This window comes from Lepidochelys kempii, chromosome 9, assembly GCF_965140265.1.
Source record: "Lepidochelys kempii isolate rLepKem1 chromosome 9, rLepKem1.hap2, whole genome shotgun sequence".
Taxonomy (NCBI): Eukaryota; Metazoa; Chordata; order Testudines; family Cheloniidae; genus Lepidochelys; species Lepidochelys kempii.
In genome coordinates this window covers 1,472,701-1,542,518 of record NC_133264.1, presented here as the reverse complement: position 1 = coordinate 1,542,518, position 69,818 = coordinate 1,472,701, and the positions used below count along the sequence as shown (strand labels likewise).

Sequence of the window (69,818 nt, the reverse complement as noted above, 5' to 3'; positions counted from 1 at the left end):
CGGGGGGGTCTGGGATCGGGGAGGGGGCGTTGGGGTGGCGCGGGGGGGTCTGGGGTGGGGGAGGGGGCATTGGGGGGCGGCACGGGGAGTCTGGGGTGGGGGAGGGGGCGTTGGGGGGCGGCACGTGGGGCTGGGGTGGGGGAGGGGCGTTGGGGGGCGACACGGGGGCGTCTGGGATGGGGGAGGGGGCGTTGGGGGGGCGCGGGGGGGTCTGGGGTGGGGGAGGGGGCATTGGGGGCAGCACGGGGGCGTCTGGGATCGGGGAGGGGGGCGTTGGGGGCGGCACGGGGGGGTCTGGGATCGAGGAGGGGGGCGTTGGGGTGGCGCGGGGGGTCTGGGGTGGGGGGAGGGGGCATTGGGGCGGCACGGGGGCATCTGGGATCGGGGAGGGGGCGTTGGGGGCGGCACGGGGGGTCTGGGATGGGGGAGGGGGCGTTGGGGCGGCACGGGGGAGTCTGGGGTGGGGGGAGGGGGCGTTGGGGGGCGGCACGGGGGCGTCTGGGATGGGGGAGGGGGCGTTGGGGGGCAGCATGGGGGGGTCTGGGATCGGGGAGGGGGCGTTGGGGTGGCGCGGGGGGGTCTGGGGTGGGGGAGGGGGCATTGGGGGCGGCACGGGGGCGTCTGGGATCGGGGAGGGGGCGTTGGGGGCGGCACGGGGGGTCTGGGATGGGGGAGGGGGCGTTGGGGCGGCATGGGGGAGTCTGGGGGGGGGGCGTTGGGGGGCGGCACGGGGGGGTCTGGGATCGGGGAGGGGGCGTTGGGGTGGCGCGGGGGGGTCTGGGGTGGGGGAGGGGGCATTGGGGGGCGGCACAGGGGAGTCTGGGATGGGGGAGGGGGCGTTGGGGGGCGGGCACGGGGGGGTCTGGGATCGGGGAGGGGGCGTTGGGGTGGCGCGGGGGGGTCTGGGGTGGGGGAGGGGGCATTGGGGGGCGGCACGGGGGAGTCTGGGGTGGGGGAGGGGGCGTTGGGGGGCGGCACGGGGGAGTCTGGGGTGGGGGAGGGGCGTTGGGGGGCAGCACGGGGGGGTCTGGGATCGGGGAGGGGGGCGTTGGGGTGGCGCGGGGGGGTCTGGGGTGGGGGAGGGGGCATTGGGGGCAGCACGGGGGCGTCTGGGATCGGGGAGGGGGCGTTGGGGGCGGCACGGGGGGGTCTGGGATCGAGGAGGGGGTGTTGGGGTGGCACGGGGGGGTCTGGGGTGGGGGAGGGGGCATGGGGGCGGCACGGGGGCATCTGGGATCGGGGAGGGGGCATTGGGGGGCGGCACGGGGGGTCTGGGATGGGGGAGGGGGCGTTGGGGGGCGGCACGGGGGGGTCTGGGATCGGGGAGGGGGCGTTGGGTGGCGCGGGGGGGTCTGGGGTGGGGGAGGGGGCATTGGGGGGCGGCACGGGGGCGTCTGGGATGGGGGCGGGGGCGTTGGGGGGCAGCACGGGGGCGTCTGGGATGGGGGCGGGGGCGTTGGGGGGCGGCACGGGGGAGTCTGGGGTGGGGGAGGGGGCGTTGGGGGGCGGCACGGGGGCGTCTGGATGGGGGCGGGGGGCGTCTGGGATGGGGGCGGGGGCGTTGGGGTCGGCACGGGGGAGTCTGGGGTGGGGGAGGGGGCGTTGGGGGGCGGCACGGGGGCGTCTGGGATGGGGGAGGGGGCGTTGGGGGGCGGCACGGGGGGGTCTGGGATCGGGGAGGGGGCGTTGGGGGGCGGCACGGGGGGGTCTGGGATCGGGGAGGGGGCGTTGGGTGGCGCGGGGGGGTCTGGGATGGGGGAGGGGGCATTGGGGGCGGCACGGGGGGCGTCTGGGATCGGGGAGGGGGCGTTGGGTGGCGGCACGGGGGGGGTCTGGGATCGGGGAGGGGGCGTTGGGGTGGCGCGGGGGGGTCCTCAGGCAGAAGTAGGTACTACTTTAGATTCCTAGAGGTCAAGAAGCACCTTCCGTAGCATAAAGAGCAGGAAGAGTATCGTCCTTGACTGTTCTGCTTTGCCCCCACTTGGGATGATAGAATCTTTTCAGACTGCAAGGAAAAGCCTTCAGAGCTGTCACACTTCTTTGTCCCTGGGAGACACTGGTACAAAACTGGGTTCTTGTGACTTTCTGTTCTTCCTTCAGCTGCCACCTTCATGCTGAGCAAAGTGTAGGCTCCAGCTGGCCATCTCCATGCCACACTGTAGTGTTGTGGAGTTTCTGCTTGGTGAATCTTCCCCTGCACTAACGTTTTTTTTCTCTCACCCCACCCACACCCAACTTTACTGTGATTTTTCTGCCTCTCGTTCCCTTTCCTCGCTTGGAACATACATCGGATGCTCGGTGACCTCTGCTTTTCTTTTCCTTGTAGACTCTGTATGGGGAGCCTGGCCTGTGTCTCTGCGATTGTCCTGGTCTGGTGATGCCATCCTTCATCTCTACAAAGGCAGAGATGATCTGCTGTGGAATTTTGCCTATAGACCAGATGTGGGACCACGTTCCACCTATCTCTCTAATATCCTTTGCTCGGGGTTTGGATATTATGATCGTAGATTCACACACCTTCCCATCTGGATCTGGTCTGTAAATAATCTGAATTGATTCAAGTCTCTCTACTTAAATTTAGTATTATTCCTAAATATGCTTTCCATGCAGGAAGTTCTTTTTGGCTCTTTCCCTACACAGACCAGTCCTAATCTTGTCACTGTCTGTCACCATACCCTTCACAAGTTCCTTTAAATGTAGCATTCTCTTACTTGTGAATTATATTGGCCTGTCCGTCTTACAGAACAATAAAAATTCTTCCTCCCGGATATGTACTTTCTCTCCCCTAAGGTAACTCATAGACTATATATCAACTCCAGCTTTCCCACACACAACGTTGTCTTTTACCTGGTGAACGCACTAGCGTGCCGTAAGACAATGGTCAGGCTGCCAGTGGGCTGTGCACACTGCACACACGGCTTATGCTGACAAATGATGTTTCATTGTTATTGTGGTCCCCCATCTGCCTTTATCCACCTGTTGTCTCTTGTCTCTGACAGAATGTACCCCTGTATTCACACATTATTGTAATAATTTTTGTATAGAGTATGCCTTGTAAGGTATTGTTTGAAAACTCATAATTTTCTGATCATTATTGTCTTGGTAAAATATGTTTGTGGCAACACTGTATGTGAGTTATAAGATTCCACTGTATGGTGTTAACAATGCATGTTCTAAATCCCAGAGCCCTGTCCAACCTGAGGTTGGCAAACAGGTCTGCCCTAAACAAAAAAAAGTGCACTCTGCTTAATTTGCATTTAAGCAGTAAACAGAGTCATCAAGCAGAAAGGGAAACAAAGCGCAAACCGGTGAGGGGGAAAAGCAGCAGGGAACATTCTTCCATATAGATTCTTTGTCTCCTGGTGTCCAGCTGGGAATGTTTTTCAGGAGAGGGACTGAAACTATAAAATGGAGGGACAAACACCCCAAGGCCCCCCTCTCTCTCTCCCTGCCCATCGCATTCACTGCGCCTGAAGTGACCAAGGAAGAAAGCATTGGACTCTGGAGAAGGACCCCTCACCTATGGGGTTGGGTGAATCAGACTGCAGAAAGCATCTGGTGAGAAATTTTGCTTGAATGTGATATAGTTTAAGTTATGTGTTAATAAACGTCTTATCTTTATTTTTCTTCTAACCATTTCTGACTTTTATGCCTCATTACATGCACTCTCGTAAAATCTCTTTGAAGTTAATAAACTTGTTTTAACTAATCCAGTGTGTTTAAATTGAAGTGTCTGGGAAACTCCATTTGGAATGGCAAGTTTTGTGCATATTATTCTATTAAAGGGAATAACAGATTTAATGTAACTTGTATTTTCTAGGAGAGGACTGGGCAGTACAGGACATACATTTCTGGGGGGAAATCTAATACTTGGGGTGTGTTGGGGTCACGCTGCAGTATAACCGAGACTGGTGAGAGTCAGAATGTAACTCAGGAGTGGCTGGCAAGCTGCAGTTACACACAGACACTCAAGGTGTGGCACTCATGCTGAAAGGCTGTTTGTGAGCGGCCCAGGTGGGAGCTAATTCAGCAAGGCATTGTAAGGGCAGGGGCTACCAAACCACCTCCACCCCCACCCCACTGGTCTGGATTGTACCCTGGTATGTCACAGTCTCATACTTAGATTGTAAACTCTGAGGGCAGAGACCACCTCTTTTGTTGGTCAGGGCCTCTAGGTGGTACTGCAATATGAAAAATCATTTGGCCTTAAGAATATTTGTAAGGCCTGGACCCTATTACACCTCAGATCATAACTTATATCGGCACCCAAGGAGATCAGTAACAAGTTGTCAAGTTTTATACCAAGTAAACACTCAAATACTCATAAATTAGAGTAAAGCAAAATACACGTGTTACTTTTTCAAACATTTTTCAGGCTGTAGGTGAGCACATCCTGCCATGCCTCTTCTGATAGAATTATATGAAAAAAATTCAGTCGTTTCAGACACCTGTTAGTGTCTCCTGTCCTGAGCAGGGGTGCTGGAGTCTGACTGAAAGCTGCTGTTCCAGGGTCAGATCCTGTACGGATGAGCTTGAGCATATCCCGGGCCTCTGGGTAGATTCTGGGGTCTGCCCCCTGCAGTCTAGTTGGTGGCATCCAAAAGTGGACCAGGCTTCTGCCTGATCAGTCCATCTTGGGGTGGGGTTTACTCCTTTGCGTAGAATAGGCCATGTGACCCCCCCTCCAAATCAGACAGGCCTGCGGATGCACCAGAGGCCATGGTCTCGTCTCAGTCGGTGGAAACGTGGCTCTGTTGGAACTGCACTACCAGGTTCTCCCCTGGCTGCAGCTGCCTACGGGACCCTCCTTAAAAGGCCCCATACTGCAAGGCAGTATTGCCTTTTCTATACAAGCTCCGGGGGGCAAGGCAACAATGTGTATTCCTGTCCCCTTTTGCTCTACAACCTGCCCAATCCCTGCGTACTTCCTGCACTTCCTGAGACCAGCAGAGAAGTCCTGGCAGGATCCAGTGAAAAGGGGGAGGGGAGAAAAGTGATTCTGTTGAGATGACTGACTCTATTTTTTTCCATAACTAAAAAGGGGGGAGGGTCAGATGTGGGGCCACAATACCCCAATTGTTTTTCCTGAGCTAAGCCCCTTGCACATAACCATAACAATGGAACCTTCTATCAGCTGTGTCTTTCAGGCTCCATGGTTGGCAACCGCAATGTCCTATGATATCAGGCGCTGGGTGAAACATACTGGAAATTCATACATCCTCCTGGGAGTGAGTGCAGATGAAAAATGCCTAGGAAAATGTGGAATTTGATGGTCAAGATGTAATCAGGCCACTTGCATTCATGAAGGAATATGGCATATCCCATGTGAAAATGCAAATGAATAATTTACAATCACAGTTTTATTGTTTAAAAAAAGAGGTCATGTACAACTGAAAAACACAAGTCTTTAAAATCTCATTATAATGCTCCTTAAGCCACATTGGAAAATCTTGAATTGTTAAATGATTTATTACTGCTTTTTTGCCAGAACAGCTTATAATCACAGCAACAAAGTAAATTGTACAGAATACCCAGAGATGCCAGACATTGCCCTTTCATATCACCCTGACTCCCGCGCCCTTATCCTGACACCCAATTCTTCTTAGGTTAAAATAGTCTTGATAGTTATTGCTGTTAGAACACGGGCATATCTAATAGGTCACATGTCTTTATAAGCAGTCATAGTGGGAGGGGGAATTCACTACTCCATTAACTAGAACAAAGTTTTAAATAGCTACGCTTCGTAATAGCTTTAAAAAAAAAAGTGATTTCCCCATTCTCAGGAGCTGCTGAGAACAGACAATAAACAAGATCAAGCCTGTGTCTTCACGCTTTCTTTCTCGGTGTCCTTTGCACATGGAATACCCTCCTCTAAAGCCACCACCTTCTCCCCACTCAAGCCAGTCCACAAGACTTGTTTCTACCATGATGCCTATTGGAAATTGCTAGCAGCTGGGGAGAGGTCCAATGGGGTTTGCTCATATTTACTCATTTTTTTAAAAAAGCTTTTAAACTACTTGGGACTATCAAAGTATGCCCATGCTGTAGCCAGCCTATGGAAGAGTGTGATCTTAGCATTACCCATTTTCCCCTTCCCTGCTGGTATTTGTTACACTGACTTGTAGTGTCAGGTCTTAGGTCACGTTGTACATTCTGTAGAGCAGGGACTGTACTGCAACTTCCTGTCTGCACAATATCTGGCACAAACAACAGGCCACCACCTGAGGTCTTCGGCTATTCGTACCATGGTAATGCCCAAAGTGCATGCTGTTGGCTTGGAGAAGTAGCAGATTCTCTGGGGAAGGATGGGGTTGGGTTTTGGTACTAATAATCCCAACGATGTATGATTGTGTTTTATCTCATGGGGAGGGATACCACAGCTCCTCCAGGAACTAAAATCCATGGGGGTGTGGGGGGGGGTTAATTAAGGTGAGTTGTGGAAAATGGCTGATTTCTGGTATGTTAAGTAACTGTGTAGGGATTTTATATATATGTTTCTGTTATCATGCTTTTGTCCTATGAATAAATGTATTTTGCTTTGGAAGAGCTGTGTGATAACTTGCAGTTGCTGGCACACCCTGGTCATTATCAAAAAGAGGATGGCTCTAGACTGTTCTCAGTGGTAGCAGATGACAGAACAAGGAGTAATGGTCTCAAGTTGCAGTGTGGGAGATTTAGGTTGAATATTAGGAAAAACTTTTTCACTAGGAGGGTAGTGAAGCACTGGAATGGGTTACCTAGGGAGTTGGTGGAATCTCCTTCCTTTGAAGTTTTTAAGGTCAGGCTTGACAAAGCCCTGCCTGGGATGATTTAATTGGGGATCAGTCCTGCTTTGAGCAGGGGGGTTGGACTAGATGACCTCCTGAGGTCCCTTCCAACCCTGATATTCTATGATTATCCTTGGAGAGAGAGAGCACAGGCAGACTAATGGCCTTTAGGGTAAGGCAGGGGGCTGTGCACCCTTTAAGCCCTGGTCTTAAGGGAGTGGGGCAGGGACAGGGTCCCTGCCCAGAGACAAGTGACATCTGGAGACCTGAGTGGACACACCTGGAGTGCACCACAAAGTGTGTGGGGGCCGGGGGGAGAGACATGGGCAGTTACCCTGAAACTGGGACGACAGATCTCTCACTCTTGCCTGTTGAAGCTATTCTGCTTTATAGAAATAACTGAATATTCATGAGGCAAGAGCAAGTGAGAGGGCAGCACAGGCAGACTGCTGAGCATTAGGCCTGTCAGGCATAACATTGCCCCATTCCCTGATGTCTGGGAGTCCCCTTGCTTTTGGGGACTGATGCAGCCACCCACACTCAAGCAGCGAAGCACCTTATTATGGGCTACATTCTCACACCTTACTCACAATGGGCAGTACCAATGGGTACCACATGAGTAATGGGGATGGAACCTGACCCTTACTTTTGCAGCAGTCCTGCAACATTATTGATTAGCTTAAAAGGGCTTGGGACCCATTTATCCTAGACATTTCCAGATGATTAAAAAAAAGTGGGCCTAGAGACAGCTCAGGCATCAAACATCCTAAGTGAGCCTTGCTTATGCCCCAGTTTTGCACATTTTAAAAACGTAATGCAGTGCCAGCTGCCGAGAAGTGGTTTAACTCCTGCAGAGGAAATTTGCTCAATCAAAGAAAATTTGCTTTCAATGGAAAAATGCTGGATCCCCAAAGTTTCACAGAGTTCTTAGATCAAAAGCCATCCCTACCTACACTGGTCATGGAAACGATTCTTGCACCCCCCGTGGTAAATACCTGCTGTGGTTTTAACAGTAGGGAAGGAACAAAGCAAGAAGGATTATAGTTACTACAGCTAAGAGGTTTTGTCAGCTGACTGAGGCTGGTTGTGTAATCCTGACTAGTTTTTATACAAACAGGACAGTCGATTATTAAGCATCTACCTACCCACTCAGCCTGCTACTGTAATGCCATTGTGCCTTTCTTTATTTCCATCCATTCCAATAATCCCACACGCGTGGCTCTTGGACACTGTTTCCTTGTATATATACTCTACATCTTCATTTTTGTACCGTAGTTAAATAAAGTAGCCTTTAGGACTGGTGTCACCCACGCAGCCTTCTAGATCCAGGACCTTTCACTTACTGATTGCATGGACAGTCCCCACGTAGCTGGACTCTTATTCCTAAGCCTCCCCTTCCAGTCTTCCTGCCCCCACCCCGGGCCTTGAAACACACTCTAATGCAGTCTCCGTCAGCCTCAGGCACCACTTCACTAGAAAACCGAATTGTCTTGGTATCGTAGAAAGGGCTGATCGGTGGATTAAGCAGGGGCCTGAGATTCATGACTTCCTGAGTTCCAGCTCCGGCTCTGCTGGTGTCTCCCTTGGGGTTAAGTTACCCAGGGTCACCTCTCTTCTCAGTGCCCCATCTGTAAGAATTTAGGGCATGTCTACGCTGCATGGGAGAGCGCCTCCAGCCCAGGCCCACACACACGAGTAGGGCTTGTGTTAGCACACTGAAATGCTGCCTAGACATTGCTCAGGCTCAAGCTCACCCCCTCTCCTCAGGCCAAGAGCACACGCTCCAGCCCAAGCGACCCCCCTATTTTCAGCACCCTAGCACAAGCCCGACTCACACAAACCTGTGGCCCTGGGCTAGGAGGCTCACTCCCAGCTGCAGTATAGACGTACCCTTAGCTACCTGACCGGGCTGTTGTGTGTCCTAGTTACTATCTGCGAGACCCCATGGCTGTGGCAATCGCCCAGATTAGTAATTATCCAGGAAGCAGGTGGTGGTGTATGAGGGTCACCTCCACCAGAGAGGGAGTACCCAGTCATCTCTTCACTAAGGGGATTCATTTTTCTTTTGGACTTCAAGCTACACAAACCCACTGAGCCAGCTCCCGTGCTGACATACAGCCCACGCAATCCCATTGTAAGCACAGAGTTTGACCTGTTGTACTTTGCACGCACACCATGCTCACCACCAACCTTACGAGACCAGGACATGCAGGACCCACACAATGCAGGGTGGTGGATTCATTTTATTGAATGGCATTAAACTGCCTTTGTTGCTGAAGCAACCTCCTGAAGACACGCACTCACCGTGGCTGAGCCTGAGGAAACTGTTGTCTGCATTTTTCCCCATGCAGTATTCAAGCTGAAAGGGGACAGTAGGGTGGGGAAGTGGGCTTAGCTGTCTCTAACAGAGATCATTCCTCTCCATAGCTAGTGTCAAACCATCCCCATTCCCACCAAGGATGACTTTATAACAGTGCTTTTGGAGAGCATGGTTTTGCCTTTGGAATACACTAGACCAGGGTTCTCAAACTTCATTGCACCATGACCCCCTTCTGACAAAAATTATTACATGACCCGGGGTGGGGGGGGGAGGAGGAGGGGCAAAGCCTGAGACCGCTCGAGCCCTGCCCACGAGGTGTGTGTGGGCGGGGGGGGGCAAAGCCCAAGCCCCACTGCCCCAGGCAGCAGGGACCAATCCAAAGTCCCAGGCAGGGGTCCTGTAATCTGAGCCTGACACCCAGGGATGAAGCCCTCAGGTTTCAGCTTTGGCCCTGGATGGTGGGGCTGGGGCCCAAGCACATCTAGGCCAGCCCTGGTGACCCCATTAAAATGGTGTCGCAACCCACTTTGGGGTCCCGACCCACAGTTTGAGGACCGCTGCACTAGACTATACCAAGTGGCATGCATTTCCTAAATTTTTTCCTGGATGGAATTTTCCTCAGACCACATTCCCCATGCTACAGGGATAAAATTCCCCTTTCTGAAACTTTCCTAGTTCACAAAAAGAAAAGGAGGACTTGTGGCACCTTAGAGACTAACAAATTCATTTGAGCATAAGCTTTCGTGAGCTACAGCTCACTTCATCGGATGCGAATACAGACTAACACGGCTGCTACTCTGAAACCTTTCCTAGTTCAGACACTGCTCCTAGGAAGTGTTTCTTGCAGTAACTTACTCTCACACACACGCACCCCTTATAACAGAAGGAGATAAATATCTTCATGTGCTTGCTGAAAGAAATATGTGCTGAATAACTGCAGTATCTAATGCCGGAGAGATCCTTTGCACTGGCCTCAGAGGTGTAACACAGTGAACTTTACAAACATTGTGCCATTTGCCAGTCTGAAAATAAAGTCATCCAGCTCCATCTCTTGCTACCAGTAAAGGCGATAAATAGTCTGGCAGGGGAATTGTGCAGCCAGGAAGAAAATTGCTACCCTCTACCATCGCCCACTTCCCAGTTTAATGTCTACTGCTGACATGTTTAGCCTGCTGGCCAAGATCCAGAGAGGTATCATTTTAACAGATGATCCTTGACAGAGGAAGTAACTCGATTCTGTCCTGGCAGGAGATTGCAAGCAATGCTCTCAAGCTGGTTTCCATCCATAGCTGCTAATGGAGAAAGTAGAAGAGCAGGGCTCATTTTCCCTTGACATTGCACTATTCATCTTCTAGAATTTTAATTCAAGAGAGCACAACTACACCCATGTATCGAAATCAGGGCCACGGATTTCATTCGTCACAGGATGTTGCTGCTGTGTATCTAGTGAGAATAGTGCACAGCCACCAAGCCACACGTCATGGGTCAGTTCACCACACCCTGCTGCTATCCAAAAGTGACTGAAGGAGGTTTTAAAGCATGAAACAAGAAAGATTTGAGGCCTATTTTCAGCATACACAGCAGTCAATGAGAGGACAATGTGTACCCCAGCACTCCTCATGTTGGGCCCTGAGCGAAGGACCCCAACACATCTCTTGTACGGTATTCTGGAAGAGGCACATAAGAATATAGACCGGGGTGGCCAGCCTGAGCCTGCGAAGCAGCCAGAATTTACCAATGTACATTGCCAAAGAGCCACAGTAATACGTCAGCAGCCCCACATCAGCTCCCCACTTCCCCGCTCCCAGCGCCTCCCGCCCACTGTCAGCACCCCCACTCTGCTCCCAAAGCCTCCCACCCCTCCCAGCCCTGCTGATCAGCGCCTCCCCCCTTCTCCCGATCAGCTGTTTCATGGCATGCAGGAGGCTGGGGGGGGGGAGGAGAGAGGGCACAGCAGGCTCAGGGGAGGGCACGGGAAGGGGTGGAATAGGAGCAGAGCCTGGGTCAGAGCCAGGGGTTCAGCAGCGAGCGCCCCCCGGCACATTGGAAAGTTGGCGCCTGTCGCTCCAGCCCCGGAGTCGGTGCCTAGACAAGGAGCCGCCGATTAACGTCTGAGGAGCCGCATGGGGCTCCGGAGCCACCGGTTGGCCACCCCTGGGCTAGATCATTTGAACGACAGATACGCTACAATCCCAAACTGAAAAATCTCACCATTTAGCTAGAGAAAATGGAGGCTAGCATCTGGTAAAATGATCAGACTCTGTGATGGAAGACAGCACCCTGGTCTGGTTCAACAATCCAAGGAGAAAGGATTGGAGCCCTAAGCTGGAGAAACATTGGGACAGACTCTATCCCAGTGGTTCTCAACCAGGGTACGGGTACCCCTGGGGGTAGGCAGGGCTCTTCCAGGCTTACATCAACTCAGCTAGAGATTTGCCTAGTTTTACAACTTACTTCACACAAAGCACTAGCGAAGTCAGGACAAACTCACGTCTCATACAGACAATGACTTGTTTCTACTGCTCTCTGTACGATACACGGGCACGTAAGTACAGTGTTTACATTCCAATTGATTTATTTTATAATTATATGGGAAAAATGGGAAAGTCAGCCATGTTTCCGTAATAGAGGGGCTGGGACACTTTTGTCTTTTCATGTCTGATTTTGTAAGGAAGTAGTTTTTAAGTGAGGTGAAATTTGAGGGTACGCACGACAAATCAGACTCCAGAAAGGGGTACAGTTGTCTGGAAAAGTTGAGACTGAGCCGCTGGTCTATCCCATCCCAGCCCAAATAAATGAAGTGGGGTACAGGATATAGTTGGGTCCCAGGACTAAATTGAAATTACCCCTAAAGACCACTTGAGGAGGTATCAGGAGGACAGGGTTTCAGCTTGGCTGCCCCCCAAAATTGAGCATAGATACAGAAACTGAGGCTGGAAGGGTTGTGACAGAAATGAGTTCTCTGTTAGACCCATATAGACAGGTTCATCTCTACCAGCAAATTTCACAGAAAGAGATTTTTCCTCTACGGCTCACTGAGAGAAGCCCCTCCTGGGTGCTTGAAAGGGGATTGGGCAGGGCGAGAAAAAACTCCTCAGGGATTTGGACGGGAGTAAAAAGGAAGAAGGCTTTCAAAGCACAGCAGTCTCATGAACTCTGGCGGCATTTTCAGCGTGTTGCCAGTCAGCGACTGTGGTGTTCCTAGAAAGGAGGACAGAATGCGTTGGGCAAAAAGAGACCAGTCTTCCCTGCGCAGTAATAATTAAACTGCTATTGCAGAGCGACATGAAGGCCCATCCTACAGCTAACTGTAGTTACAGCTTCCTCTGGGCTGAAATTCTGTCAGCTTTGAATCAAACCCCAGGTAAAAGAAGGGGAGGGGGGTGGTAAATGCAGGATCATCGTAGTCCTTCACCGGTCTTGCCTACATCTATCCCCTTTCCCCAGGTTCTCTCCAGTGCTTGGTCCAGTCTGGATTTCAGTGACTAAGTCCCCTCCCAATCCTGGGAGACCTCTCCACAGTCCAGTGGACTCACTGCGAGAAAACCACCAGCGCAGCAGGGCTGAGATCCCCCTCTGAATACGATGCAGTCTATGATGCAGTAGCTGCAGCATCTGTAGCTGATTGTGTCCAAGCCCTTCTCTCTCCCCCTGAACCTTAGTGCTCAGTCTGGGCGCGAGGCACTTAAGTCCCAGCTTCAGGCTTTGCTGCGATCCACAGAACTCCCGTCAGACACCGCCGGCCCCTACACTCGCTCAGCCCCAAGTGACCACGGTCCAAGCTCCCCTGGCACCTGTGTCCTGGTCACGCGCTGCTGCTCCCATTAGCACCTGGAGGCCCGGGGCCTGCCTAATTCACCCACTGGGGAAGTGGGTGGTCACTAGCCTGTCTCGCGTGCGGGGCCTGAGCCAGTTGGTGTGCTCAGAGGCTGCTGTTGGACCAGGGCCCCGTGTAAATCAGGCTGCTGCCCAAGCAGGAGGAGGTGCTTGCTGCTGGTGCTCAGCTTAGCCCCAGGGTTAGAGCACTTGCCTGGTTCGGGAGAGCCCCAGGTCTGATTCCCTGCTCTGCTTGAGGGGAAGACGGGATTTGAACAGGGGTCTCCCACATCCCAACCACTGGGCTAAAAGCTGTCCCATGGGCACCAGAACCAGCGCCTCTTCCCTCTCCTCCAGCCATTCTGCGTGGAGCCAGGCAAGCGCCTGCCTCATGCCCACAAGAAACACCCGAGCTGCCTGGCTCCAGGGGCAGGTTTCCATTCATGGCTCAGAGCCAGGCGCCTCCCCAGATGTGGGTGCCAACCTCTGCAAAAGGGGCAGGGCTTAGCACCCCCTAGTCGGTCAGCAACTCCCATTGGCTAGCTTAAGGGGCTTCCACCAGCCAAGCCTGTTGACTTTTGTGGATCCCATTCTAAAGGGCTCTGTCTCTGCCCCGCTGGGGAGCCCCGCTCAGCTGGGTGGATTACAGTCTGCTCCTGTGGTTATCTAGGCCCCTAAAAACTCGGCGCCACGATGCTGGGCTTTGGAACACCTGAGCCCCTTCTTGGATCCAGGCCCAGAGCATCCAAACTCCCCCCCACCACACACACACACGGGTTTGGCTTTACTAGGAGCTCTGACCTTATTCCCCAAGCCTGGCTTCCCTGAGCTCCTCCTCCAGGGCTACCTCTGCCCCACGGCGAGGCTCCCAACCCCCGTATGCCCTGTTTGGAGCTAATGGCCCCCTGTGCCGGCACGATGCAGGAGTATTTATCCCACCCTGTCTCTCGGTGCCTCTGGGCTGTAGGCAACTCCACAGCAGGGCCAGTGAGCTGCTCACCAGGACGTGCTACGGAGCCTGGCGACACAAGCATCCAAAGATGTTCTGGTGGCTGGTTTACAGACGCTCTGCGATCGAGGGGTTACAGCAAGGACATAGAAGTCTGGATGCTTGGGTTCTCTTTCGAGCTTTGACATCCATTCACTCTGTGACCTTGAGCAAGTCACCTGTCCTCCTTGTGCCTCAAGCCCCCAGGCAAGCCGTGAGGGTTAATTAGTTAACACCTCTGAAGCACTTTGGCAGGTGTTTGCTAAGGAGACTTTCAGGAACTGCCTTCCCTCCAGGCCTTGTCCGCCACCTCAGGGAGGTGCTCTTCACCCCACTGGGAACCACCAATGCTTTCTGCATGTTGATGGCACCTTTCATCTCCGGAGCAAGGCAGCCCTTCACCAGCACCGCCTCACCACACTGCTGGGAGCTCGCCTCTCAACCAGCCAGCTAGGAGACAGCTCGCCCGCAGCCAGCGCACGCCTCCTGGAGATGCCTGGTGCAGAGGGCAGCCTGGCCTCCCCCTGCTCAAATATCAGGAGTCAGGCTACCCGCAGTCAAGGCATTGGCTTCAAAACCATGAACTAAATAAGTGAAAATCCTGGCTCTTGTCCTGCGGTCTGAGCCTTTCGGCCACACAGGGGTCACCTTTCCCCACAAATGCTGGAAATGTCATTTTCCTCCAGAAAGGCTAAGACTCTCACCTGCTCGCTTGGTGCCAGGCGCTGGGGCTTTCAGCAAATCACCAGACTTGCTCTAAAATCCCAGGAGCTGGCAGGATCATGGCCAGTCATGGTGAGCTTTGTTTGAGTCTCTTGCTCTCTTCCCAGGCCCCCACCAACAAATGGCCCCTCACCCCCCAGGCACAGCTGTGACAAAGCAGGACCGCTCAGCAGATCAGGCTGCTTTGATATTTTCCCCACACTGGCAAAGTCCCCATTTGTAGGGTGAAACCAGGGCTCTGCATAGGGAGGCCCGGGGGTCCTCTGCAGCCCTCCTGCCCCGCCCTTATGAACACAAGAAATGACTAATTCCTTTTGCAATTACACCTGCCAGAAGCAAACTCTTCTGCCTCCTTAAGTAGTTTCCAGGCCTGCAGCTGCTGGGAGGATTACTCCAGATAAGCCCTGCATAGGCCCAGGTGCGTTCTAACCGAGCGATGGGCCAAGGCAGCTGTTCTGCCCCATCTAGCTGCATGTGTGTGGTGCTGCCTGGCGGGGTGCGCTCCCAAGGGCCTGAGCAGGGGTGGAGGAAAGTCCAGGTGTATTTTTATGGGACACCTTTGTGGGCCCCCAGTAGGAATCCCTTCCTGTGCTTCCATGTGAGGTGCCCTGGGGCCCTGTGTGCTGAAGGGAGGTGGCCAGCACCTTGGCCACGGGCCTTGCCGCTGCAGATGATGCACCAAAGACCTTGGAGCTCTGTAGGCAACTGTGAGTAGACCATCACTTCTGGATGTTGCAGAAACAGCCCAGCTGCTCCAGTAAGCAGTGGGGAGAGACCCTCTGTTCCCCACTCCAGCCCTGCAGCACCCACCCTGGGCCAGGGCAGAGAGGGGAGAAGAGCCCCTGGAATGCAGGAGGAGGATCAGTGATGGGCAGATGTGGGAAGGAGAGTTCCTTAATAAATCTGGGTGAGGGGGCGACGCTAATTGTCTCTCTCGCACGCACACAGAGAGGAAGGGGGGCAGAGGCTCAAAAATCAAGACAGATCAAAAAGGCGACTGAGTGATTATAAAGAAAGGTGCTCAGCTTCCCTGAGAAATCAGGGAAAGAGCCGCTTGTCACACGGCCACTGATCAGTCCAGGAGGGTTCGGACGAAATAGCTTTTCACTTCGCGAGCCAGAAAGAAACAAAGAGAGTCGTTCTCATGTAGATGGAGAGGAAGCATGAATATACATCAGTGAGATCTTGATATAATACAACCTAGCATGGCCCCAGGACCCTTCCCAGGTGACACGCCTTTTTCAGTCCTCTTAGTGGCCCTTGATGCTTAGGGGACCGTGTCCACACTTGAAGCACCGGAGCGGCCCAGTTACAGAGCTGCAGCTTCAGTGTAGATGCTGCCCGCGCCGATGGGAGGGCGTCTCCCATCGCTGCCGTTAATCTACCTCCTGAGAGAATTCTTCCGTCAGCCTCGGGCCGTCTACGCTGGGGTGAGGTCAGCGGAGCTACAGCTCCGGGGCTGTGGATTTTTCACACCTCTGAGAGATATAGCTGTGCCAATGTATGTCTTCAGCATAGACCGGCCCTAAGTGGGTGCCCATCACCACACTATCTGGGTGCATTTGAAACCCTTAAATTGGATCAACGAACGTTTCAAAGACCATGAACAAAACACACTGCTGCCCACAACTTTTAACCAACCAGCCAGCTAGGAAGCCTGGAGTCCATCGTTCACTCAGCGGGAAGAGACTAGAAACACTGTGACTTAGAGCTCGTCCTGCCTGCGACCAGGAAGGGAATCCACGAGGGGCAGACCTGCTGGTGAGAGCTCCTAAGCCCCATTTCCCACCAGCTCCCCCTTGAGATGTGGTGCTCCAGCCACCCAAGGAGTTGGAGATGGGGGCAGTCCTTAGGAGAACCTGGCACCTGTATGCAGCAGTCTGTTGAGATCCCGGGCAGTCGCCTGCCAGCCAGCACACTGGGGAGGGGTTTCAGCACCCCGGCCCCCCAGAAGGTGGGCAGCCGCATTCTGAACGAGGCGGCTTTGTCCCAGGCAAGAGTCTAAACCAAGGGGTAACAAAGGCCCTGGTCAGGCCAGATCCACACAGGAAAGGCACCAGTGCAGTCTCCTGAAGCCCATAAGTAAAAACAATCCTTTCCTGGTGACCAAACAACCTGGGAGTGCAGTGCAGGGAGCAGCCGAGGATAAGCCTGAGCCTGCAGGCCAGTGGTTGGGTAGATGCCTCAATCAACAGAGCACTTCCAGCACCATGACTGTGCCTGAGACTGTGACCCTCAGCACCAAAACCACAGGCCTCCCTCCACTGAAGCAGTGCCCAGATTAGCTGGCAGCAGTAGTAGGCCCTTACCCACTATGTGGAGCAGGTGCAAGAGGGGGCCACTTGACATGCTCAAGGTCGCTGTCAGGTGAAGCTCATCCCAAGGACTCAAATCGCCACCTGCATGCTGAGCCTGCCACCTCCCCAGTGGGCTAGAACGAGGGTCCTGCGGTGCAGCCCTGCGCTGTCTGAGCGAGAGGGTCGCAGCTCAGTACCTGCACCGCGGGCGTTGCAGCCTGTATCGTCTCACCATGTTGCCCAGCAGTTGCTGAACAAGGAGCTGATGGAAGTGGGCCCCTGGGGAGGAGAAGGCTCAGCACTGGGCGGGATCAGTGCCCCCCGAAAGCACGGGGCCTGCCCCTCCACAGCGAGGGCCTGAGGTCACGGCACCAGGCTGTCATCAGTGCCAAGAGCTGCTGGGATCGTGGGCAATATCTTCAAGGACGTCTAGCCTCTGTCCATTGTCTGCAGAGGTGGCCAGCTGTGGTGCTGGCTCCATTCCTGTCCCACAGCCTGCGCTGCGGCTGACTGCCCGGGCACAAGGGCCCTGAGGATGTTTGGAGCTGGCCAGCCACCAGCTTCCTCACAATCATCCGCAGAACGGGGAGCTTCGAGCAGGCGGCAGCTGGCCAGGACACTGACATCCAAAGTCAGTCTCGCCTGGCTCAGGGAAAGCCTTGTGCAGGAGTGGGGCCTGGAGGCAATGAACAGGAGTGAATGTCAATGGTGTAGCCCAAAGGTCTGCCCCCAGTGCTCAAAGCCATTTAGGACCAGAGGATCCCAGAGCTATGTAAGCACAGCAGCTGTAATCCGTCAGCCCGTGGAGCAGCTTGCCTGTGAGTGCACCCAGGTAACTCACCAAAGTCTGCGTCAGAGCCCCAGCAAGTACCGGTGGGAGTTCCTGGCTCCCAATCCCGCTGTCAGCCCACGCCTGGCTCCCAGCGTGAAATGCACATCCATGCTCAGTGCATTGCTGCACACACCGCTCAGAGGCAGAGGCCGTAGGAGAGCGGCATTCCCTTTGCAAAGAGTTCTTCAAAATGAAGGTGGCCTAGCACATTCCCACCCCAGGCCGTTGTTTGGAGAAAGGACAGGAAAATATCATCAGGGCATCGAGTGGGGGTGAAAAGGCAGGAAAAAGGAAAACTAGATCTTTTAAACTTAGCCAGTAAATGCTGCTAGATTGACTTTGCCATGGAGCGTGTGTAGGGCCACGTCAACAGTTTAGTTAGCGTGGCTCACGAAGATAATGATATGCCAGAATTCAACCCGCAGAAAATGAGGCCACAGTAGGCCACAGTCGCGCCAGATGGCCATGCCTTCAGCAGCAGGGCTGGGCATCATCCCCCTGAGAAAACCAACTGCAGATAACTGCAAATCCCAAAGGCTCGTGCTAGGACACAGAACGGCTTGTCACCACCCATTGTGTTATTACAAGCCAACGTCCTTGGCAGACATTCAGGGTCAGAAATTGGATTCTGACTACAAGGCCATTTGCTCTCCTGCATGTGAGGGTCCTAGTGGCCCCGTCGCTAGCAGAGCGCAGCTGGGCTCTCAGGACGGCTCGTGCACAGCAGCGGCGAAGTGGGATTGTCTATCGAGGGTCTTGCAGCAGCTTTGGCTGGGTACACACAGGTGTGTCCTGCTGGCAGGTCTGTGCCTGAAGAGCGAGATAAAAGTGTGCGGGTGGCTGATGATAAGAAATCTTCCTTGGCCCTAAGAATCACTTGTCCCAGGGGCATGAAATGTTGGGAGTACACCGTGTTTCCATGCTGTAAATAGGACAATGTTTATCCACTTTCAGAGGCGTTGTGAGCTCCTCTGATGGAAGATGCTCCATATGTGCAAAGCACTAAAACACCGCATGGGATTAACTACAGCCAATGAATGGAACAGGCAATGCGTGTGACCTGCTGAAGGGGATGACTGATCAATCACTGAACAGAAGTGATGGGCTGGAAGGGACCTCAAGAGGTCATCGAGCCCAGCCCCCTGCGCTGTGGCAGGACCAAGTAAACCTGGACCATCCCTGACAGGGGTTTGTCCAGCCGGTTCTTAAACACCTCCCAGGACGGGGATTCCACGACCTCCCTTGGAAGCCTGTCCCAAAGCTGAACTCCCCTGAGAGTTAGAAAGTTGTTTCCTAATGTCTAACCTAAATCTGCCTGGCTGCAGATAAAGCCCATTCTTCTTGTCCTACAATTGATCACTGTCCTCTCCATAACAGCCCCTCTGATATCTGAAGAGTCTCCTCGGGTCCCCTCGCAGGGTGCTTTTCTGAGAGCTAGCCAAGCCCAGTATGCGTACCCTTTCCGCAGGCTCAGGCTTTCTAAACCCGTCATCATTTTTGTTGCTCTCCTCTGGCCTCTCTCCACAACTTTCCTGAAGAGGGGGGCCCAGAACTGGACACAGTCCTCCCGCTGAGGCCTTACCAGTGCTGAGCAGAGCAGGACAATCACCTCCCGTGTCTTTATGACATTCTGGGGTACAAACCAGACGAGAGATGGACTGTGTCATCCCTGCCCTGCAACCTGGGGGACCTCACAACCTAAGTTCCCTCTAAGCTGCACGGCTGTGTGGCCGCCTAGCAGTCTATCAAGTGCTGCACATTTCAGGTGCCTCTCCCCACCGCACCGCACTCCTCCTGCCCTCTGCCTTGGAGCCCCTGGCCAGCTGCTCCCGGGAGCCTCCTGCTCGCTGTGCAGAGTGGAGGGGGGAGGGAAGGGGGGCACTGATGTCAGGGTGTCCCCACCCCTGTACCCCATCTCTGGAGAGCTGGGGCGGGGGCATGACAGGGCTCAGGAGTGGGACGTGGGAGGGAGCTTGCTGGCAGCTGCTGCTGTGTCTGAACAAGCAGGCTTCAGACTGGTGAGTGCCAATCTACTTAAAGGAGCAGCACGTGTCTCTCACACATTCACACACACAGTGTCTCTCTGTCTCTCTCTCTCACATGCACACTCTCTGTCTTTCACACTGACCTCCCAACACATTATTGTTGTTACTTCTTGGTACTTCCTGCAATGCACATATGTAACCCTTCTGCCCGTCAGAGTTGGCAGCAACAAGGGCCGGGTTCAATATCTAGGGGTTCCATTCCAATAACACAATGCAAACTGGCTCGAGCCCCCACCCAGTGACCTGGGACAAATATATACCACCCCCGCTGGGCGCCTCCAAGAGGCAATACTTCCCCTCTCGCAAGCACATAGTCTGAGTGTAGCAAAAGTCTTTTAATAACAGAGAGAAACAATGTGGCATTATGTTGGGGAAACACCACCAACCGGATTCATAACACAACCCATGAGCAAAAACAACCCACCCCAGGCAAATTGGGGCATGCCCTTTTCCCTTTGGTTCTTGAGTCCAGCAACCCCAAAAGTCCAATGCCCCAAAAGTCTCTGTCCCTGGTCAGGGCAGCCCCAGAGTTCGAAAGTTTATCGGCGGAGCTTTACCTCCCAACCTGGGTGGAAATGGGACGGGGGTAAGAGGCACCTTACGTGATCTGAAGCTGACCGCCCCATAGCTCCATAGCGGCGCTCCGCTCCGCTCCGCCAGCCGCCCCACAAAACTCCTTCGCGCAGCTGCACTCCGCTCCACCAGCCGCCCCACGAACTCCTTCACTCAGCTGCGCTCCGCTCCGCCAGCCGCCCCACGAACTCCTTCGCTCAGCTCCACGGCCCACAAGCAGCTCCTGCCATCCACACACTGCTCCGTGTCAAACTGCTTCGCCAGCCAGCCCGCAAACTGCTCCACAATATATCTTCAGGCTCCCCCACTACTTAACACAACACTCAGTGATTTCAGCGCTTAGGTGAATTCAGCTTATAATAGGGGAGCCCCAGTGCTGGTGCACTGTCAGCCCAAAGTGAGCTCAGCAGCCTGTAACTAGACTTCTAATGAAATCAAAATTAGCTCTGATATTCCACAGTGGAGAGAGGAGGAAGTGCAATTAGCATGTAAGGCCCTCACCAAGGGGCCCATGCCACCAAGTATTAATACTTGTCCCCAGCCTCTCTCCATTCACACAGTTTTGGAACCCATGACCCTTGCCTAGCGAGTGCTACTTAGATGATGGTGAATCCCTCCATCGTAACAAAAGGCCACGTACAGTTCCAAGCACAGTTCCCATAATCAGGGTAATAACAATTTATTCTTCCTGCCCCAATAACAGAGACACTGGGGATCCCACAGCAGCCAAAGTGACCATTTGGGCAGCTATGGTCTCATTCTAGGCGTGGTGGGTGTGCCTATGCAAATGAGATCGGCCCCTGAAATTCTTTTCCACAACTTGCCACACCTCACCACCAGATGTCAGGGTGGAGCTCATCCTGACACTGCTTACACATATATTCTCTGTAATTTTATTCTTTCAAAGTGGTGTTATTTGAGTTTTTTGACTGGTCTATGCATTTCATAATTTTTATTTCTCTCTTACACTTAAATTTAATTATTTGAGTAGTGAGTTCTAAAATGCCTAACCTGTTCTGGCTGGAGTAATTATCCCTATGGTAACTTTTTAAAAATTTATATTTTATCTAGGTTTTTTTGTTTCTCCTGGTGGTGCACATCCGCACATCACCTCGATATTGGTGTACATAACAAAATTCATTCTGCACATGGATGGAAAAAAGTAGAGGGAACATTGCTCACGATGCTTTACTGCTGTCACTCCCACCTGGGCTGCTCATAACCAGCCCGCCACCATGCAGGTCACCCCCTGACTGTGGATAGCCACAGCCCTGGTCCAGCAACTCTGACCCCAGGAGCCTGTCAGCAAACACCAGCCAGACCCTGGCTCCCAGCAGCCTTGGTTACTATTTGTGGGGTGACCCCAACACATTCCCAGTCTCCAATTCCCCTTCCCCAAATGTGCGTTTTGCGCTGTCCAGCCCTCTCCTGGACAGGTCACACATTTCAGGTCTGTTGTCCCTCTAAGGGGATAAATATCCAAGAGTTTGCTACTTGAAAGGGAGTGACCCATACAATGCACACAAACAACAATGGATTAGGTTTGATTAAAGAATAAAACATGTTTGTTTAATTACAAAGAGACAGATTTTAAGTGAGCACAAGCACAAGGCATTGAAGTCAGAAATGGCTACAAGAGACATAATGATAAAACACTTTCTAGAGCTCAAACTTAACAAGCTAGATTTGGGTCGAGGTAAAATTCTTACCACGTGTTCCCAGTAACAGGGCTGATGCCCAAAGTCTCAGGCCAGCTCCCAAAGGCTCTTTCTTCTGTCTTCTTAGCTGAGAGAGAAACGGATGGGGAGAGAGACCCTTGAGATGGTTTTGCCCCCCACTTTATAGTCCAGGCCCCCTTTTGAAATGCATTTTCCGAGATAAAGTTCATTCCTGCTGTGAGGCTCGAGTTATGGAGTCTCACCGTGAAAGAGGTTCCATGCTGTTTGCTAAGATGCAGATGTGTCTGTTCTCGCCCCTCTTCCTTGCCAAAGAATGGCCACTTGACAGGTGGTGGCCCATCAGCTTTGATGACACCTGGCTAGAGGCAACAGCTTGTCTTTTGTCTTTGAGAAACTGGTTTCCCCAGGCTTGTCTGGTAACCACATTGCAGACCCAATTTCGGCTTAAGTTTATAACTCTCCATAGAATGTTACTACACCTTTCATCATGGTATTGTTATTGACCAGTGAGTTAGTAGTATTCAAATGATACCTCACAAGGCATATTTTGTACAAAGAGTATTCCAGTAGTGTGTAGGGTGTGAATACAGGGGTGCATTCAGTCACAGTCTTGTATATGACACTTCTGTTAATACACCCTGGGATGATATTAGCCTTGTTCACAGCGGCATCACTTTGTTGCCTCATATTCAAGTTCTGATCCATTAGAACACCCAGATCCTGTCCAGCTGTGCTGGCCCTGGCCAGTTAGTCCCCGTTGTGCAGTTATGGAGTTGCCTCAGAGCAGTACTTTGCACTTGTCTTTATCGAATTTTATCTTGTTGATTTCAGACCAATTCTCCACTTTGTTACAGTTGTTTTGAATTCTAATCCTGCTCTCCAAAGTGCTTGCAACCCCTCCCAGTGTAGCGTCATCTGAGAATTTTATAAGCATGCTCTCCACTCTAATGTCCATAATAAGTTTGGTTCCCTGAGCTTCATGCCCTGGAGATTAGTCTGGCGTCTTGAATCTGTTCCGCTTTTCTCTGTCCTCTTTTAAATCCCTCTTTGAAACAGTGTTCTGCTCTAAAACGGGGCTTTGTGAAACCAGCCCCTTCTGATGCAGCAGGCCTGCCCTGGGTGGGAAGCAGGGTGGGAAGGCTTAGACCTCCTGGTCATTCAGGGACAGACATTTGCACTGGTCTTGCCCAGATCGCGCACAGCGGTGAAGTCTGAGCTGCAGCTTTGCAAATAACATAACCGGGGGATTTTCCATAACTACAACAAACAAAAACTCATTGAGGCAGCAAAACAATTCGGGGGCAAGAGACTAAATAGTGACAGGAGTGCCCACACTGAGCGAGGGCATGGCAAAGAGAGCCGCATGCCTGCCCTCCTGGAGGTGTGCGTCAGGGCAAGCTGCACGCTCCTGGAGGGAGCAGGCAGAGCGGAGCTTTAAGCAGCTGCTCTGATCTTTAGTTCCAAAAAAGTGAGGAGACAAAAACGGCACCACCACAGAACAGAAGCACGTGGCTCATGGCTGAGCAACGAACGTTCACTTAACCAGCAGGGGGTGCGGAGAATGGAATCGGTGTTTTGGGCCCAAGGCATTCTGGGTGCATTCCCAGCACCCTTTGGGGCTGGCTCCTCACTCCTCTTTGCACCCATCTTCTGCTATGTGGGTTCTTTCCCCTGCAGGTTGCTTCTGAAGCAGGCTGTGTCGTGTTTGGGGGACTGTTCTGATGTGGGCGTAGGGGCTTTAAAACATGCAGTGTTTTAATAATATTGCTTGGCACATCACACTGGAGACTCTCAAAGCATTTTACACAGGAGGGTAAATAGCTCTCCCACCATTTTACAGATGAGGAAACTAAGGCACGGGGTGGTCAAATGACTTGTCCAACCCGCAGTGAATGAGTGGCAGAAATGGGAGTTTGTCTTGGCTAAACCGATCCCTCATCTTTGCTGGCTATTCCCACACAGCGCAGCCCAGGAGATGGAAACCACCTTTCCATGCTCTGTTACTCCTAGAATTTTCTTCTGATTTGCAGATAGCTGCTGGGACAGAGGCTCCCTGCCCGTCCCCTGGAATCCCAGCCCCAGCTGGAATGAAAAACTGCGACTTGCTCCCACTAAGCCCAGAGAGGCCAAAATTAGCCTCTCTGCTGTGTGTGTTTTGGGGAGGGGAGCCGCAGCTGTCTCTCAGGAAGGGATTATTGTACTCCCCGGCCCTGTCTTATCGGGGGAAATGAAAATGGGACATTGACAAATTGGTTTGGTTGCAGCTGGAATAAGCATGTGATTTTCCGTAATCACCCATGGAGGCTATTGTTCCAAGCGGTGGAGGGGCTGGGGGAGCCTGGACCCGCCCGAGGTTAAAGTGCACCCTGAGCCCGGGCAGGGCTTGCTCGCTCCTCATTGTGTTCACAGCCGGAGCGCGCTGAGTCCGGGCCGCATGAGGCCGAGCCCGTTATCACTGCCCGGCAAGCGCTGAGCAGATTACATCGCCGGCCGGAGAGCGGGGACTCGAACTCCTTTGCAAGAAGAGATTTTATCAGCAGCTTCTGGCACCGAGCCACATTCCTCTGGCCTCGGCTGCTGGAACCAGAGCCACCCGGCGCTCCTGACACAATAGCCATGGGGCGGTTCTGCCTCGCCCCGGGGCTGCTCACAACCTCTGACAATGCTGCAGCCACTCTGGCGGGGCAAAGGGAGGCTGAGTGCAAGAGTTACAGGCTCAGAGAGAACGAAGGGTGCCAGGCTTTTCCTTGGGCACCGCAGTACCTGGGCATTGGGTGCTAAGAGACAGGCCGAGCGTCGGCGCGAGCGTCCCGTGACCACTCTGGGGCATGCACACGCCTGACAGGGCCCAGGCCTGGGTGAATGGGAGCCAGGAATTCCACCTCACCCCTCCAGCCAGGCCCCAGGAGAACTGCCGATGAGCTCCAGGCCCTTCCCCGTGCGAGGCAGTGGGGTCTCAAAATGGGCGAGGATGTGCGGGATGTGAAACCGGGGTTCCAGCCCCAGTCCATCCAGTGACGTCCATCACCTCCTCTCGCCACTTCCCGGGACAAGCAGTGCCTGTCTGAGTGTGGGGGGCACCTCCTCAGGACCAGCGGGATGCTCCTCTAACACTGCGCTCTCTGGGGAGCCTCACCACGCCCCCGGCAGGTCCCAGCCCCAGCGCTAGCCCCAAGAGACTTTGTCCTTGGCTAGCTCCCAGGACAGGAGCGTAATGAGCACGGGACGTCCCAGAGCACAGAGCTCGCCTGCCAGCTACCCACATGGAAGCACAACAGGCTGTGGAGAGGGTCGAGCCACCCCTTTGGTGGCCCGGGATAGGCACCCAACGGTGACATGAACTCACGCCAGCTCTCAGGGCTGGAATCCATCCGGGGCCGAGCCACATGGGGCTGCATTCTCCAGCGGCCGGGGGTGGGGGGTCGCCGCACCCCGGGCATAAGTTATGTCACTTCCACAAAGCCCGACCCCGTTTGTGATGTAGAGTAACTAGGCCAAGGGCAGGCGGGGGCAGGAGGCCTACCAGCCAGGGCTACGAGGCCGGGGGCCGGGGCACAGCCGACATACAGAACCTCTTTGTGTCACCACTTACATAACGCCGGCCTGTGGCAGGGAAGCTGGCGGATCCAGATCTCGCAGCAGCAGCGTGCCTGTCACGGGCTGAGGCTTGCCCAATTCAGAGCCTGGCTACAGAACAGCACCTGCACCAAGCTGGACTAGGTATTTTCCCCTTGAAAAACACCGCACAGGGAACTCGTCCCTTAGCCTCCACCAGCACCGGGGGCCACGGCTTCGAGTCACCACATATGGCCGTTGGGGCAGGCATGGGAGCGGTTGTGGCCGCAGGCCAGGGCAGACAGGGGCATACATTCCTGCTATGCCAGATGCTGACAGACAGGGACACCCCAACGGATGGTGAATATTGTAAAGCCCCTCACCCCCTTCAGCCCGTGGGTCGTGGCCCCCGCGCTCACAAAAGACAAGTCTGGAGGCTACCAGGCACTGAACATTTTATTACTCGAAAGCAAAGAAAATCTTGCAGCCCCACTCCCTGCCCAGCCTGACCCTTCAAGGTCCCCTATTGCCCCTAACCTCTCAGTCTCCCCTCCCCCCGATATCACCGCCAGTCTTTACTCAGTTTTCTAGTAAATGTCTTGGAAGGGCAAACACTTTCTGACGCCTTGTTCTCATACACATACTCTGCTTGCAGATTTTCAACCAAGTGCCATCCTGGTTTGTACCCTGGAGTCAGCAGATTGCAGGGGAGCCGGCAGAGGAGAACCAGCTCTCCTTGCATTGCAGGATGGAGGCAGATCCTGAGGAACCTGAACGCACTGGCTCCGAGATGCAGGATCCAAACCCAAGTTGCTGGGACCAACACAGGGTAACGGGCGACGTGTGTGATGCAGGAGGCCAGACTGGGTGATCTAATGGTCCGTTCTGGCCTTAAACTCCATGAATCGGTGAAACGGCAAAATGTGAGCAGACGTGCAAACCCCCTCCCCACCCTGCAAATCCAGCTCCACCCCAGGCCCGCCTAAGCCCAGCTATTCCCATCCGGGGCCCAGCAATGCCAGGCTCCAATTGTTCCATGCGGCAGAGCGGCTGGGGCCGGGGAGGTGTCCTCTGCGGCTTAGAGAACGCCAGACTCATCACGCTCACAATCACTGGAGGCCAGCAGGGCACATGAACACACTTCACTGCCTCTGCCCCAGGGCACAGCGCTGCTAGGCCAGGATCCCCCGGAGACCAGCAGGATTACTCGTGGGCGCAGGGAGCAGGATTTGCCCCACAGGGCGTTGTGACCCGCTTGCTGTTGTCCAAACATCCGTTCACTATCTCCCTTCCCTGTCCCCACCATGTATGAGCTGGAGGCCGCGCGGTAACGGGATACGCACCTGCGAGACACGGGATCTGAGCTCTGCCAGACGGGCTGCCTGAGTCTTCCAAGCCACCTCTCTTTGCCCACCTCCCCATGGGCCAAAGACCTGCCTACATCCTCGCAGTGTCAGCCGGGCAAGCAGTTCATGTGTGCCTGGGGCTTTGAGATTCTCGGTGAGAAGATACCAGGGACGTGTAAAGCATCATGAATATGACTGCTCACTACCTACCCCTCCGAAGGCAGCAGAGCCCGTCTGCCCCCTTGCACAACACGTGAGATCACTTGCTCCAGGGTTTCTCCTGGCATTTCTCCTGGCATATCTGCAAGTGGTACTGCTCTGGACACGACTGAGGCAGCCTCCCCAGGCGCTGACTTGCACGCTCATATTTTATTGTGCATTATCTGAATAGGAAAAGGCAATACAGCAGAAGAATTTCCTTTCCCTGGGTTTCCAGTCTTTGCATTGTCTGGATTTCTGAGCTTTACTACCAGGCAATTAATCTCCAGCCATTAGAAATATTAATGTGGAGGTTTCTTATCAGCACTGGCTCGGGAATGTTTTGCTGTTCTGAGCAAAAGGAGCGTCTGACCCAGCGCAGGTCACAGCCACTCGCTCCCTGAACAACTGTGTATGTTCGCTGCCCGAGGCAGCTGCCAGATGGGTCATCTACCTGGAGAGGAGCAGCGCCAGGCAGGCTGGGGCTGCGAGATCAGATCGTGAGCGACAGAAGGCCAGGCGCTCTAGTCAGATGTCGTCTTCTCGCATGTGCTGCATTCCCAGAAGTCAGGGGTGAGGAGAGTGGAGCCCCAGGGTGAGGGCAGCTCAGTGTCCTAGGAATGCACAGCAAGGCCGCCCTCCCGTTTGCTGTGCCTTTGGTACGCAGGAGCAGCTCCTCGGGCCTGGTGCTCAACAAGCCCCAAGCCTGGGCTCAGGGCCCTGGGCACAGCTGCCTGTGGGTGGCGGTGCAGAGCGGAGGGGTTCCAGCTTTGCCGTGGGAATGGAGCAGAGCCGCGAGGGACTCTGGGGAGCAGAAGGGGCAGAACAGCCAGGGCACACAGTCATGGGATGGCAATCTCCCACCGCAATGTGACGAAGGGAGCCTGTGACCCCTCCGCCTGGAACGGTCTATAGGTGATGCTCTAAGACCCAATAGCATAACAGAGAAGGAGAGCCTTTCCCACCCACACCTGCCTGGGCCGGCTCCTCCCAGCCGAAGCAAGCCGGGCATTACCCCTCTGCCCCAGCGCCTCTTCCTGAGCACCTGCCGGCCGCAGAGCTGGCTCCACATTCACACAGTGGAGATGGCAGGGCGGGACGCACCCTCCTGCTGTTCGCTGCAGTGCGGGACCTGAAACCTCCCAGCTGCACCCCCGCCTTGCCGCACCCAGCGCACACAGGCGTTCTGCCGGCTTCTCACACCATCCTCTCGGGTCACAACAGCGCCCCGCCCCAGCGTTCAGCCCTCACAGCTATCCCTGGGGCGCAGCCCGCCGGCCGGCTGCGATCCCACTCCTAGCAGCCTCTCTGCGCTTGGAGGAGCGGCGCGAAAAGGTGCAGACAAAGGGGGGCTTGGGGCTTGACCAAGCCGTATTTCAGACACCAGTGATCTGCGTGCGGGGGCCCTGTGATACCAAGAGCCCACAGCACCAAGGCTACGGAGCACGAGGGGGGCCCCCGGGGCGACAGGGCACCCCAACTGGCCAAGGAAACAGGGATTCCAAACCTGCGTCCCCCTGCAGCTCTTTCCCAGGCCGAAGGCCAGCCCAGCTGTGGTAGTGGGACTGTGACAACCCCCCCGCACACACACAGCTGACACAGCCGGGGCAGCAACCACCCTCGCGTGGGCGCAGGCAACCCGGAAACAGCAGAGCTTCTTCCGGGCCAGGAGCTGGTGGGAGCCACACCAGCTAACCCTGTCTCGTGCAGGCAAGGCCCGGTCAGAATCCGGCCAGTTACAGGCAGATAAAGGGAGGCCTGGGGGCCACATGCACTGTTAGCAGAAGTGATGCAGCGCCGGCAGTCTGTGCTTCACCCTGCTCACGCCAGCCAGGGCGCTGGATGGTGAGTCTGAATCTGCTGTTTGAGAGGAGCCACACAGGGATGCCCAGGCCAGAAGGGCCTGTTGTGACCTGCCCAGCACAGGCCCGAGGACTCCCCTGAGCTACTCCCCGCTCTCAGTCCAAGTGGTGGGGCTGAACCAGAGCAGATCGGCCAGAAACCCTCTCTGGATGTAATGGAGAAGCGCTGCAATGCCGGTCAGTTACCCTCGTGGTCAAACATCGGCACGTTATTTCTCCTCTGAATTTGTCCTGGGACTGGCAGCTCTGAAGTCCCGACTCCGGCCAGGGAGATGGACGCGCTCCTGTTACTGACCTGTCAGGGCACATTCCCCCTCTGGCACCAGCAGGGACGCGGTGAGAAGTGCATCCCTGAAGCTCGGGGAGCAGGGCTGGAAACCCTGATCGATGGGCTACGGCCAACCAGACCTTTGCTATGGGGCTGCGTGGCTTAAAATGGTGCCAGGGCGGGGAAACTGCCCCCATGCCCTCCCCTCCCCACAAGGGTCAGTTATACTCACAAGGCAACAGGGCAATAGTTTCAGCCCTGATTACTGCAGACACAGCAGCATTCCCAGTGAGGTGCAGTCAGTGTAAGCCCCCCCGTTTTAAAAGGGCCAGGGGTGGGTTGCCCCAGCGTCACAGTGAGTCTCTGGCAGAAGAACGCTGACTATGGGGCTCTTCTGCCATTCCCCACCCCCACTGCAAGTGCAGCAGGGAAAAGAGGAACAGGGCCGTGGCCAGGACACTCCAGGCCATTCTGAGTCCCAGCTATGTTTGCAGCTCCTTGGGGCTGTTTGCAGACAGGGTCTGTTTGAGTGGCCTTCAGGTTGCTCCAGCCCAGTGCAGAAGAAGCCGCCCTGCACAAAGCTGCAGCAGGATCAGGGAAGTACACAGGTGAGATTTGAGCTACATTTGCAGCCACTCCCTGCCCTCAGTAAACCAGCTGCACCCCCCGGATCTGGCCCACAGTACTGCTGTAACCTGGACCTCCAGGGATCTTCTACACAGCATCTTTCTTCTGCTGGTTGCTTGAGTTACCTGCTATGATTTCTCTGCCCAGGGGCCATCATTATCACACAGTCTGAGAGCAGCTGCGGTTTGTTTGAAGGCGTTCACATCAAATCCGAAGCCTGCATTCAGCAGCGAGCTGCGGCTGGGCTGGATGGTTGGCGCCTCGGTGCTGTTTCTGTTCCACTGAAGATTCATGTCTTCGAAGTCCCACTGTGAAGAGAAAGGATTTCGGGTTACAGGGACAAGGCAGGTCTGTAGCGCCGGAGCTCCTACAGAAGTGGGGTCTGCTCTCCACGGGATGCAGATTGGCCACACGGGAGCCGCTCAGGCCGGTTTTACAGGGCGGAAACCACCTGAATTCAAACTTTATCTGAAAATAGAAATTGTCACAAAATTCTCATTTTAAAAAAATGTTCAACAAAATTTCCCATGGAACCCTTTTTGGGATAGGCTTTTCATTTTCTCCTTTCCTTCTCCCCCTCCCACTGCGAGCAGTAAGATGGAAAATGGAAAAAAAAACAGAGGGAAAAGGTTTCAGAGTAACAGCCGTGTTAGTCTGTATTCGCAAAAAGAAAAGGAGGACTTGTGGCACTTTAGAGACTAACCAATTTATTTGAGCATGAGCTTTCGTGAGCTACAGCATCCGAGGAAGTGAGCTGTAGCTCACGAAAGCTCATGCTCAAATAAATTGGTTAGTCTCTAAGGTGCCACAAGTCCTCCTTTTCTTAGAGGGAAAAGGGGGAACCAAACTGAGAAAAAACATTTTTGAAATCAAACATTTTCGATAAAAATGTTCATGAAAAAATGTGGAAGGAAAGGAAAAGCCGCCCCTGTCGGATCCTGGCAGAGTGAAAACTCTCTAGCAGCTCTCGGTGGTTTTCTAACCAGCTCCGGCCATTACTGTTCAGCTAATGAGCAGAGACTGATCTCCATTAAGGTGACTATCGAGGGCTGCTAACTGAGAAGCCTCAGCCAACTTCTACTTCAAGGGACAATGGATCTTGCTGTTGAGAAGAGGTCAGTATGAGGCTCACTGTACCGCCTACATCTTTGCCGAAAATACCCGGCTGGCGCTCTCTCCAGTGCAGCACTCAGCCCCGAGGAGTAACAGTCTGTCCCTTTGAACCCAAAGGATTGTCACGAGAAAACGATAGCGAGTGCTCCAGAACCAGCTGTTCATCACCTGGGAGTTCTCACGAGAAAACGATAGCGAGTGCTCCAGAACCAGCTGTTCATCACCTGGGAGTTCTCCTGGCACTCACTGGAGGTAATCAGGATACACTCATGTGCCACTCAGGCCACCTGACTGGTAAACACAGTTCCAGCTCAGTCTTACCGACCTCAGAAATATCTGCAGCCATCAACAGAAGGGCTTTCAGCCGTTCTGGAGTCAGGAACGTTTTCTGCATTGTACCCACATCCGTGCAGAACGAGGCCCATGGGATTCCAGGCAGTATTCACCTCTTCAGCCCCTCATATAACTAGCCAGTGGCTCTACAGGATCACACAGCTGATGGACTGAAGTCCATCATTTAAAACCATTGCTTCAGAAAGGGCTTGAGGCCATGCTGTGTGACAGCACTAGATGCCAGTTCATGCCCGCCCTGACTTGAAGCCCCCGTCCTGGGCTCATGGAACAATGGCCCAGATGTACCGAGCCCTCCTGGGGCTTTAGTGACACATACAAACTCCTCCAGCCCTCAGGCAGAGCAACTCCATTCACCTCCCGTGTCACACCGGGCAGGTCCGCACCGGGGGGGGGGGGGACGACACTGGGTAGCCATGATAAAACACACTCACATCCCACACACCCAGGTCAGTCACCGCACTGCGGACCCACGTGACTTCCCACAATGCAGCCAGGATCACCCTCAGAGGGCAGAACAGGGAGAAAAGTGGCGATATTCAGTCCCCAAGCTCCACCCACAACTTCTATGGGTCCATGTGGCACATACTGTACCTGGGATCCCACAGGTCAGCGTGAACTCCCTTTCTGCCCCTGTTAATTTAGCGCTCGTGAGGGGGCACCTGCCTGCCCATGCTGCATACCAGCCGGGGGCGCAAGCTCGTGCCACACAGCCTGCGCCCCCAGATCTGTCCTGGAGGGGCATCTCTCGGGGGGCCCTGCTTGACCTCTCCGCCAGCTGTGAGAGTGGATGGACGGGACTGAGATCACACGATTCACACAAGCTGCTCCTAGCACTACAGAGCTGGACGCCCCTCTGCTCCCCAGCCCCTGAGCCATCTCCTTCCCAGGAACGGGTCGGCAGAATTTCTGCCCTCTGCCCCACAGGAGACATCTCTGTTGCTATAAAACTTCGAAGCCACAAGATGAACCCGGCGCTGGCTGCGACGCCTCATGGCTGATGTGTACCAGCCCAGGGGATACGGCTTTCTGGAGTCCGGGGCTGTTTGGAGTTTATCATCATTGTTCCTTTATCTGCAGTCAGTGAAAGCCAGTTGGAGGTGGGGTAACTTCCTTTAGGGGAGATTAGACGCCTTCTCTCCTCTTTGACCTCAACTAGTTCTGTGACCTAAAAACGACACTGGGCTGGAGATCATGGGGGAGACTCTACTCTTGTGCAACAGTGTAAATCCAGAGTAGCTCCACTAAGGGTCCGTGGAGTCACTTCAGATTTACACCAGCAGGCCTGAGAACAGAACCTCTCCCCGGGATGGCCCGAAGGACAAAGCACACACATTATGTTTTTTTAATTTATGAGTGATTATTTCCTGCCCTGCAATCTGGCCTCTTTCTGGGTCTTGTGATGTCTCATGCATCTAAACCAGAGGTGGGCAACTATGGCCCCCGGGCCACATCCTGCCCGGCCCTTGAGCTAGCCCCCGGCCCCTCCCCTGCTGTTCCCCCTCCCCTGCAGCCATGGTAAGGGGGCCAGGGCCAGCGGGTCCCAGGAGGCAGTCAGAGGACAGGGGGCAGTTGGATAGTGTGGGAGTCCTGGGGGGCCTGTCGGGGCAGTTGGACGGGACAGAGGTTCTGGGGGGGGTGCAGTCAGGGGATGGGGAACGGGGGGCGGTTTGGATAGGTGTGGGAGTCCTGGGGAGCCTGTCAGGGGGTGGAGGTGTGGATAGGGGTGGGGGGTCCCAGGATGGGGCGGTCAGGGAACAGGGATAAGGGGCGGTTGGATGGGGGTGGGGTTCCAGGGGGGGCAGTTAGGGGCAGGGGGTCCCGGAAGGGGGGTGGTCAGGGGACAAGGAGCAGAGGGGGTTGGATGGGTTGGGGATTCTGAGGGGGGCAGTGGGGGGGGGGGGAGTGGGACAGGGCAGATAGGGGGCAGGGGCCAGGCTGTTTGGGGAGACACAGCCCTTCCTACCCGGCCCGCCATACAGTTTTGCAATCCCAATGTGGCCCTTGGGACAAAAAGTTTGCCCACCCCTGATCTAAACCAAGAGAGACTGCAGTGGTAATGATCCATGGATTTAAAGTGAAAGAAGCTTGGCAGACATGGGTGTCCCCTGGTCCCGGCCTCCCCCTCACACGCCCGCGCGAAGCAAAGTGACAGTTCTCCATACCTGTTCTGAGTTTAAGGCCTCCCTGTACTTTTGCTGCAGAAGAAAAACAAAGATCAAGAAAAGAGTTGATCTAGAGCAGCCACCACCAAACAGCCCAGCCCAGATCCCTTCTCTTTACACCTCGCTCTGGTACCTAGTCAAGGTGGGGAGAGCCACATGGGAGGATTCACAAGCAGCTTTTGAGAGCAGGAAAGCCGCAGCGGGCAGAGAAATACAGGGACTTCTTATTTGCAAAATAAACCTGAAGAGAGTGGGCGAGCGAGTGTGCAAAGGGAGCTGGGGGTAAGAACCACTGCAAGGAAAACATGATTTCACCAGGTGTGTGAGACACTGTCACAGAAACACAATCCATTTGAGAATGTCAGTCTGTCCAAACAAACGCAGGAGCCATTTCAGTGTGGGGTCTGTAAGGGCCCAGAACAACAGCCATAGCAAAGGACAGGCTGCGTGGGTCTGTCAACTATCCCAGGGCTGCTCCGCGCTGTAACTTGGAAATACTGACCCCTAGCTGCCACGAGCATTTCAGCCACCAAGAGCTCCATCATCTCGTATATTTTCAAAGATACAAAACGAAAAGGAGGACTTGTGGCACCTTAGAGACTAACCAATTTATTTGAGCATGAGCTTTCGTGAGCTACAGCTCACTTCATCGGATGCATACTGCAGCTCACGAAAGCTTATGCTCAAATAAATTGGTTAGTCTCTAAGGTGCCACAAGTACTCCTTTTCTTTTTGCGAAGACAGACTAACACGGCTGTTACTCTGAAACCTGTCATTATTCAAAGATACAGTGACTGTCAAACAGCGTACGGCCTATGGACATGGAGTGCAAACCCATGGCACTGACCAGCCACCTTGCCCCAATCATCTGAAGAGTTTCTCTCTCATGTGCAGCGTGGCTCCTACGGGAACCAGTTACCAGCTGCAGGTGTTTTTAAAAAACAGAAGCGAAACAAAACAAACTTTACAGAATCAAAATGTGTTTTTGTTTGTCCCCCTCCATATGGTAACTGTGCTGGTCCTGGTGCAAGGCAAGTGCTAGCTCAGATGGAAGGGGCTTTGACCTGCTGTAATCTCCTGCCATAAACCCATTTGTTCCCACAGAGACGCCTGCTGACACGCCAGGGACATGGTAAGAAATGCCAGCATCAGACAGGAATCTCTGAGAACACCAGGCCGGGGAACCCAGGCCAGCACGGAGCACGGGTGGTAGGGCTGGCAGAGGTTTTCTGCGCTCTCTGTTCTGTCAGACCAAGGGGCAGTAAGGGCAGTGGGCCATCCATCTGCCCATCTCCCAAGGAGCGTAGGCTGCCCTGTCCCCACAGGAGCGGAGAGCCCCGGAGCCCAGGGTGCTGGCGGGTTGGAACAATGGCACAGGGATGCGGAGCGTTCCCATGTACGTTCTGGAACAGAATGGTCCCATTTTTAGAACTATATAAAATAGTCCAGTATTTGCTCCCCTGCCCTCCCTCGAGCACGTGGATTGTCCAGCTCTTGGGATCGCACCACTGTGGGCCGAATTCTACCTTCCGAGGGACGGCCCTGCTCCAGGGCGAGCTGCATGCACGGAGCTCAGGACAGAAATCGCCCCAGCTACTGTGACGGGCTTTGCAGAGTTTCTATGAAACATCTCGCAGTTTGACAGCAGCAGCTATGAGTCGATGCAGAAATCTCCTACTGGGGAGGAGCAAAGCAGGCCTGAGGGGAGCTGGCATTTCCCCAGAACTACGAAAGAAACCGTTTCCTTTGCCGATAGTCGCATATGTGCCATATCAGCCTGCAAGGTGGCAAAGCAGGAGGGAACATGCAAAGATAACAAACAAAAGCCCTGCAAAACCCATCAGCCCTTTTCCCGAGACAACACTCCTGGCAGCCCCGAGTTCAGAACCTGCATTTCGGAGCCCACTGGAGATCCAGTTCTGCGTTCCCTCCTCTTCTCAGAGTGAAAATGAGGGTGTTGAGGGGCAACCAGGGTAGGGTTTGTCCTCATGCTCCTTGCTGGCTTTGAGACAATGTGAGGCCAGTCTGACCCCTTACGGAATATGCCTAAGCAGAGCACTCGGGCCCTGCAACGCTCAGCCCCGCAGGCAGCCTCCAGCAAGCAGAGAAGGTGCCAACCACCACACTGAGCCAACCCAGGGAAGGGGCCGCTCAAGGATTGGCCAGTCCAGGTTCTGACCCGGTGCCATCTGCAGGCATTTAAACCAGAAACAACAACTCTGCATAAGGGTTCACACGGCTGGGGCCATGTACGCTCACTCTGACTACACTGAAGTAGCGTGAAAAGAACATTATTAAGGCTGCAAAGGCAAGCACTCCAAAGTTCGGATGCTCCAGAATTAAGGCTGCCCAGGCCCCCTTAATTCACCCCGGTATGTATGCATCATGATAGTGTCTGTAGTTACATGCTCACGTACTGCTTTGCCACAGGATCCCTGCCTCATTCAGCGGGCGGGCAGGACAGTGACCACTCAAGAGCAGCTGCTTGGTGTTTTGTTTTCTCCTCATTGTTCAGTGAGGTGCGGGAGGTCCCACGCAGAGCTCTGCTCCAGACTAACTGGATAGCTCCACCCGAACCCGACTAGACACAGCCAGTCCCAACCTGACCCATACCCATGAGGGTTGCATTGTTTTCACACCCAACCTGAGAAAAGAAAAGAAAGCGCAAGGAAGGACTTGCTGGCTTAAACCTGTGAACAAGAACATCAGGGGGCGGGGCAGAACCGGGGGAACACTGGGGGCTAGCATCCCACCGTGGAAATGCTGTGGGGTGGACGTATGTTTCCACCCCCATGCATCTCGTGCCGGGGGATGGAGGTGAGAGCGGGACCCAGAGGGGCTGCCGCAGCGCCCACAATAGGGCCAGGGAGTAGGAGTTGGGGTGATGGGGGGCGGTGTTAGCAGAGGCGGCAGAAACTAACTCTGAATGGGGGGGGCTGAGGTACACACGGGGGGCAGGAGCAGGCCCAAGTAGGGCCTGAACAGTGTCGTCGGCACCAGCGGTGCTAACAGACCACCTGACCTGAACCGAGGCCGAACACACACTATACAGATTACACCTAAGCCGATGCTTATACTCGGGTCCCGGGGGGTTCCAGCTGGGTTGTAGGGTCTAGCCCCAGGTTTTATTTCCTGCACGCTATTCAAGACCTGCTCTGACACCAGAATTATTCATGTCCTCATGGGCTTTTCTATGGTTCTCATCACCTGAGTGCTTCACAAACATCAAGCAATCTTCACAATACCCCTGTGAGATGAATGGGTATTATCCCTATTTTACAGGGGTTCCCAGTTTGAGACACCTAGGACCTGGTTTTTCAGCGTACTCAGCACTGTACAGCGCTTTAAATGTTCACAGCACACTCCTATTGACGTCAGTTGCAGCTGTGAGTGCTCAGAACTGCTGCAAATCAAACCCCAGGAACTCACGTCAGGCACCCAGAAAATGACAACCACACAATTAGGACCACCTGGGAAAAGTTTGGTTTAAGTGAGTTGCCCAGCACCACACAGGAACTCTGTAGCAGAGGCAGGGAGAGAATCCATTTCCCCAGCACAGCATTCAATTGCCTTGACCATGAGCCCATCCCTTCTCTTCCTGCAATCCCCTGCCCCAATCACTTTCTCAGTCTTTCCAAACTGGCTGGCTTAGGCCTGAAGTCTCCCAGCCCCACTATCGGTACACACCTTCCAACTTCTGCAACAAGTAATGCTGGGGGTCCTGTAGACACAGCCTCCTCACTACCCAACGCTGTTCAGCCCCAGAGAAGGGGGCCTATGAACAAAATTGTACGTGATCACGTAATTAAAGACTGTATCCTGATGCACCAGCACAACGGGGCGAATTAAGGTTGCCCGGGCAAATGTAATTCCAGCATTTCCCTACTTTTGTGGGCTTGACTTTGTAACCATAATAATGTGCCCTTAACGCAGTTGTGCGTGTGTACGTCTCCTAGGCTTTGTTAAACCGCAAACGGAATAAACAGAAATTCTGTCATGTGGCATTACGCTGACACCCACAAAGGTCAGCCGCAGGGTTGGAACCTTTAGATCCACTGCACGCACCTCTGCCACTTGAGCTAACAGTGTGACTGGCAGCAGTAGTAGGCTGTCATCCGCAATGTGAGCCAGCTCTAGAGGGGGATGGGCCACTTTGCCAGTGGGTCTCACAGCTATTTGCTAACAGCAGAGGAATGAGGACACTCAGACATCTTGGGTTCCCATTCCAGGCTCCGGAGGGGAGTGTGCTCTAGTGGGCACAGACTCTTCTGCCCATTTCCCCCCAAGTGTGACCTTTTCTGCCCCATCCCGCCAACCTGTCCCTGTCCTGTCTCTTCCCCACCCCGGCTCCTCATCCCAGTTCTTCCCTCCTCACCTAGTCAGTCTCAGCCCTCTCAACCCAGATCCCTCCCATCCTGGTCCTCATCAAACGTCTCTCTCCCGCTGCGCCTCCATCCCCGAGTGGTTCCCAGTTTCAAACCCCCTCCTTGGGCTCCTCATCCAATCCCAGTGTCCTCCCGCCCCGGCCCCTTGTTCCAGTCCCTTTGCCCAGCCAGTCTCCACAGCTTATAAACTGGCCAGACTTGGACGGATTTTCACAGAGATGGCAAAAAGCACATCCCTGCCCCCAGCTCATGTCTGCCAAATGGTAAATCCCTGCTGCGAGCCGGGGGGTGATGGAGACTAGGGGTGGGTAGCGTCAGCGAGAACTTTTGAAAGAAAAGGTCTCCCGAGTTTTTAACCTGGCCCAAACGACGTATTTTCCCAGCCTCATTCTTGGACCCAGCCAAACCATCTTGGGTGAAATCTTCAAAATACAATTCAGCCGGAGGCAGCCCCGAGCCTGGGACTTTCGGCTCAAACAGTGGCAGTTTGGAAAAGGTTGAAGCAACCAAAACCAGGGTCTTCTCCTGGGAGATGAGGTCAGGTTTAATATGGGGCGACGTGCCCAGCCCTGGCTACGATGCAGTAAGCATGGGCTACGTGCTGAGCTCCGTTTCAGTCTTTAGTTTACAATCAGCCCTGCCAGCTCCTGCTAACGGCAAGCGGTGCTTTGCCCGAGTGGGAACTGCCCTGGCCCTCCGGCCCGCCCCACGGCAGTCAGCGAGGCAGAGATGGAGAGGGGCCCTACCGCAGCCCCTGTGTGTGTGCGCACGTGTGTGTTTGTTTGTGTGTGTGGGGGGGGGGATATCTGGTTATCAGGGGAGCTGGCTTCTTGTGACCGGACCCTATCATGTGGCAATTAGCCAGGATGCTCTGGGGACTCGGCCTGCACGGGGGGTTCTCTCACTGCCACACGCACACCTGGGTGGGACAGTCCCTGGCCTGGGGCTAGCGGGCTCTGTGCTCCGTGCACTACTTAAGGCAGGGCGGGCCGAGTTCAAGGCAAGAGGCTGGGGTTCGCGCAGGATCCAGTGCAGATGACCAGCATCAACCACCTACCTCGAGCTCGGAGCTAATGGAGGAGACGACTGAGGAGCTGGAGGGGGAGAGCTTGGCGTGGATGACCTGGACTGGAGGGTAGGCAGGGGGCTTCGGCAGGGCGGGGTCTGCAGCACTCGTCTGTCCATCTCCCGGCAGCCTCACTGCACCGCGGCCAGCCTGGATGTAGCAGGGAGCAGGATTTACCAAGATACAATCACAGGGCACAGCAGGAGGATCAGAAACCCGCAGAGGAGAGGCCTGTGTGGGGAGAGCACGGGGGTGAAGGGTTGGGTCGCAGACCCCCGTGCTTATGGGGCAGGGCTCCCAAAAGCTGCAGACCGAGGAGCCCCCGGTCACCCCCAGAACAGGCGGCAGCAGGGCGGGCGTGTGTGCACACACAGAGCACGGCTCGGCTCAGCTTCTCTCGCTGGCTGGCTGCCCCCCTGCAGCCCGCTGCGACCCCGGCCAGCCTCTCGCCTTCCCCCCGCAGCTCAGCTCCATGCTGCTGCCGGCCGCCCAGCGCCCCAGCTGTTCTCCCGCCTCACCGGCTGCACCTGCTCGATGGTGAGATCCAGGCGGCGACCGACGGCAGCCCCCTCACGGAGCGCCGGGGGGGCCGGGAACGTGCTCAGCTGCAGCCAGTTGGGGGCCTTAGAGAGAGGGGGGGCAGTGAGTGTGCAAATCCCAGCACGCACTGGGAACTGCAGGGCTGAGCTTGTCAATGGAGGCCATAGCAACGACCCGTCCCTCCCTCCCACTGCGGCGCGACGCAGCGGGCTCCACGAAGAAGCAGAGCAGCCGGGGGGTGCTCTTGGGCAGAGGGAGAGGAAGGGCGGTGGGGCAGGTGGGGAGCAGGCGCGGGGGATACCCCAAGGGGCGGTCAGGGTGGGCTGTGCAGCCCCCCAAAGGGGGTGGGAGGAAGGAGCCAGGAGCAGCTCTGTACACAGAGGAGAGCCGGGCCCCCGGATCAGGCTGCATCCCGTGCAGTGACGTAGCGGGATGCTGGGGTAAAAGGGCCCATGTCAAACCCAAGAGGCACAAAAACCTCGGCAGGCTCTCAACCGCCTGCGGCCAGCACAGGAGCGAGCTCTGCAGCGGGCCCAGCCGCCCCTGTAAGGGCCTCACACCCGCCCTACCGCCTCGGCAAGGCACCGCGGGGCGCGTCACAGCAGGGTGGGCCCCCGGCCGTCTCCCCTGGCAGGGCGAGTGGCAGCACACGGTGCAGGGCAGGGGAGAATCCAGAGACAGGAGGAGAAACCTTTTCCTCTTCGGCTCCCTTCGGCTCTTCCTCCTCCTCCTCCGCCTGGGCCAGCAGCGCCCACGTGTCCGGGGTCTCGGTTGCCTCAGCCCCAAGGCCCAGCCAGCTCATCTGGCTTTTCATCAAGCAGGACAGACAGGCGATCTGAGCTCCCCGGGTTCAGGAAGTGACGGTGTCTCAGGGTAACACGAGCCCTGCAACATGGCTGCCTGGAGGGCAGCTACCCAGCACTGGCTCAGGGACAATGCCCAGCCCACACTACCTAGCTGGCCAGCGTGGCGTGGTTTGGGCAGGATCCGCAGCCCCCGGGGCCCATCAGACCCCGGGGCCTAACCTCTGCAGCCTGCGTCGTGCCCTGGAGCTGAGGGCTGCTCAGTCCCCACGGCCCACCCAGCCCGCGGCCTCGGTGCCAAACCCACCGTGCCAGCCCGTGGAGCCGGCGGGGAAAGGATACAGCCACGTCGAGCGCAGCAGAGCCCAGGGCGAGCAGCAGCCAGGGCACGGCTCGCACAAAGTACGCGGGCCGCTGGTCGTAAGTCACAATGGCCGCGGCATACAGGACGCTGGCCAGGGCCGAGGGGACGCTGGCCCAGAGCTGGGTCGCTGGAGACAGCCTCCCTCTGCACTGCAGACAGCAGGGGAAGGTCAGAATGGCTCCCTGACTCAGCAGGAGCCATCCCCCCGCCCCGTGGGGCGCCCATGGCAGCAGAGCCCTGCCGCAGACATAGCGCAGTCCACGTAGCTGTCCGCAGGCCGGGAGCCTTCCCTGCCGCCCGGTCCAGGCCCCGCACCGCCGGTCTCTGCCTCTGCGGCGACACGGGAACAGCCGAATACCCTTCGCTGGGCACACACGCGGGCACCGGGGACTGGGCCCTGCCTCCTTCTGCGCCACCGCCCTGCGAGGGCAACGTGAGCGCGGCCATGCTTCGCGCCCCCATGGGCCCTGTCGACCTGGGATCTGAGCCCAAGGCAAAGGGCACGGGTAAACCCCTCGGTCTGGTTCCCCGAGGCAGCAGCCCGGGCAGTCCCGGATCTCGCTGCTGTTACAGCAGGGGCAGAACAAGCCCTGGGTTAGGGAGAGCGAGGCCCACCAGGCAGCAGCAGGGACCGCAGCCCAGCCCTGAGCCTGCAAACGCTCGCACCCATGGAGACGGCAGGGTTGCTGCCACGGGCAGGCTCAGGCCCTCGGCTCTGTCAGGGGCAGGCTACGCTGTCAAGTGTGCCCTCAGGAGACTCGCTGCTGGGCAGTGCAGTCTGAGCAGACAGACAGACAGACTGGAGGAGCCGGGGGGACAGGGACAGGACGTGGGAGAAGAATCCCTGGGCCTCACGGAGCGTCGGGCAACAGCACCAGGGCAGGCATGAGCGCTGAGGAGACGGTGGCCGGCTGGGAAGGGAGGCCCGGGCAGGGGGAAGACAGAGGGTGGGATTCACCCTGGCACATGGGCACTCGGGGAGGGGCTGTCCAGGAGACAGTGCCATGCCCCAGCATGCCGGGAGGGGGCCACAAGACCCACATCTACACTGACCCAGGGCCCTGTTGCACCAGGGCAAGAGGCCCAGCGGGGCTATGGCTGCAGCCCTGCGCCCTGGCCGGGGCGGACACACTCCAGTTTGGAGCTAGCTCGCAGGCTGTGCCCCTCCTGCTGTGCACCCCCACTGTCCCAAGGCCACAGAGCCAAGTGCACTGCACGGCCAGGCCCCCGCCCTGTGCAGGGCTCCCGGCACGGCAGCGGCTCGGCGTTACCAAGCTCCCGCCAGCCCACTTACCGCTCCAGAGAGTGCGGGGATCCTGGCCGTGAAGGCGATGAGCGCAGCGAGCATCCCCAGAGCAAAGCCCAGCACTTCCGTGTTCTCCTGCGGGACGGGAGGATAAGAAATCCTGAGCCACTGGGAGCCACCGGGGCACCCCCCACTGCATGGTAGGGGCCCCGCCAGCCACTGCGTGTCACCCCCACGTGCTCATCTGCTCGGACACACTGTCACATCCCGCACAGCGCCTGTCTTCCCGCGACTGTTGGGCCCATCACGGGATCCCCGCCCGCCCAGAGGGACACGGGCAGCGGGAGCTGCGTTACCTGAAGCACCGTCCCAAGCAGTCTCCTCTGTGCACCGTGGAACTCCTCGGGGCAGGATGAGGCAGCCATGGCCAGGCCGTACCAGCCGGCGCCCATGCACAGGGGGAGAGCGAGGGCAAGGAGGCTGCTCCTCACCTGTCTCCTCCTCCTCTTCCTCCTGCCGGGCAGATCTGCGCAGGACACAGAGTCTCAGCCGGGAGACACAGCGAAAGCCCGTCGGGGAACTGGCCCTGCACTGGAAGTGCCAGCCAAGAGCACAGCGTAGGGAGCGGGTCCTCGGCAGCTCCAGCTTCTGCTGCTGGAGAACATCTCCCCCAAAACGGGATCCTCGTCCCCCAAGAGCTCGCCTGCCCCTGGGTCACTGGCTGCGCTGGGAGGGGGGCACCATCCTTACCTCCCTCCCACCCTACCTGTCTCCCAGCCCTCTATTATCCCTGCCAACCCCCCATCCTAGGCAGCACCCAGCCCTCTCCCTCCACCCCCCAGCATCCACCCCACCCCCTCCACGCCCAGTGCACTCCCCCAGCACCCAGAGAGCACTCAGCCCCTCCTGCTTTGAACACAGCTTCTCCCTCGACTCCCCATCGCCCAGCTCCCGCTGATCCCAGCCTCCAAGCCCCCGCCCAGCCCCCACTCCCTCAGCATCCAGCCTTCCAAGCCACACCTCCCCAGCCAGGCCTCTCCCCAAATCCCCCTCCCAGCTGCATGCTCCTCACCACTCATCTCCCCAGCCCTGCCCTACCAGCATCCTACCTGCCTGTCCCTTCTGTGTGGCCTGGAACGGATTCAGCCCCTGTAGCATGCTGGGCCCCCCAGCACTGTATGCATCCAATCCGGGGAGGGGCCAGGTTATCACCTGGGGTTCCCCCCTCTGATCTGTCCCCACCATACAGGACAGGGAGACCCGCCGGGCACGTACCTGGTGCGGGTCTGGGGTCGGATGCGCAGACAGGAAAGAGAGTCAGCAGGAAGTGAATGATGTCGACAGCAACCATGTACGCCCCTGTGAAGACCTGCGGAGAGACCAGTCGGATCAGAGCCACGATCACAGGATGGGGAAACGCTTTATGGACGATGCAGACCAGTCTCCCAACAGCCCTGAGAGGGTGATGTGATAGCCTCCTTCTGTGCATGGCCCTGGCATGGAGAGCTGAACAGCCTTGGCCAAGGTCACCTAGCCAGCAGGTGTCAGAGCTGGGAAAGAGCGGATGGGTTCCGACTTCCAGTCCCCAGCTCTCAGCACAGATCTCTGTGGCAGCCTTCGGGTGACCCCAGCTCTCCCTGGGCCTCCCCCAGACCAACAGCGTCTGTAGCCTCCTCATGGGCCATGGCAGAGACAGGGCCTGCTGCGGAGAGCCTAGGCCAGAGCAATGGGGCAGACAGCTCCCGCAGCAGGCTCTGGAGCTGAACTAAACTCTGCCCATCTAGCCGAGACCCGGCGTCCCTGGGAGAGCCAGCAGCTGACGGGGGGGGGAGGCCCGGTGTGGTACCCTGCTCACGGCTGGGGTGGCCGTTTGGACACTCCATGCAGATCTCTCCCGAGCTGTAGTGCTTGGAGCTCTGTCACTGGCCGACAGCCCATGGTGCCAAATGTCACCCCAGGGGGCTCCGAAGCTCCCAGGCCAGACAGGGAGCAGACCCTGGAGTATGACAGAGTTCAGATTTTACTCCAGATAACCCAGTGAAGTGCACAGTATCCGCCTTCCCAGCCCCCACTGCAGACAGCCTCCGGGCCACAGCACACCAGAGTCTGGTCCAACGCCCCCAAGAGCGCCCTGCACCACCCCAAGAACCCCCAGCGAGCTGAACTTCTGCAGCGAAGTCAGACAGACTCATCCCGGCCCCAGGAACCAGCCTGAAGAATTTATGCACAAAAGGAATTTTCTCAAACAGATTCCGAACCCTCTGCCCTAGTGGCTGCTCGCAGTGCTGCCCCGGCTGCCCCGTGCTAAGGTGCGGACAGCGCCGGGCGTGTAACACAGAGCCCGCCTGCCCCGGCTGCCCCGTGCTAAGGTGCGGACAGCGCCGGGCGTGTAACACAGAGCCCGCCTGCCCCGGCTGCCCCGTGCTAAGGTGCGGACAGTGCCGGGCGTGTCACACAGAGCCCGCCTGCCCCAGCTGCCCCGTGCTAAGGTGGGGACAGCGATGAGTGTGTAACACAGAGCCCGCCTGCCCCGGCTGCCCCGTGCTAAGGTGGGGACAGCGCCGGGCGTGTAACACAGAGCCCGCCTGCCCCGGCTGCCCTGTGCTAAGGTGGGGACAGCGCCGGGCGTGTAACACAGAGCCCGCCTGCCCCGGCTGCCCCGTGCTAAGGTGCGGACAGTGCCGGGCGTGTCACACAGAGCCCGCCTGCCCCGGCTGCCCCGTGCTAAGGTGGGGACAGCGATGAGTGTGTAACACAGAGCCCGCCTGCCCCGGCTGCCCCGTGCTAAGGTGGGGACAGCGATGAGTGTGTAACACAGAGCCCGCCTGCCCCAGCTGCCCCGTGCTAAGGTGCGGACAGTGCCGGGCGTGTCACACAGAGCCCGCCTGCCCCAGCTGCCCCGTGCTAAGGTGCGGACAGTGCCGGGCGTGTCACACAGAGCCCGCCTGCCCCGGCTGCCCCGTGCTAAGGTGCGGACAGCGCCGGGCGTGTAACACAGAGCCCGCCTGCCCCGGCTGCCCCGTGCTAAGGTGCGGACAGTGCCGGGCGTGTCACACAGAGCCCGCCTGCCCCAGCTGCCCCGTGCTAAGGTGGGGACAGCGATGAGTGTGTAACACAGAGCCCGCCTGCCCCGGCTGCCCCGTGCTAAGGTGGGGACAGCGCCGGGCGTGTAACACAGAGCCCGCCTGCCCCGGCTGCCCCGTGCTAAGGTGGGGACAGCGCCGGGCGTGTAACACAGAGCCCGCCTGCCCCGGCTGCCCTGTGCTAAGGTGGGGACAGCGCCGGGCGTGTAACACAGAGCCCGCCTGCCCCGGCTGCCCCGTGCTAAGGTGCGGACAGTGCCGGGCGTGTCACACAGAGCCCGCCTGCCCCGGCTGCCCCGTGCTAAGGTGGGGACAGCGATGAGTGTGTAACACAGAGCCCGCCTGCCCCGGCTGCCCCGTGCTAAGGTGGGGACAGCGATGAGTGTGTAACACAGAGCCCGCCTGCCCCGGCTGCCCCGTGCTGAGGTGGGGACAGCGCCGGGCGTGTAACACAGAGCCCGCCTGCCCCGGCTGCCCCGTGCTAAGGTGCGGACAGTGCCGGGCGTGTAACACAGAGCCCACCTGCCCCAGCTGCCCCCGTGCTAAGGTGCGGACAGCGCCGGGCGTGTCACACAGAGCCCACCTGCCCCAGCTGCCCCCGTGCTAAGGTGGGGACAGTGCCGGGTGTGTCACACAGAGCCCGCCTGCCCCGTGCTAAGGTGCGGACAGCGCCGGGCGTGTAACACAGAGCCCGCCTGCCCCAGCTGCCCCGTGCTAAGGTGCGGACAGTGCCGGGCGTGTCACACAGAGCCCGCCTGCCCCAGCTGCCCCGTGCTGAGGTGGGGACAGCGATTGAGTGTGTAACACAGAGCCCGGCTGCCCCGTGCTGAGGTGGGGACAGCGCCGGGCGTGTAACACAGAGCCCGCCTGCCCCGGCTGCCCCGTGCTAAGGTGGGGACAGCGCCGGGCGTGTAACACAGAGCCCGCCTGCCCCGGCTGCCCCGTGCTGAGGTGGGGACAGCGCCGGGCGTGTAACACAGAGCCCGCCTGCCCCGGCTGCCCCGTGCTAAGGTGGGGACAGCGCCGGGCGTGTCACACAGAGCCCGCCTGCCCCGGCTGCCCCGTGCTAAGGTGGGGACAGCGCCGGGCGTGTAACACAGAGCCCACCTGCCCCAGCTGCCCCCGTGCTAAGGTGCGGACAGCGCCGGGCGTGTCACACAGAGCCCGCCTGTCCCAGCTGCCCCGTGCTAAGGTGGGGACAGCGCCGGGCGTGTAACACAGAGCCCGCCTGCCCCAGCTGCCCCGTGCTAAGGTGCAGACAGTGCCGGGCGTGTCACACAGAGCCCGGCTGCCCCAGCTGCCCCGTGCTGAGGTGCGGACAGCGATGAGTGTGTAACACAGAGCCCGCCTGCCCCGGCTGCCCCGTGCTGAGGTGGGGACAGCGCCGGGCGTGTAACACAGAGCCCGCCTGCCCCGGCTGCCCCGTGCTAAGGTGCGGACAGTGCCGGGCGTGTAACACAGAGCCCACCTGCCCCAGCTGCCCCCGTGCTAAGGTGCGGACAGCGCCGGGCGTGTCACACAGAGCCCACCTGCCCCAGCTGCCCCCGTGCTAAGGTGGGGACAGTGCCGGGTGTGTCACACAGAGCCCGCCTGCCCCGTGCTAAGGTGCGGACAGCGCCGGGCGTGTAACACAGAGCCCGCCTGCCCCAGCTGCCCCGTGCTAAGGTGCGGACAGTGCCGGGCGTGTCACACAGAGCCCGCCTGCCCCAGCTGCCCCGTGCTGAGGTGGGGACAGCGATTGAGTGTGTAACACAGAGCCCGGCTGCCCCGTGCTGAGGTGGGGACAGCGCCGGGCGTGTAACACAGAGCCCGCCTGCCCCGGCTGCCCCGTGCTAAGGTGGGGACAGCGCCGGGCGTGTAACACAGAGCCCGCCTGCCCCGGCTGCCCCGTGCTGAGGTGGGGACAGCGCCGGGCGTGTAACACAGAGCCCGCCTGCCCCGGCTGCCCCGTGCTAAGGTGGGGACAGCGCCGGGCGTGTCACACAGAGCCCGCCTGCCCCGGCTGCCCCGTGCTAAGGTGGGGACAGCGCCGGGCGTGTAACACAGAGCCCACCTGCCCCAGCTGCCCCCGTGCTAAGGTGCGGACAGCGCCGGGCGTGTCACACAGAGCCCGCCTGTCCCAGCTGCCCCGTGCTAAGGTGGGGACAGCGCCGGGCGTGTAACACAGAGCCCGCCTGCCCCAGCTGCCCCGTGCTAAGGTGCAGACAGTGCCGGGCGTGTCACACAGAGCCCGGCTGCCCCAGCTGCCCCGTGCTGAGGTGCGGACAGCGATGAGTGTGTAACACAGAGCCCGCCTGCCCCGGCTGCCCCGTGCTGAGGTGGGGACAGCGCCGGGCGTGTAACACAGAGCCCGGCTGCCCCGGCTGCCCCGTGCTGAGGTGCGGACAGCGATGAGTGTGTAACACAGAGCCCGCCTGCCCCGGCTGCCCTGTGCTAAGGTGCGGACAGCGCCGGGCATGTCACACAGAGCCCGCCTGCCCCAGCTGCCCCGTGCTAAGGTGGGGACAGCGCCGGGCGTGTCACACAGAGCCCGCCTGCCCCAGCTGCCCCGTGCTAAGGTGGGGACAGCGCCGGGCGTGTAACACAGAGCCCGCCTGCCCCGGCTGCCCCGTGCTGAGGTGGGGACAGCGATGAGTGTGTAACACAGAGCCCGCCTGCCCCAGCTGCCCCGTGCTGAGGTGGGGACAGCGCCGGGCGTGTCACACAGAGCCCGCCTGCCCCGTGCTAAGGTGGGGACAGCGCCGGGCATGTCACACAGAGCCCGGCTGCCCCAGCTGCCCCGTGCTGAGGTGCGGACAGCGATGAGTGTGTAACACAGAGCCCGCCTGCCCCGGCTGCCCCGTGCTGAGGTGGGGACAGCGATGAGTGTGTAACACAGAGCCCGCCTGCCCCGGCTGCCCCGTGCTGAGGTGGGGACAGCGCCGGGCGTGTCACACAGAGCCCGCCTGCCCCGTGCTAAGGTGGGGACAGCGCCGGGCGTGTAACACAGAGCCCGGCTGCCCCGGCTGCCCCGTGCTGAGGTGCGGACAGCGATGAGTGTGTAACACAGAGCCCGCCTGCCCCAGTGAGCCTTGCTGTGAAAAACCTGCAGGGACCATCCCATTCTGAGCAACAGCCCTGGGACTGGGAGTGAGCTGGGGGAGGGGACACAAGTGCCGGGCAGGGCAGCGCCATGAGGCTGTTCCCTCCCCACAGCCACGGCGCTGGCCTGCCGTGCTCGCCCGTTTCTCACATTCACGCTCAGCTCAGGAAGCACGCGGCGTGCAGCCCCCTTTCCGAGCAGGTAAAGGCACAGCTGCTCCACCTCTGACGTGCCTCCTTCCCTGGCCGCACCCCTGGGTGCGCAGCTGCAAACAGCCATGGGGGTCCGTGTGTTCACACACCCAGCCCGTCTGCACGCCCAGCCCTGGGAACTGTGCGCACAAGTCGGGGCCTGTGTCGCCCCCATGTGGGAGAAGAGACATCGTGCAAGTTTTCACTACTGGGCTTAAAAATCCCACCCCGCCCCCCGTTAAACCAGAGCAACGTCCCGTGCAGCCCAGGGTAACTAAAGGCACCAGCAATCTGGGTCCCCTCCGTCCCGCCTGCCCCATGAGCTCGGGGGAGGGACTGCTGGCTGAGCCTGAGGGGCAGAACCGAACGGCAGCTCCCCATGCCAGGTGCCCTGGGATGGTCTGTCTGGGAGGGACAAGGACTTGGTGTCTCCTTGTATCTCTTTCTAATGCAGCTATCGTGGCCTCTGAGGGTACTTCTACACAGAAATTACACACCCGTGGCTAGTAGACTCGGGCTAAGGGGCTGTTTAATTGCAGGGTCGATGTTCGGGCTCCAGCCCAAGCCCTCAGACCCTGCAAGGGGGGACGATCCCAGAGCCCGAACATCGACCCCGTAATTCTACAACCCCTTAGCCAGAGCTGGAGTCGGCTGGCCCAGGCCAGCCGCGGGTGTCTGCCCGCAGTGCGGGCATACCCTGAGCACCAGCCGTGAATGCCGGGAGCGACCAACCGCCCTGTGCTGGGGAGACACCGGCCGTGAGCGAGGCTGGGCCCAGGGCCCTCCCAGACTGGCAGAGTCGGCTGTTCATGACTCCACCTCAGGGAAGCAGCTGTTACTCCGTCAGCCCTGAGGAACAAGACAAACAGGGTGGGGAGCGTGAGCCTCACCCTACCCCTGCCCCCGGTGACTCTGCCAGGGAGACGCCCGCCCAGAACGACTGCTCCCGGTCAAGGGGAAGAAGGTGCAGCAAAGGGTGGCACTGAGGCTTAAAGAGCCATGTCATCAGTGGGGGACTGAGGCCCCCCTCTGAGTGGGGCAGGGACCCCTGCCCATGAACTGTCCCACTCCCTGCCACCGTCCCCTCATCGGTCTCTCGGTGGGGCCAGGCCTGGCTGGGCAGGGCAGGGAAACGCACATGGCCCCCAGCGCAGTTTACAAGGGAAAGGCAGCTGGGCCGAGCCTGCGTTATCCTCACCCTCCCGGAGTCCCCTCCTCAGCAGGGGGACCCTGAGCAGCCATGGCTGGGGTGAAGGGAGGGGCCTTATGTCAGAGTTGACTGCCCGCATGGTGGGGGGGCTCCCCGGGATCAGAGCGGCCATTTGGATCTGTGCTGGCCTCCTGGGATTGCCGTTACCTCAGGGGACTGGGACGGGGTCTCGTGGTGGGGGGACCACCATGGAGCAAAGGGGCAGAACTCAGCCAGGGGAACCTGCCCCCTCCAGCCCTGAGGCAAGGCGCCCAGGGACTGCAGGGCCAGCTGTGCCTGGCCAGGGCTGAGGGGTTCGGGGCAGTACTCTCTGACACGTGTTGGGCCTAGGGACACACAGGGAGCACCATCATCTGTGCCCATGGCCAAAGCCCTAGCCAACATCCTGCACTGGCCGCAGGGGTTGGGCTGGGGGCTCCAACCTGTCCCATGCCCGACCTCCAGGATCTGCAGGCCTCTGCGGGGGCAGGCCGGACGTCTCCCGCGTACCTGGATGGTAAGCTGCTTGGCGAGGAGCGCCCCGATCGTGTTGCACATGCTACCCACAAAGCTGTAAACGATGCAGAGCACCGACGCCTCCTGCCAGCCCTGCCTCCTGCAGCGGGCACGGAAGAGCCTGGGGGGACACAGAGGGAGAGGCATCAGAGCAGGGGCACACTGCCCTTTCACCCAGGGGCTGGGGTTCTCAGTCCAGCTTTATCGGCTAGGATGAGGAACAGGCTGAGCTATTTAACAGTGCCCAGGGTCCCCCAGGACACCCCAGTGCCCATGAGGCCAGGTCCTGCAGCCCAGTACGTGGGAGAGTCAATCAGAGCATGCCCCTTCAGTGGGATCGTGGGACATGCTACTAACTAGCAACGGCAGGCTCCTGTTTCACGCCAGGCCCCAAGGCCAGGGTGCTCTCTGGCTTGCCCCAGGGCTGCTCCTGTAACCACACAGCCCGCTGAGCACTAGCCAGCATCGCACTCTCCAGCAGCCCTAGCACTAGGTCTGCGTCAGGGGTGGCCAGGGCAGCTCACTTCCCCTCCCTGGGCCACAGCTCCCCACATGGGGGCCAAGACTCAGCAGTGATGAGCCGCTGCAGGACAAACTCAACACACCTCGGGGAGGGGTGAACTCCAGATGGTGCTGAGCTGGACTGAGATCAGTGGATGATGCTCGTGCAGTAATACGGATGCTTTGGCATGAGAACGCAGCATGTTGGACAAGGTGGTTTTAAGCAACGCAGCCAGGCTAATTACATCCCTTATCCAAATAAATAAAGCTATATAAACGTAGACAGAGGAGGGGAAACCTGGTAAAGCACACGCCTGCCAATGGTTAATTTTCCCATTAATTTTCATACATTGGCTCACATAAAGGGCGGAAGGAGCTGGGTCTAAGGTTATGAACAACAGAGTAAAAAGCAAATAAATAAGAACATAAAAGCTGCACAAGACACGGCTCAGCAGTTTCCCTTTAAATCATCATTGTGTAGCCTAAAATTACATCCCCCAAATGCACCACTCAGCAAGAGCTCTGTTTGGCTCGAAAGCTCATCTCTTTCAAACGGAAGTTGGTCCAATAAAAAAAGATTATCTCACCCCCCTTGTCCCACTCATTCTAGCCATTTCACAAATGTACCCAACAAATTAGGAACTGTTCTACTGGAACAGAACAAATGGATGTTCTCTTTGCATTAACATTGCTTGTGGAAAAAATACAGAGAAAAGTAGAAAACCCTGGAGACAGTACTCATCCATGTTGGGAAGGCTTACGAACACATTCCAAGAGAAGTCATTTGGTGGTGCATGACAACGAAACCGAGGCCTGAAGACTATATCAGACTTGCCTGGGACACGAACTGTTGGTACATACGGTTACCACAGTCCGAAATCCATGTGGAGAAACCGAACAGTGTTTAGTAAGAATCAGAGCACATCAGGGCTCAGCACTAAGCCCCTTTTGGTTCCCGTTGGTGCTTGATGCACTTACACAAAACATCCAGAGTGCCCCTTGGTGCATGGTTTTTGTAGATGACGTAGTGATCGCAGGGGAGAGCAAAGAGCAAGTGGAAGAAGATTTAACAAGACAGAGGTGCATGCGAGAAAGAAATGGCATGAAAATCAGCAGGAATAAAACAGAGTACAAGGCCTGCAGATTCGATGATACCCTGCAGGAAGACAAGAAGACTAAGTCTACCAGGCCAGCCATGACCATAGGTAGAGAAGTTCAATGTCACATCTGAATCATAGAATCTTTTGGCCCAATCCTCCAATTTGTCTAGGTCCCTCTGTATCCTATCCCTACCCTCCAGCGTATCTACCTCTCCTCCCAGTTTAGTATCATCTGCAAACTTGCTGAGAGTGCAATCCACACCATCCTCCAGATCATTAATGAAGATATTGAACAAAACCAGCCTGAGGACCTACCCTTGGGGCACTCCGCTTGATACCGGCTGCCAACTAGACATGGAGCCATTGATCGCTACCCGTTGAGCCCGACAATCTAGCCAACTTTCTACCCACCTTATAGTCCACCTTATATCTGAGTTCCTTCAGAACTCTTGCGTGATGCCATCCAGTCCTGGTGACTTATTACTGTTAATCAATTTGTTCCAAAACCTCCTCTAATGACACCTCCATCTGGGACAGTTCCTCAGATTTTTCACTTAAAAAGAATGGCTCAGGTGTGGGAATCTCCCTCACGTCCTCAGCCGTGAAGACCAATGCAAAGAATTAATTTAGTTTCTCTGCAATGGCCTTATTGTCCTTGAGTGCTCCTTTAGCATCTCGATCTTCCAGTGGCCCCACTGGTTGCTTAGCAGGCTTCCTGCTTCTGATGTACTTAAAAAAATTTTGCTATTACTTTTTGAGTCTTTGGCTAGCTGTTCCCCACATTCTTTTTTGGCCTTCCGAATTGTATTTTTACACTAGAGAGCCCCTCCCACAAAGTTAGCAGGTCAAGTCAACCACTGGTTATTTATACACTTCTTTCCTATGGCTCTGCTCCTTCTCAGCAGGCTCCTCAGGCCCCCTAGCCCAACACGGAGCTTGCTTTTCTGCCGTGAAATGCCCAGCCCAAGGAGGTGGTTGTCATGCGGCCTGTGTGGTTGGCAGCGGTGGCGCTATCCAGTCACCGGGGCCCGAATCCTCCCAGGGAGTCAGGCGTTGCAATGCAGACGGTCACAGCACCTAACTTGTAGGCTCTAGAAAATGACAGGAAAACCCTTGAGCCACAAAGCCTGAGTTCGGGACCTCGACTCCCTGCGGTGCCTAGGGCGAGCGGGGAGCCCAAGGATGCGAAGACCCACAACGGCAGTGCCAGCGGGGAGCTGCCCGCGCTAGCCCGGGGTGATGCCAAGGAGAGCCCAGTCCTGCTCCTCTCCCCGAGTTGGGAGCCTGAGTCCGGGCTGCAGGAAGCGCCTGTCTCCCGGTGAGTCATCACCGGGGGGGCAGGTGTTCGGCCACCGAACCACCCCCAGGGCCCCCCAACGCCACCCAGAGCAGCCAGGGCCGGAGGGGGAGTTCTTCTTCCAGCATCTGCAGCCCCGCGTTGGGGCACCCAGGGGATAACGGGGTGTCTCTGCAGCCGCGGCAAACCCAGGCGCCGAGCAGGATCCGGCCCAGCCGGGTTCCCACGCCCCCTTCTCCGGCTCCCCCCGCCTTGTGACCCGGCTCCGGCAGGCTGGGGGGAGCGGCCGGGCGGCCTCAGTACACGTGGGCCCAGCCCTGCCCGCCTCCCCGGTTCCGACCCAGCTAGAACGACCGGGGGGGCTCAGTTACTTCCCCCCCCCAGCCTGGGCGGGACACCCCCCGCCGGGGCTCCGGCCGCAGGGACCGGGGCGCGGGGCCGGGCGGACTTACAGCCCGTGGGCGGCCATCCAGAGCAGCGCGGCCAGGCTCCCCAGCGCGGCGGCGCCGCAGGCTCTGTCCCGGGCCAGGCAGGCGGCGAGGTGCCCCCAGCTCCCGGCGGCGGCTCCCATCGCAGCCCCGTCGCCGGCCGGAGCCCGCCGAGCAGCCGCCCGGGGCTTGGCCGGGGCAGAGGGGCCGGTCCCGGGCGGGCAGGGCGCAGCCGGCTCCGCTCCGCTCCCTGCCGGGCCACACGCCCCTAGCGGGGAGCCGCGAGAGGCGCCGCGTCCCTGGCAGCGCGGCCCGGCCCGGGACAGACACGCGCCCCCGGGGCTGGGCCAGGCCCGCTAACCGCTGGGGCTCCCCGGCGTGGGGCTCCGCGCGGACCCGGCCGTGCCAGGGCCCGTGTCCTGGGCTCGGCTTGTGGGCAGGGCCTGGCTGTACAGCGCCGAGCACCAGGGCCCCGCTCCAGCTGGGGCTCTTGGCTGCTACCCTGCATGGCCACAGGCCACCCCGGAGTGAGCTCATCAGAGACCCCCGGGAGCCCCCAGCCTCCCTTCGGGGAACTCAACTCCCGCGTGTGCAGCGCCTGGGGCAGATCTTCCCCTCACCGGCCCCATAACAGCCAGGCCCATCCCATCCCATCTCATCCCATCCTGGCGGCTCTGTGGCAGCAGAGGGGCCAGCAGGACTTCACCCTGCTGCGGGCCCAGGGGGGGACACGCCCTGTCCCTGGTGATGGCAGAGGATGGGCAACTGCGTGGGGCAGCGAACACCGGGGACTAGCCCTTCATTCAGGGGCAGGGAGGTACCCATGCATATGTTCCCTGGCTCCATGGCTGGCACCCTGAGCACTGGCTTGCCCAGGTCCTGGCCTGGCCTGAAGCAGTCAAGCAGTGGCTGTGATCCGTGGGTACTAAAGCCCAGCCCTCACGCCAGAAGCCCAGTCCCATACATAGGTGCTGCAGGGCCAGGTCCTTGGCTTGCACACACGTCTGTGACTCACAAACAAGCAGCAGGGTGAGCGTGAACCAGGCACGGGCGGAATCGACCCACTGGCCAGCTAGAGGACGCGACTCCTGCTGCATGGCCAAGGGGTGGCTCTAAGCAGAGGTACACGGAGTTGACAGCATGACGGGTGCTGCTGTCTGTTATTGGCGGGTGTCCTCCCTTGGGCGCTGCTGCTGTGCTCGGGTTGCTTTGCTTCCTCAGGCCAGGTCTGCTCCGGCCCGCGGGCTGAGGGCCTTGTTTCTCTGTCTGTCTGGGTTTCTGTATCACATCTGTCACCGAAGTAACCGACCGAGCCATAGAAAGCTGCACAAAGCCTGTGATGGCACCTCCCCCATCCTGCTGCCTGGACTCTCTTTTTCTTCAAGTCCATGGGAAGGGAAGGCGCTCAGCCCCTGGCAGGAGCCGGCTCCAAAGCATTAGCCAGAGCAGCAAGAGGATTTCAACATCTGGGAACCAGGAAGAGGGCAAGTCACTCCCCAGCTGACAGAGGCTGAGCATTCACTCCACTGGCGATGGCTCCTTTGAAGCATGGCTGCTCCTTCATCTCAGCCTTTTGTAGGAGCAATTCGGCTTCTACATGCACCAGAAACTTTCATGCCCTTAGGGAAACATCTGAAAGGAAGCTACGGCACCTATTGCACCTTGCCCCACTTGATGAGAGAAATATGTATTAGTTTATGACACTTAAAAGCACATCCAGTGCTTCAATAGGGGACCATCTGGGCCCCAAAGGTTTACACTCCAGCCATCCCCCTCGCAGGAAACAGGAACTGCCCCCATGCTTACTGCTTGCCCTGGAACACGGAAGGCCGTTGCAGCAGGGAAGGCTTTTGTCAGTGTGGTCAAGGGATTAGGTCAGGAACAGAATCCAGGAGGTTCTAGCTCCTAGGCCTTTGCTCTGCCACTGATTCACTCTGTGACCTTCGGCAAGTCACATGAATCTAGTTTTCCCATTTCTAAAAGGGGGATAATGCATCTCCAGCTCCCCTCGGCCGTAGGGTGCTTTAGTATACGGGACACGTTGATTGGACCAGTGCAAAACAAACCAACTCCACCTCCCACTGCAGCATGGAAACAGAACTGTTCGCTCCCTGGGCACTAGGCATGCCTTAGCGTATAGGACACATTGACTGCACTAGTGCAAAACAAACTGTGTATGTGTCATCACATCCCACTGTGGCACGAAAACAGAACTGCTTACCCTTGTGTCACAGGCCCAAGATTAACAGCATCTTTAGGAAATTCTCCTCAGCTCCTGCAGAAGAGTCCTCTGGTTTTGGAGCAGGAGGATCCGAGTTCTAGCCCCCTGCCGCTCTGGAGTTCACAGTGACCTTGGCATGCAGCACAATAACAGAAGTCCTGCTTTGTCACAGATTTGTGACCTATTCAGGGTCTCAGCAAATCCTTGATTGTTTCCCGGCAGACTTAATGCCCAGAAGCACGGTCACACTGCGTTCTGGAGCGGTGATAAGCGTTTAGTTGCAGCATGGTAAGAAATGGCACCCACTGCTTAGTAACAGTACAGGGTTGAATTTATTTAGTTTGTAGAAGCAGCACCTTGTGTCAGGTGCTGTCCGATCACAAGAAAACATGAAGTGCCCACTCTGAAGAGCTTCTGAGACAAAGGGCAGAGGAACAGGGCACAGCACTGAAGCCAAGCCATCGGTGGATGGCCAGCACACAGAAATAATACTTTCGTGTGCAGATCTCAGTGCACTAGAGAGAAGTTAGCAAGCTGCCTTATCCCTGTTTTCCAGGTGGAGAAACAGAGGCACAGAGGTATGAAGGGACTTGGCCGGTGTTACACACTGAGTCAGTGGCAGAGCCAGGAATAGAGGCCAGGTCTCCTGCCTCTCACTCCTGTGCCCTGTTCACTGTACCATGGAGCCATGTTGGCCAGAAATCCTAACCTTCCCCCTTTGATTACAGATAGGCCAGAGCCACTCAGAGGACAGATGAGCACAGTACAAACACCTGTCACTTCCAGCTATTTTGGGGTAGACCAGTCCATTTAGATGAGTGGCCAGTTTGCTCTCTACCCCACAGTTGTGCAGGGGGCATGCTGGCTGATAGCCTCCCCCAGGCAAGTAGCTGGGCACATACAGGGCCAAATTTTAAAGTCCTCACTCCTTTACTTCAATGGGAGCAAGTACCGCAGGATTTGTAAAATGCTTTGAGATCCTTCAGCCTAGAAGGCACTAGTGCAGTGTGCAATATTATTTTATTGCTATTTACCAGGGTTTTCCAGCGCTAGAACGAAAGAGCCATAAAAGCTTGTAGCCGTATCCAGCATATGGAAGGAAAAGGTGAGGACAGGGTGGGTCCCACTGCTAGGTGGACATTGTGCCTTGAGCAAAGAAATACTGCTGCTTATTACGGATTCCTGCCAGGCTTTGTTTTGCTGGTTTGTGTGATTTCCACCTAGCAATACACAGACGAGCCTCTCACACCTGGTGCTTTTATACACAGGAACCAGAGCTTGTCGTGACAGCTGCCAATACCCAATCCCTGGCAGCATTAATGCCCTCACTTCCTGCTTTTCCACCTCCTTAACTGACAGTTCAGGCCCTTCTCCCTCAGAAGCCATCTGCAATTGCAACTGGAGCTTTCAAACCACACATACAGGCAGGGGTCCGGATTGGGGAATGCAGAACTCAGTTCAAACTCTGCTCCAGAGTCATCCTGGAATGTTCTGTCACAATGATTTTCTGACAGAAAATGCAATTTCCACAAAATCAAATTTTTCTGTAGGAGAATTTTGATTTTGCTAAAAGTTTTCAGTTTTCCATCAGGAAAATCAAGACATTTTATTTCAGGTCAGTTCAACCCAAATCAGAATATTTTATTTTTTTACTGACTTGAAACATTTAGTTTTGAATCAGTTTAAATAAGTAAATCTGAGTTTCCCTATCAACATCTTGCCTCCTGGGATTGTAATTCAGACTTCCAGTCTCTTCTATTGGCTGGAGGACTACAACTCCTACACAGCAATGTGGATTTCCTTCTGACTGAGCTGCACATGGGAGTTACGTGTCTTGGGGTACATTATGGGAGATGTAGTTTAACCACGTAGCCTGGCTCCAAGGGAAAACGGTACCATCAGGTTCCTAACCTATAACTCTCATGACGCAATGCACCACTGTTGGGAAAAGTGGGGTTTATTATTGAACTGACTCAAAACACTGCATTGCGAGTCAGTTCACAAAATCAAAACACTTGGAGCTGGGGAATGTCTAAATGTTTTGCCCAGAAATGTTGAAACAAAATGTTTCAAGTCAAATTTTGACACTTTTCCACCAGACTCTTTGCAATGTGCACTTGGTCACAATTTGAGACAAAAACAAGTCTTCCTGTCGGAGAAATGCCAGATTTAACCCTCCCCTACTCCACCCACAGTCCCAGAATAACTGGAGATGTCTGACACAACAGGCTTCAGAATCAACCCCTCCCTCTTGGTGACAATCTGAGGGGAGTGGTGTAGAACTCCCGGATCGCTGTGAACTACCCACATGTACATTTGTGGAAGTGAAGCTAGAATGTGTCAAAGTGAGTAGCTGCTGCAGAAATCCGTTTCCAGGAGTTACACTCTTCAAATCAAGGAGCTGGAACAAAAGCACGTGACCTGTATGTCTAGTTGGCACAGCCTGAATTTCATGTATTGAATACAGGTGCAGAACTGCTCATGAAGAGTCTACAAAGCAAAGTTTATTTGTAGAAATTATTCAGCAAATAACCTTGGCGAATGAATGAAACAAACACTCACACAGTGAAGTTATTATTTTGTTCCAAAAAAGCAGGAGTGCCTCCCCTCCTGTGGCCTGACACAGGCAAATCACTGCAGAGAATGTGCCCTTTGTTCAGCTTTCATCTCTTCGTTAGTAAGGAGCATCTTAAAATAAGCAGCGTGTTCTCCCACAAAAGCCAAGCATGAAGGCACGTCCTGGTGCAATTGCCACACAGTGGCTGTGAAATGAGTTGTAGCATCTTACAGCTTCTCTTGTGTTCAGCAGAAGAATGGTCCTGCTTAGGATCAAAGGTAGGCAGCAGCTGCAGGAGTGCACCTGTCAGACACTCAAATCTTTGTAGCTCTCAGCAGCCGTGGAGCCAGCACATCAGCGCAGTGTTACTTTAACCCTGCATCCTTAGCTAAAAAAGACACACACAACACAGTCCTCCCTGCTGGTCTCTCAGTCTGAAATTCACTGGGCATCTTGTAGTGCATCCAGTAGCACTTTCACTTGGGTTCAAGTTGTCAGCACTGTAAGGTAGTTTCCCAATAACAAAAAGAAAGAAGTCACTTACAGGGAAGGAGGTGGGCTGAAGCCAAAACAGCATTCCACTGTCAAGAGCCTGTGACATTTTCGTGACTGTTTGTTTACAGTGGGGACTGGATTTGTACTCATTAGCAGGCAAATCACTGTCTGCTCTTTTCCCCTCTTCAGAGCATGTGATTAGCCCCTAGATTGATGTGTCGCACGAAAACCACATTTCTCTTACCTTCTACAATAGGCAAAAATAGCTTTGTAACACCGTGACCCAGAGCACTTCAACCAAGATGTTTGTCTTCTTTGTAGATTCCCTTCAGCTCCCTCCCGTCTGCCTGAGTGGGATCATCTGTCACTGAGCATCCCATGGCGCAGTCGTTGGCATACCTAAAGCTATTTGTAACGTGACACAAACACACTGTAACAGGGGCACTTGACTCCCACACACCCCCTTGTGGCCAGGGATTCCTCCTCCACCTACCTTCTGGGCTCCCTTTAAGTCTTTCTACTCTGGGATGGAGCCTGGAGACTCAGGTGGACTCCATGGAATCCCTCTCACAGTCTCAGCCCTCAGGGCTACCTGTCTGTCTTCTATGCTCTGCAATAGGGTGCTGACTTCCAGCCTACTTCCCTGAGTCCTTGCAGTCCCTACTTCAGGGCCTTCCACAGGAGCGCTGCTTGCTCCTTGTGGTTCCTCCACTAAACTGTCTTTTATTCCCTTTTATGAGGCCCAAGCTTCGGGCTGTCATCTGACACCACTTAGTCCAGCACTCGTAGGCTGGGAGGCAGCTAATTATGGCAAAGATGGCCTATTGAACAGGGATGGCTAGCTCCAGGCTTCCTGGCCCTTAGGAGGAGGTCACCCTGTTACACATGCAGTTTAATACTACTAAGCACTTTTTGGGTTCAAGTTGCCAGCACTGGCAAGAGCAGGATGTTCCATTGTCCTGAGCCGTGATTTGACTGTGCCCTTCATAGAATCATAGAATATCAGGGTTGGAAGGGACCCCAGAAGGTCACCTAGTCCAACCCCCTGCTCAAAGCAGGACCAATCTCCAACTAAATCATCCCAGCCAGGGCTTTCTCAAGCCTGACCTTAAAAACTTCTAAGGAAGGAGATTCCACCACCTCCCTAGGTAACCCATTCCAGTGTTTCACCACCTTTCTAGTGAAAAAGTTTTTCCTAATATCCAACCTAAACCTCCCCCACTGCAACTTGAGACCATTACTCCTCGTTCTGTCATCTGCCACCACTGAGAACAGTCTAGATCCATCCTCTTTGGAACCCCCTTTCAGGTAGTTGAAAGCAGCTATCAAATCCCGCCCCATTCTTCTCTTCTGCAGACTAAACATCCCCAGTTCCCTCAGCCTCTTCTCATAACTCATGTGTTCCAGTCCCCTAATTATTTTTGTTGCCCTCCGCTGGACTCTTTCCAATTTTTCCACATCCTTCTTGTCGTGGGGGGCCCAAAACTGGACTCAGTACTCCAGATGAGGCCTCACCAATGTCGAATAGAGGGGAACGATCATTTCCCACAATCTGCTGGCAATGCCCCTACTTATACATCCCAAAATGCCATTGGCCTGCTTGGCAACAAGGGCACACTGTTGACTCATATCCAGCTTCTCGTCCACTGTAACCCCTAGGTCCTTTTCTGCAGAACTACTGCCGAGCCATTCGGTCCCTAGTCTGTAGCGGTGCATGGGATTCTTCCGTCCTAAGTGCAGGACTCTTAACTTGTTCTTATTGAACCTCATCAGATTTCTTTTGGCCCAATCCTCTAATTGTCTTCACATGCCACAACCTGACTTTGAGAAATCCACTAAGATATTTCTAGATTCTCCATGACTTTTATGGCACCGTTTATCCATAGATCTCAAAACACTTTATGGAGAGGAGAAGTATCACCCCTTGTCATAAATATAAAGGGAAGGGTAAACCCCTTTAAAATCCCTCCTGACCAGAGGAAAAATTCTCTTACCTGCAAAGGGATAAGAAGCTAAAGGTAACCTCACTGGCACCTGACCAAAATGACCAATGAGGAGACAAGATACTTTCAAAAGCTGGGAGGAGGGAGAAAAACAAAGGGTCTGGGTCTGTCTGTATGCTGCTTTTGCTGGGGACAGAATAGGAATGGAGTCTTAGAACTTAGTAAGTAATCTAGCTAGATATGTGTTAGATTATGATTTCTTTAAATGGCTGAGAAAAGGGTTGTGCTGAATAGAATGACTATTCCTGTCTGTGTGTCTTTTTTGTAACTTAAGGTTTTGCCTAGAGGGATTCTCTATGTTTTGAATCTAATTACCCTGTAAGGTATCTACCATCCAGATTTTACAGGGGGGATTCCTTTACTTCTATTAAAAGTCTTCTTGTAAGAAAACTGAATGCTTTTTCATTGTTCTAAGATGCAAGGGTTTGGGTCTGTGGTCACTTATGCAAATTGGTGAGGATTTTTACCAAACCTTCCCCAGGAAGTGGGGTGCAAGGGTTGGGAGGATTTTGGGGGGAAAGACGTGTCCAAACTACGTTTCCCAGTAAACCCAGATAAAGTTTGGTGGTGGCAGTGGAAATCCAAGGGCAAAGGGTAAAATTAATTTGAACCTTGGGGAAGTTTTAACCTAAGCTGGTAAAAGTAAGTTAGGAGGTTTTCATGCAGGTCCCCACATCTGTACCCTAGAGTTCAGAGTGGGGAAGGAACCTTGACACCCCTGTTCTACAGAGAGGGGAACTAAGGCACAGGTAAGTTACATGATTTAGCCAAAGGCCAACTGAGGCCTGCTCTACCCACACAGTTGCACCAGTTTAACTAAAGGTGTGATTTAAAATGCCTCTTCTCGTATGCAGAGATCAGAGTTCAATGTCCAGGTTCCATAACAGGATAGCCTTTGTATCAAGGGTTAAATCAATCAATGTAGTTGTATGTGTGTGGACACTTTATAGGGCAAGCTAAACAGAGCTTAGAAGTTTTAAGCCAAGGTAGATGCACATGGGGGTTTACACTGGTTTAAATTAAACCAGGACAGGACTGTGTGCAGACAAGCCCACAGAGTCTGTGGCAGAGCTAGATACATAACATAGCTCTCCTGACTCACAACCGGTGTCTTGTCCACTGGAACATCACTGTAGCATCAGCACAGTGTCATGGGCTTCTGCACTTAGTAGACTTTGAAGCAATCACTTGAGAATAGAACCATTAACCCCTTTCACTACATCTGATTCCCAGATTCAGTTCACACTGGAGGATAGAAAGTTCAGTACCTCTGCTGCTTCCTACCAGCGAAGCCTCAGCATGGCCACCCCACATCAAGAGCCCTCTCATTCCTTCCCACGCTCACGAACACATTTGCAATAACAGGGCAGAGATGGCCACCTGCGGAGCACAGTTACTCGGTGTTGCTGCCCTCACATCTGCACCTCCAGTATCGCCTCTTCCTGCTCCTCTGACGTAGAGTTCTCCCCTGCACTTCAAAAGGGCCGCTTCATCCTGGAGCTTAGGTTTTCGGCAATGAAACCTTCAAGGCAAAAACCTCTTTTTAGCTGCTGTCAACTTCCCTCAGGGACCCAAGCCACAGAAGGCTCTGCCGTGTGCCCATCTTTCTCTAGGGGATGCTATCTTAGAATACCGATTACACTGTGGGTTTTATATTTGAGAGAGGCTGAACATACAGGGCCCTGAGCAGTTTGTTCTTCGGCCTCCTTGAACTAGGGAGTTGAGGATCATCTTTGCTATAGATGAGTGTCACTGGAGGGGGGCGATGACAGAAATAATATAAGACTTAACAATGGAAAGAGATTTAATTAAGAACTTGACTGTTGCAGAACAGCCCAGGTTAGGGGAGCTGGAAAACACCTGCCGTGCCGTGGGATACTGAAGGGACAACCTGCTGCTCAACAGAGCTCAATGGAGAAAGGGAACTGAGGCAAGCACTGCAGCTGCAATGGAAACACCAGCAGGGAAAAGGTAATAGGTAATTCTGCAGCAAGTAGGACACCATTAGCACAGTGTGCCTGGGTGAAATCATCCCTGGCGCCAACACTTCCCGAGGCAAAGTGCTAATGGCAAGCCATAAGCAATGCTTGGAAGCTCCACCCAGGGGAGTTTCAAGAGAGCAAATCACCATCATCCAGCCTTTGGTCTGTAGATTTGCACAGCTCTGCTACAGTATGGACACTGCAGCCTTTTACATGCTGTCCATTTCCAGGACAGGAAGGTAGCTTAGGTGCTGCCTTTCAGCTCGCATCCAACCAAACACGGACAAAAGGAAGCCAAAGTGTAGAAACTTGGGTCATGGAGCGAGGGGAGTAGATTCTTTTTTGTTTCTGACCATCACAGAGTGACTGGGGGCAGACGGGACCACATGCTATTCTGTAACACATAAGAGACAAAGAAATGCTGACAAGGAATGGAGCTCAGGTCCTTTCTAGGATGAGGGCTCCATTCCTCTGATACTCCCTAGTGAATGTGTACTTGTGCCAGTAAGGTACAGACTAGGGATCAGGAGAGCTACGTTCTGTTACTGCACTACTAAATTCACGTCACCTGTCTGTGCCTCCATTTCCACAGAGGTACAAGGGGGGGTGATACTTCCCTACGTAAGAGGGCAATTCCCCACACTAATACCATCAAAGTTTGTGAAGGGGCGCAAGATCCTCAGGTGTAAAGTGCCATTAAACAAAGTCCAGTACCTACTCCTGGGGGAATTCTGTGCTAATGCGCGTGCGCATAATTAATAAGCCCTGCAGGCTTCTATTTTTTTGGCGCAGAAAAAAGCTTCTGCCAAAATGTTGCTGCAGTTCTGCCTATTGCCCATCACAGGATGCAAGAACAGCAGCAGCTCCCAGCAGAAAATAACGTCTGCAGTTCCGCCTTTTGCCCAAGAGAGGGCTCTGTAGTGATAGAACAAAGCTGCAGCTCACAGCCAGCAAGGAAAGAGAGAACCTGCCTTCTTCACAGAGCTTGTCAGGCCAGGTCAGGAGCTTTGGGGAGACAGCGTGGGGTGCTGGGGGTGGGGGAGTGAGATAGGAGCTCATAAGGGGAAGGACAGACTGGGGCAGGGGCTGAATGGGAGCGAAGGGACAGAGACACACGGGGACAGGGGAAGGGAGTGCAGAGCTACCTAGGGACAGGGAATGGCTGGGTGGGGGCACAGAGACACATGGGGACAGGGGGAGGGGGAACAGGGAGACGTAGGGACAGGGGAGCGGATGGGTGAGGACACAGACACATGTGCCTGACCGAATGGGAAAGGCTAGGGGTTAGCCAGGGTCTGCATGGGGGAAGCTCCCTAACAATCCCTTCCTGCCCCCTCCAAAAACCTGTTCCATTCTTTTTCCACCCATACCCAACAACCCTCCAAGTTCACACGCAGGCTCCTTCCAAGCAATTTACTTCCCTCTCCCTCAGCTCCTCCATTATCCCTGACTCCCCCAAGCCTTTACACTGCTTCTGAGGGGTGCGGGAAATATGGTTCTGTATTGTAGTTTAAATGAATTATTACTCAAGAGTTCTGTATCAATATGCCTAGTAAGGAATCTATTTGTCAAAAAACATTTCCTGAATCTTTTTTGTTGTCTGTATTGTTAGAGACATACTTGCTGACAGGTATTTTGAAATAAATGACTAAAAATAACTGAAACTGGTGTGATTATATTGTGTTATTTTGACAAATAAAATATGCAGAATTTTAAAATATTGTGCGCAGAATTTAACTTTTTGGCACAGAATGATTACTAGAGAACATCAAGGGCAGTTATTCTACTTTATAACCTGGAAAAACAAAGCACTAGTTAACTAAGCTCATAATGTTTTCCAGTCCTATTATTCCCTGCCACTGGATCAGGAATGGAGAGTAACGACAGATGGATGCAGAGGACTCAGTGTGCAACCCTAGCCTGGATGGGTTGCTCTGGCCTTTGACACATACTTGTGGAGTTTGGATTTTTCTCAACTTTGGCAGTATTTGTTGAGCTTGTCCTGCCACTGAAGTCACACTGAATTCTTGAAGATTGAATATTTCTGTAACTAATATAGGCTCATTAGTTTGAATTATTTTGGGGCTCAATTCTGGTTTTACATATGATGCTTCTGTTACTGGCTATTTTATATCTACATCTGCCCAGTACCAGACCTTTGATGAGACATAGTAAGACATGGCCACATACAGGACATAAAATCAAATTGATCTGGGACAAATTAGGCAGCAAAGAGACTAGTACTCAGTCAGATGGAGACTGTTTTAAGAGATAAATGGAAAAACGTATATAAGCGTTAACTCCAAAACCAATGGAACATGGAGCCACATTTCCTTCCCCACAGCATGTTCAGGCCCAGCTACATCTGCAGCTCTTTACTTTGCCAGTAAACCGACAGAAAAGTTTCCAGAGACAAACTCTACTGAATGTTGCACTGGCCAAGCAGCGAGAAGGCAGTGGCTTCAATACAGATACACCATGCCTGTTGCCAGAACTAAATATCAAAAAAAATTCACGACTAACTTGTTGAACATTAATTTATGTTCTGCCAGAATTCACCAGAACAGATTAAAAAAAGGAAACAGGTGAAAGTGTCTCAAATGTAACAAACTTTATCCAATAAGATTCAATTATTTAACTTCTTAGTCAGTTGTACAGGTTTTTGTTTAACCCTCCAGAGCTATAAAATAGGTTTGGAAGCTAAACATACTCGTAAAATGACTCCAACCACTCTCGGCAAAAGGGCCGACTTTTCAGGAGCAGTTAAAAGCCTAAACTGACCTACTTCCAGGAGAGACCAATGGCAAGTTCTTTGATGGTTAGCAGGGAGCTTTGTTTCTTTCTCCGAAGGAAGAAACACCGTGTGGCAGAGTCTGACCTCACACACCTGCCCCAGGCAGTTTGTCACACAGTCAGATTTTCAGTGTGAAACACTGATGCTGGTTTATCCTTTCTGCTTCAGTGTGTTCGCATAATATGTAGGACATATTGCGGTCTCCAGCCTGGCAGCAAGCACATTTGGCTAATGCCTCAGCTATGCATCTAGGTGCTTGGTGATTCTGCGAACCTTCTCCTTTTTGTTTTTATTCCCATGTTTTTTCCAGGGCTTTCCTCTGACGTTCTCGGAGCTGGATGCAGCCAAAGGCACAGGCCCACAGCCAGGTTTATATCCCATCACAGTCTGAACACCTTTCGTCAGAGCACGGACATTCTCCTAAAAACAATAAATATTTGCAAACGTGTAAGCACTGAGGCATTTAACTGTAGATTAAATTACAACATATTAATTTTAACATCAGGCATAAGCCAATCCACATGCTAGGAGGCACATCCAGAGCTGCAGAGGTTCCTCTGGCAAAGTGGGAGTGGTGTCGTGCAGCACAGCAGAGCCAAAGTCTGCCAGGGATTCCTGCCTAGCAGTGTAAGAGGCAGAGCCCCAGAGGGCCATAGGTCAGACTGCTGCCTAGGGGCACATTGGGATTGCAGTGGTCTACTTCAGTCGTCATTGGGCTGTAATGGCCTTTGCAGAGCAACACTGCGGCCACTCTGCTGGGATTCGTTCATGCTTCTGCCCACCTGTGAAATACCCAGCACATGGGCATCTCAGTTTGGGCCTAACTGTGAATGTCTCCTGTACTGCATTGACAACAAGGGAGTTTTGGAATGGGGTGGGAAAAAAAGAAATTCCATTTCTTTAGCGGGGACACACTATTTTTTGTCCGCTTGCTTGCAGGTGGGTGCTATGGACTCCGGGGTCTGCCAGATCATTCCGTTGATCAGAAATGCTATATTTGCCAATGTAGAGCTTGCAAGATGTCAAGCAACCTGTGCTGTTGCTCTGACTTCCTCCAGAGGGACCCTGAGAGAGTCCACAACCTGTGGGACAGTTCCTGGGGGAAAGATGAGAAGTGAGTTGGTGGTGTAACCTCTTCCTCTTGTTCCTCTAGCACTTCTTGTTCTGTCTCAGGCAGTCTAGAGACTGATGAAGATGGAGATCTCATTTGTGTCTGTCTCTGCTCTGCAGGTGGTTTGTGAAGTACACCCTATATGCAGCCCCTGGGTCCCAAAAGGGCTAATATGGGGAATTGTTATGGGTTTGCATCCTTGGGGAGCCCATACCAGAGACCTGGTTCACTTCTGGTCTCCAGGTATCACGGACAAGAAGATGATTCTCTGTGCGGTTGGGCCTGATATGATGGAGGACTGTGTGAGGCAATGGAATACTCCTCGTCTTCCTCCTTCTCTTCCTCTCTAGAGAAGGGTGGTGAAGGAGAGTGGTGCTGTGTCTCCGGGGAAGAGGCATGAAGTGCAGACAGCTGGCTACGGAGAAGTGACAACTCTGGGATGTCAGACACTATCAGGTCCTTTGGCTATCTAAACTCCTGTGGTACCAGGAGCAGCATCATTGGCACCCGTGGGTGTGTAGAGATGGGGACATTGTCGGTGGTAAGGGTGGAGTGCATTCTCTTGAGCAGCCAGTGTAGATGGAGCCAAGGGTCATGTCAGTATCGAGGGCTTGCTCGGTGCAGAAGCATTCAAAGTTGTTTTGGCTGAGGCAAGTGGTACCGATTTTGAAATTCTTGTAGAGTCCTTCTCAGTGCTGAAGGACAGGGTTTCTGTCTGTGGTCCTGCCCGTTTAGGGTCCTTGGACCTCTCCTCAACACCAGTACCGGAGGTGCCCGGATGATCGCGGGAGCTAAGTCTCACCCCTGAAGACGCTGAGGCTACTGACCTGACAGGGGATGCCTTTCTCTGAGGCGGCTCCTTAAAGGGTGAGCCAGTGGCCTGCTTCTTTTCATCTGGGCGGGAGAGAGTTGATTTTCTCTTGGTGGTGCGTGGCAAATGAGGGTCGGCTGATGATCGTCTGCCGATGGTGACCGCCGCGTAGGAGGGGTTATGACCAGCCTCAGACCCTGGCCTCAATGAGAGCTCTCCATTAGTGAAAGGTTTGGCCTCAGTTCCCAGTCCTTTCTGGACCGAGCCTTTCATTTGAGGCAGTGACTACTTCTGAGAGACATGTCCCTCCCTGAGACAGCATATGTACTGGAAGTGACCGTCACTGACAGGAATGGTCTCACGACAAGAGAGGCACCTCTTGAACCCGGGGGATCTGGGCAAAACCCCGAGAAGGGAGAGCTTCCCAATTGGGAAGGGCATAGAAAAAGAAACCTACGCTAGGCTAAAGAATAACGGGGAGGAAAGAGCAACAGATTTTTTTTTTATTTTTTAAATCGGAGAAAGAAAAAAAAATTCAAGGAAACGGCTAAGATATAGAACGTTATAATGGAACCACTTCTGTTACTAAGGCTATGGATGTCTGAAGGGCTCTGCTGAGGATTCCACACCAGACCAACAGCCGCTGTTGAGGGCAGTTGGACTATACAGTGCTATACAGATGCCGCTCACGGCACGAGATGGGGAAGAGTATGTGCACCCCAACAGGCACAGCTACCGATCTCTTATCCCCGGCGCAGGGTGCTACCGCATCTACAGTGGAACACCCTTAGGGAATCCACTTAAAGAAGAACTTCCAGAGGTCCAAGATATTAAAAGTCAACATTAACAGTCCAAAGTGCTCCTTTGGCAAGGCTTTTAAAATTCTTGGATGCTAGTTATCCAAACCTGCTGATTCGTAAATGTCTAACTTTAGGACCTGCTGTTTAACATCCTCCATGGTTACTTTTTTTGGTTACACTCTGAAGATGCTGACAAATTGGTACTAGCATAGATGTCTCTAAGGCAACTACTCCAGAACTTACCTGGTGGAAAAATGTTTTGTCCACCACATTTTCAATTTGTTTTGCGTTCTGATTCCTTTCGGACTTTTCTGCATTGCCGTGCACAGCTCTGTGCTGTGTATATCTTTCGTGCTGGTGTTGGAAGTCGTTTGGGTCAATGCCAGGAGGAGGATGGCAATACAACAGCTTACCCTGTAAAATTAATCAGTCAATCAATGGCTTTCATCCTCGTGGCAAGAATCTCACAGCCAGACCCTGAAAGGGCAAGGGTGGACTCCACAAGTTCAGAGAGCAAAACTATGTCTAGTGGCTAGGAGCTGCAGACCGAATGTCAGGACTCCTGGGCTCTATTCCACAGACTCGCTCTAACTCTTGGCAAGTCCCTTATGCACAATGTTTCATTTTGCCTGGCTGCCAAATGGGTACAATACAGACCTCCCAATGGTGCCATGAGGTCTAATAAGGCTCATCCAATGAGAGGGATTATGGAAGTGCAAAGGATTATTATTGTAACGGTTATGGGCACTGCGGTCATAATAAGGCCAGTGCATGGCCCACTAACCAAAATGAGTTCTCTTTCTAACTATGTGCTGTACATTTTATAGATACTCCTTCCTCTCTAGCAAGCATGAGCTGTCTAGCATGTCTCTTTCTGCCATCACACACAAAACCACCTTTCTAACGGTCATCAGCAGAGAGAGCCCATTCGTTTTAGTCTCTTTTTGATTAAAACCCCAGATTATAGATTTTTGGCTAAAGAAACACTTCAGCGTATCGCACTCCTTCATCCCCCAAAGGCAGAGCTGCTTGAGCAGAATAGATAACAGTGGTAGTGAGAACTTACACTGACGTAATCTTTCAACACATATCGCGCTGATCTTGGCTGGTCTGGCTGCCCATGAGCTGTCATAAATCCTCTCATATCTGGGAGAAAGGCAGCAGAAGGTTAAGATTCAGAGGCAAGTTATAGCAGACTCTCTATCAAGGGAAGAGAGACCCCCACAGCTATGCAATAGGTACTGCTGTTGCTAGTGCAGTCCTTTCTTTTGAGAAAAAGCCCATGCCCTCTCCAAATCCCAGTCTAATGCTCGGCTTGTTGGGAAGAGCGGGGGATGGGAGATGAAAGCTGTCACCAGGTATGGGGAACGCTGTTGACTGCAAGGGGCATCTAGAAGCATTCTAGTCAGAAGGGAATGAAGAGATTTGACAACCCCCCAAAACACAATCACTGTTAGGCTAGAGAAGAGATGTTAAGAGTAACAAGAAGGGTTTCTTCAGGTATGTTGGCAACAAGAAGAAAGCCAAGGAAAGTGTGGGCCCCTTACTGAATGAGGGAGGCAACCTAGTGACAGAGGATGTGGAAAAAGCTAATGTACTCAATGCTTTTTTTGCCTCTGTCTTCAAGAACAAGGTCAGCTCCCAGACTGCTGCGCTGGGCAACACAGCATGGGGAGGAGGTGACCAGCCCTCTGTGGAGAAAGAGGTGGTTAGGGACCATTTAGAAAA

At 55.2% G+C, this 69,818-nt stretch overlaps 2 protein-coding genes across 4 annotated transcripts in view; both read right to left on the bottom strand.

The window, feature by feature from the left end:
- Nucleotides 1-26,130: 26,130 nt before the first annotated feature.
- On the bottom strand, nucleotides 26,131-53,459 carry TMEM44 (transmembrane protein 44). Of its 3 annotated transcripts, XM_073358990.1 has the most exons (10): nucleotides 53,341-53,459; nucleotides 49,985-50,111; nucleotides 43,205-43,298; nucleotides 42,286-42,455; nucleotides 41,978-42,064; nucleotides 40,662-40,832; nucleotides 40,208-40,351; nucleotides 39,495-39,599; nucleotides 38,968-39,126; nucleotides 26,131-30,204 (listed from the first exon to the last, which is right to left on the bottom strand). In XM_073358990.1, the coding sequence occupies exons 1-10, from the start codon at nucleotides 53,457-53,459 to the stop codon at nucleotides 30,025-30,027; spliced, it is 1,356 nt and encodes a 451-aa protein (XP_073215091.1). In that variant the 3' UTR covers nucleotides 26,131-30,024. The 3 variants fall into 3 exon arrangements, with proteins under 3 accessions (XP_073215091.1, XP_073215093.1, XP_073215094.1); XM_073358992.1 differs by lacking the exon at nucleotides 53,341-53,459 and having other exon boundaries at nucleotides 38,968-39,207; nucleotides 49,985-50,250; XM_073358993.1 differs by lacking the exons at nucleotides 39,495-39,599; nucleotides 53,341-53,459 and having other exon boundaries at nucleotides 49,985-50,250.
- An 11,638-nt stretch (nucleotides 53,460-65,097) lies between these two features.
- Nucleotides 65,098-69,818, bottom strand: part of LSG1 (large 60S subunit nuclear export GTPase 1) — a 22,858-nt gene continuing 18,137 nt past the window's right edge. The window contains 3 exon segments of the mRNA XM_073358989.1: nucleotides 65,098-65,788; nucleotides 68,334-68,504; nucleotides 69,157-69,236. Of these exon segments, the coding sequence (XP_073215090.1) occupies nucleotides 65,609-65,788; nucleotides 68,334-68,504; nucleotides 69,157-69,236 (431 nt within the window). The 3' untranslated portion in view covers nucleotides 65,098-65,608.

Excerpts from the sequence above, each read along its gene's own strand:
- TMEM44 (XM_073358990.1), bottom strand. The coding sequence starts at position 53,459 with ATGGGAGCCGCCGCCGGGAGCTGGGGGCACCTCGCCGCCTGCCTGGCC. Across the intron at positions 43,299-49,984 it reads CCAAGCAGCTTACCATCCAG|GTCTTCACAGGGGCGTACAT; the intron begins GTACGCGGGAGA and ends GTCTCTCCGCAG. Across the intron at positions 39,127-39,494 it reads CCATCGAGCAGGTGCAGCCG|GCTGGCCGCGGTGCAGTGAG; the intron begins GTGAGGCGGGAG and ends TGCTACATCCAG.